This window comes from Pinus tabuliformis, chromosome 9, assembly GCF_031772625.1.
Source record: "Pinus tabuliformis cultivar Carrire ecotype Pingquan chromosome 9, CPIR1, whole genome shotgun sequence".
In the NCBI taxonomy this organism is placed as follows: domain Eukaryota; kingdom Viridiplantae; phylum Streptophyta; class Pinopsida; order Pinales; family Pinaceae; genus Pinus; species Pinus tabuliformis.
Genome location: NC_142307.1, coordinates 864,975,756 through 865,047,844, shown reverse-complemented (window position 1 = coordinate 865,047,844; position 72,089 = coordinate 864,975,756). Strand labels below are relative to the sequence as shown.

The 72,089-nt window shown below is 36.0% G+C and overlaps 1 protein-coding gene and 3 pseudogenes across 1 annotated transcript; 2 read left to right on the top strand and 2 right to left on the bottom strand.

Moving 5' to 3' along the window:
* Window positions 1-14,827: 14,827 nt before the first annotated feature.
* Window positions 14,828-15,468, top strand: LOC149151519 (uncharacterized; annotated as a pseudogene).
* A 4,876-nt stretch (window positions 15,469-20,344) lies between these two features.
* LOC149151518 (uncharacterized) lies at window positions 20,345-20,773 on the top strand. Its single transcript, XM_089443179.1, has 2 exons — window positions 20,345-20,504; window positions 20,625-20,773. The coding sequence occupies exons 1-2, from the start codon at window positions 20,345-20,347 to the stop codon at window positions 20,771-20,773; spliced, it is 309 nt and encodes a 102-aa protein (XP_089299305.1).
* A 16,536-nt stretch (window positions 20,774-37,309) lies between these two features.
* LOC149151517 (4-hydroxyphenylpyruvate dioxygenase-like) lies at window positions 37,310-39,683 on the bottom strand (annotated as a pseudogene).
* A 2,449-nt stretch (window positions 39,684-42,132) lies between these two features.
* Window positions 42,133-42,702, bottom strand: LOC149151516 (4-hydroxyphenylpyruvate dioxygenase-like; annotated as a pseudogene).
* Window positions 42,703-72,089: the final 29,387 nt, after the last annotated feature.

Here is a 72,089-nt window from a genome sequence, read left to right as displayed (position 1 = left end):
TCATCTCCTGGTTGCAAGGTAGGCTTTCCTCAAGCATTCTCGCTTTTGTCTTCTTGCATTAGAGCATGCATGACTCCTAGGCTTTGGGGACTTTCTTCATCATGGCTGATTTGTATATTCAACTTGGAATCCTCATTCACATTAGAAGAAAATGAGACAAAGCTTGAACTAATTTCTGCTTGATCAGACATAGGAGGCAGGGAATACTCAGCATAATCTGAAGATTCTTCATCCATGAGTTCACTTTCAAGATCATACTTTAGACAATTAAGATGAAATCGCATATTAAAATCCCTAACAGATTCATCTTGTTTCCGTAGATAATCAATTTCATCGTATACCTGGTCATAGTCATAACAATCAAATTCAAAAATGAAAGTCTTGACGAATTGGTCCCAGCTGTGAATTGATGCAACTAGGAGGGTTCTGCACCATTTTCTAGCTTCCGCCGTGAATGTAAGAGTAAAAATTCTGCATAAAACGCCTTCATCAATTCTCTGAATATCAGAACTTGAAACTTTTTGAATAAATTGAAGAGCATGATTAAAAGCAGAAGAATTATTCTTACCATTGAATTTTACCTGAGACAAGAGTCTTACCACTTCTGGTGGAGTGTTGGAAGAGGTAGGAACATGGATGCAACTCCAAATAGGAATTTTATGAGCAGCCATCCTGATTCAAATTTTACAATTGAAAATCATTCCAACAGACACTATGTTCAGGCCCTCCTTCTAGCGCCAAATATGTTGAAGCCCCGAAAATCGGGTCGACAACAAGGGGGATACCCACCCGGTCCGGACCTTGGTTGGCAGCTCCTTATCCGTTTGGTATAGCGGGTCCGACTGGGGATAATGGGACTAGTTTCCCAATCTAGGGGTGTGTGTGTGTAGAGTTGGATGATGGTGATCTAGGAGTACTTAAAGCTAATTTAATTCAAACTTCTAAACTAACTCTATGCTATTGTAATCTAATGAGAAACAGCACATCTAATCTACGCTAACCCGGGGTGTATTTATTCTATTATGCGATCTAAAGAGATTTCGAACAATAACTGGTAATAAAGATCATTCAGCTATCATAAGAATAGAAATCAATTAAGATAAACCACTTTGCATAAAACGTTAAGCAAAACAGTTGTGAACAGCATATCGCATAATAAGTTATTCATATATCAAACACAAATAAATGACTCCACCGTACAGAAGTGCCAAATGGTAACCCACACATTCATGCATTAACATATAAACAACTGAAAACTGTATATCACTTTAAGAATATAAGCAGAAATGGTCAAGAGATAAAAGTACCATTTATGACTAATCCTACTCACAAGCTTCAAGCAAAAATGATTTATCTCTACTTGTTCTAACATCTACTAAGAGTACAAAAGTGCAACATCAGTAGCAGACATCAAATGCAAACATTAATAAATCTCGATCCATCCATTCATCAAAACCTCCTCTGAGGGTGCAGAAGTGCATGTTCCGAGGACAAGTTTTCGACAAATTTCTAGACCCTTCTCTAAATGCATGAGAAGGGTTAAAATACTACTTCCTAATTCTAATAATAGTATTTTTACAAAATTTAGGATGCGGTTTTCAAATGACCGTACTTTTTCTAATCTAATTAAAAGAAAAAAACAACATTCTAAAATAAGGCTACTTCTGAATTTGGTCCTTGAAGTTGCAAGTGTTCAGCATGGGCTTGAGGAGAGTTGGCTGTCTGACTTCTGCGCTGAGCTGGGCTGCGAAAACAGCATCTACGAGAGTTGGCACTACTTTTTCGGCCGCGTTTGTAATACATTTCACCGTCATCCATTGACTGTGTGGTTTGACCAAGTATGTCCAGTAACATTCCCAATTCAACCTGTTTAATGCTTGGATCGCTTTTCCCTTTGCCTGCACTTTTTGATTCCATTCTGCTTCCAGTTGTAACTTATTTGGTAGGTACCCCGGGGTGGTCTCTGCGATTAAATTGGCCCTGTGTAAATTGTCATTTACACAGTCAATAAGAATGTTTGCCTGTGTAGCCGCTGTCTCCGCTGCTCGCTCCGCCTGCCTGATTTGATCGTCCCATTTATTAAAGAGCAATTCTTTATGATTTTCGTTTATCCTGGGTGCACCTGCTCTTTTACCTTCATCTTCATCCTGCCAAGTTAAGTATTCTGTCACCCGTCTGTCACTCTGATCATAGTCACTCCGCAAGTCTACCACTTGATTGGTGATTTTATCGCTCAGCTCGCAATAGTGACTCCACTGTGATATTTTACATCCCAACTCTTCCTGTTGCTGCAGTAGTTGCTAATTTAAGCCAATAGATTCTCTGCCAGCTTAGGCTCATATTTATGCATTTCCTGTAAAGTCTGCAATTGTTTTCCTTTCTCGTCTAGACTTCTTTGATAGTCTATCTGCATCTGGTGAAAGTCTTCCTGCAGCTTCTCGAGCTGTTTGGAAGCTTCAATATTAGAATTGGCTTGTTGCAACTGTCGTTGTAGCAATTGTATTTGATCTTCTTGTTCTTTCAATAGTTGCTGAACTTCCGATGCCTTGTCAGTAGTTGCAGAAGCATATGCTCCTGCGATCTGAGACAGCTTAGTGAGATTTTCAGTCGGGTTATTGTTGGGGTCTTCCCATAAGACGTCCAAATGTTCAGCATCTTGTGACAGTGTATTCTCTAGTTTTCTTTTCTTCCTCTGTCTCCTTACAACTGCTTTGTGTTGGGGACTATAGAATACATCCAGTAGGGGAATTTCTTCTACATTAAGTAGAAGCTCAGAAGGTGGAGCGATAGGAATTTGCTCCGTTTCTGTGACACTGCTGACTATGGTCGAAACCACTTCTTGCACTACCTGTGTATTGTTCACAGGTGTTTTTGGGGCTTGCCCTTCAAGATTGATCAGTTCATTGAAGGTTTCCCATTCTTTGTCCAGTTCTATTGTGACGAGTGGTGCTTCGATGACAGGAGGGGGGACATCTCTTGGCAGGGAGGCGATAACTTGCTGTTGCGACATTGCACTTGACTGAGCTGTATCTTTAGTTGTTTCTTCATTTTTTCCTTGGTCGCATCCAGACTCTTTAGGATGTTCAGGTACTCCTTGCGCAGCGTTGGATTTAGATCTGGAAGTGCTAGAGTTTCCACTGAGGCTAATGCTTGGAGTTGGTTCTCTGGCAGGCAGTCGCAACTTCTCTAGAGGAACACTGGCCAACCTTCTTTCCCTGTATAACATGAATCTTTGGAGGTCATCTGGAGACAACCTCGACCGAGCTTCCCGCAAAATTTCTTGGAATAAGCTTCTATTCTGAAACAAATCATGAAACAAATCTTTCTTGCCAACAAATACTTTTATTTTGACATTCGTTGTGAAATCTTGGGCAACATCATTTGGGTCAAATGGCCTTGCTGGGAATTTAAATAATTGTAGACACGTCACATTCTCCACTTCGGTGAAAGCGTGCCCTACATCGAACAATGAGAAGGCCCCACAAGCTACAGGAAATTGAGGCCATATGGCCTTCTTTTTGTCCTTTAGGTCTTTGGTCAGGCCACCTTCTGAACAGGTTTGATAAGCAATTTCCCGAGCCAAAAGTTTATCAGGGATATATAGAGGTAGGACATGTGGAGGTACAATGCTTCCAAACACTCTAATATAGGTAAACCATTCTTCCCCGAACCATCTTGCGATGGGGATGATGTCTATTTGTGCCTCGGGTGAGCACCTCGGGGGGTCTTCATCATACATTATTCTATACAAGGGTAAAATAAGCCCGTGGCAAATCTGGTAGAAGTGAGGGACGAACTGAGAATCCCATAACACCTTATGATAAACATGGATAGGTAATGGGTCATGGGTAGTCCATTTCAAACCCATAATGGCAAATTTAGACACATAACAAATAAAATCCATAACATATGCATACAGATAAAAAGGAGGATAGATCCTTTGAGACAAGGATCTTTTAGACCGGTAATTGATAACAACCATGTATAGATTATCAGAAAGGATCTTGGCCCAATCCATAATATCAGCGTTTGTGGCAGCATCAATTAATGGTAGCCATTCAGACGAAAACTTATTGATATCCGACATCCCAAATAACCTACAAAGCATGGCCGCAACAAAACAATACGGAGAGGTGAGGGAACCAGTGCTGTACATACCGTTTTTGTCCTTTTTGAGCGGCTCCTCTTTTTTGGACCAATCTTTGGTGGTCTCTGATAGGTCTGGGTTCTCTGCTGCAAATTTCTTAACGAATTGTGCATTGTAAGTCGCCTGCGGTTCAGGAAGATGATACATAAGCTTCAAATCTTGCGCAGCGAATGATCCGATGAGCCCGTGTCCTTGAACCTTGAATTGTCTGTTGTTCATGTTTGCATTGTCAAGTATCCACTTGATCATATCCATATATGGTAGAATTTTGGGTCTTGCTGCTATCCTGTGAAGAAATGAACATGCTAGCTCCTCTAAGGACGCCTCGGAAGAGCGTTGTGAGCCCGCGACAGCAACAACCTTCATTATTCTATGATTTTCCTCTTCAAGCAGCCTGTACATGCTTTCCCATGTCGATATCCCTGCGTCTCTGTTACAAGTTGTGTCTGTATACAAAGGCGCCATCTCCTTCGTCTTTTCCTTCGCTTCAGAGCCTTGAGCTTTATTTTTCTTTCCCATTTCTTCCTGCGTTTGGGTTTGAATCGTCTTAGCTCTTCGTTCCTGCAGATTACGAGTGAAATGGAAATGACTGATCTAGAAAGGTGATGGGAGAGTTTTAAATGCAATAGATGTATCAAATATGCCACCTTACGTGAAGTAATTCTCTACAAAGGCACGCGTCTTTACTTCATTTAATAACTGACAACTAATTCATTTACTATCATTAAAAGCGCATGATTTCGAGTCAGATTATGGTAAGTGGCTTTTCTTTGAATGGCGTGCCCGAAGGATTCGTAATGAAGTGATTTATGATTTGCTTATGTAACCTCGCATATCGCGCCATCGCAAATCGCACCATCGTAGATCGCGAGAACGCAATATCGCAGCGATCGCAACATCGCAGATCGCAGAAGTTTGATGTTTTCCAAATCTTGCTGGCTCATTTCTGCGATATGCGATCTTGCGATCGGTGTTATCGTAGATCGGTAAATCTTTAAGTTTTTCCTTATGAGTATTACTTTGTTGCGACGCGATGTTATACTTAACACGAGGGTCTTGCGCATACTGATATTAAAGAGAAATGGAGGCATTTCCTATCTTTTTTGCAACGCGACTTTAAAGATTTTCTCCTTATCATAGACTTAGGTTTAAAATATTCAAAAGACCTACCTAAGCTTATGATGGTAACCTTATTTTGAGGAAAGGAAACTCTTGTTCTTCCTAAAAATTAACTAAGGGTCCCCATTCATTTAGTATTTTGGTCAACACTTAAATGAACAAAGGGGGGGTTGTTGCCGGCCACAACACCCCCCTTAGTGACAACTTCCTGAACTCCAACCATAAATCGAAGTTTAGTGAACTTCGCCTCTGTGAGAGCCTTTGTAAAGATGTCTGCAACTTGATCATCTGTTGAAAAATATTGCACTTCAAGAACATGGTCGTGAATGAGCTTTCTGATGAAGTGCATATGCAGTTCAATGTGTTTGCTGTGCTGATGTTGGACTGGATCTTTGCATAGTTGAATGGCACTTTGATTATCACACCAAAGTGTAGTCGGATGTTGCTGCTGAAAGCCAAAGTCTGACAGGATCTGACGAAGCCACAAGGCTTCCTTACTAGCTTCTACGGCACCATGATACTCTGCTTCTGTTGAAGAAAGAGAAATGGCACCTTGTTTCTTGTAAGCCCATGTAATAGGTCCTGAACCAAGAGTGAACACATAACCTGCAGTAGACTTCCGATCATCAGGGTCACCAGCCCAATCGGAATCAGTGAAACCAACCAATAGAGGAGATGCTTCGGCACTGTAATGAATCCCAAACTGAACTGTACCTCGAACATAACGAAGTATTCTTTTAGCTTATTTCCAATGACTTTCACGTGGGTTTTGCATAAATCGAGCAACAAGGCCAACGACAAAGGAAAGTTCAGGACGAGTATGGGTTAGATACAAAAGTTTTCCTACAAGTTGACGGTATAAGGTAGCGTCAACTTCAGGAGAAGTACAAGTGACTGAAAGTTTGACTCCAGACTAAAAGGGAGAAGGGGCTGGCTTACAGTCTTCCACGTGAAAATGGTGTAGAATATCACAGGCATACTTGGACTAGGAAAGGGAAATACCTTCCTTGGATTGCAAGACTTGAAGACCAAGAAAATAATGTAAGTGTCCTAAGTCTTTCATTTCAAACTTCCTTTTAAGGCTACTTCACATGGTTTATAAGGTTGGGATCACTACCAGTTAGGATAAGATCATCAACATAAAGAACAATAATGATAAGAGACTTGCCCACTTTCTTGGTGTAGACAGTGTTGTTAGAATGACACCTAGAAAAGCCATTTTCTAAAAGAAAGTTATCCATTTTGGCATACCAAGCTCGAGGAGCTTGCTTGAGACCATAAAGGGATTTCTTAAGCCGACATACAAGGCTGGAGTCTCTTTGTATAAAGCCAATAGGTTGTTCCATATAGATTTCTTCATGCAAGTCCCCATGCAAGAAGGTGGATTTAACATCCATCTGATGGACTTCCCATTTGAAAGAGGCAGAAAGGGAAAGAACAAGGCGGATAGAGTTCATTTTGGCAACAGGGGAGAAGGTTTCAGTGTAGTCCATACTTGGTTCTGTAAACCCATTTGCATCTAACAAGTTTTCATCCCTTTGGTAGAGGAACAAGATCCCATGTATCATTTGCCAATAATGAATGATATTATTCATTCATAGCTGCTTCCCAATCTGGATGGCCTGAAGCTTCTGCAAAGGTGTCAGGATCATAATTCACTGAAGCTTGAGCCAGTAAAGAAGAGGCTATATCAAACTGAGAACATGTACGTCGTTGATCTGTAGGATCACCGGCAAGATCACCTGCTGCATCCCGAGTAGCATGGACCCATTTTGGAAGCTGAGGAGTTGAAGGAGGATCCTAAGAAGGTGGGGGAGGATTTTCATCCTCGCTTTCATCATCTGAAGAAGAAATATTTTCAAAAGTAGAAGAGATAGGGAGAGGTGGCACATCCACCGAACTAGGCTCGCAGGTCGATATATTTTCAGCAAACTTTACATCTCTTCTAATGATAACATTTTTGGACTTAAGTGGAATAAGTCTATATCCTTTGACATCTTCAGAATATCCAACAAAATACATTTTTCACTCTTAGGTTCTAAAGCTTTATGTTTCTCATCTAGAATATGGGCCCATGCTTCACTTCCAAAAACATGAAAGTGACTTACATCTGGTTTGATTGAGCTCCATGCTTCTTCTGGAGTGATATTCTTTAAAACCTTAGTAGGAGTGCGATTTATTATGTAATTTTCACAGTTAATTGCTTCTGCCCAATAATTAAGACTAAGTCCTTTAGATTGAAGCATACAATTAGCCATTTCATTTAAGGTGCGATTCTTCCTTTCAGCTACACCATTTTGTTGTGGAGTATATGGAACAGTATGTTGCATTTGAATTCCATCCTCAGTGCAAAAGTTGATGAATTTGTTGTTAACATATTCTCCGCCATTATTAGATCTTAGCTTAAGAATTTGATGTCTAGATTGTTTTTCAACAAAGGCCTTAAAGGCCAAGAACATGTTAAATACTTCACTCTTGAGTTTTAAGAAGTATACCCAAGTGCGTTTGGAGAAATCATCAATGAAAGTTAAGAAATACTTGTAGCCAGAGAAGGAAACAATTGGAAGTGGACCACATAAATCACTATGCACGAGCTGTAAAGGGGCTGAGGCGTGCCAAGAGGCACGTTTTTCAAAACTGTCCCGATGATGTTTTCCAAGTACACATCCGGAACAAACACCATCTCTGCAAGATACCATTGGAAGACCTGTCACCATATTTTCTTTACATAGATTCTGAAGAGAGCGATAGTTTAAGTGACCAAATCGCTCATGCCAAAGTTTGCTCACTTCATCATTATGAGCAACAAATACCAAGGGAAGATTTGATGATCCAAAGTTGTGAAACTTATACAACCTTGTAGAATCATCAGCAATGCCAGTAGCTAAAATCTGTCTAGGATCTCTTAGGTCCTTAATTACAACATCGTGAGGTGAAAATTCAACGATCTTACCTTCACCTGAATGAGTTATCTGATATACAGATGGAAGGTTGCAGGATAAGGTTGGAACACATAATACATCATTAAATTGACCATTGTCTATATGAACAGTTCCAGTCCCTACAACACTAAGAGATCTATCATCACCAACATATATATTTTTGGTGTTACAATAATTTAAAGAAGAAAACATGGCTTTGTTTTTGGCCATGTGATAAGAAGCTCCATAATCAATGAGCCACTCATGAGAATGAGAAGAAGAAGATACATTTAATGCATAGCCAGACCGAGATGCTTGACAACCACATGCAGAAAGTGCCATTCCTGAAGATGAAGTTGAAGTTGAAGAGTGCTCCAAATGGATGTTATGCTTCTTCATTGCTGCTTCCAAGGCTTCCATCTTCTTAAATCATTTGGATTCTAAGTGGCCATCTCGATTACAAAAGTTGCAATGTCTATCAGTCTTCTTCCCTTTGTTTTTATTTGTCTTATCATTTTGTTGAAATGATTTTTCATTTTGAGGCTGAAATTGCTTAGGACCCTTGTTTGGTTTAGGACCATTCTTTTTAGGATACAAATTCTTAGGATTCCTTGGATTTGGTTGCTGCTGGGCGGCTAACGCTTTCTTAGAAGAGTTTCCAAGATTAAGAAGACCAAGGTGTAAGAGTTTTTCTTGTTCTCTTATTAAAGAATCACAAAGAATCAAAGGAAGGGGAATTGTAGTCTTGTCCTTGAGAAATGAAGGCTTCTCTTGTAGAATGGAAGGTGGAAACAAACACAGAGTAGGCTGGTCCCAACTTAGTAAGAATGGAATAGATAAGGTTACTATCTTCTTTCTTAACCTTAACACCTTCCAAGAGAAGTCTAAGGGTCTTGAACTTGGACAAAAAATCTTCAATGCAAGAAAAATTATTGGGGTCCAATGTAAGCAACTCATTTTCAAGTTGATGGACTCTAAGTTCATTTTTAATTCCAAAGACTTTAGTAATCTATTTCATTGCTTCATCAGGAGCATCAAGTTCTGCAATATGGAATTTAAGATCTGGAGAAATAGACATCCCTATCAACCCACGTGCTTGATCTTGCCTATTTTCCCATTTAGCTGCCTTATCTTCATCTTTCGGTTTGGTTTCTTGGCCTGTGGCTATTCTGTAGAGACCTTTACTTCTAAGTAAATCCACAATGTAGGACCACCATTGAAAGTAGTTGGTGCTGTCAAGAATAACTTGGCATGGACTTTCCATTTTAACAGAAACTAAAGCTATAGATGCTGAAACTAAGTGTTCCAATGGAAAGATCTCGAAAAATTAGGCTGTTTAAAAAAAAACGGTTCTGAAAACGACTTCCGGATGAAGAAGTTATGGCTTTTTGAAGAAAATTTGATGAAGTCGCCGACGAAGTGCGGGAATGTGCGGAAATGAAAAATCCGCCCCCACAAAAGGAGATTTGAACTCAAGACCTCTACTCTCATAAATTAGCTTTGGACCTCTACTCTCATAAATTAGCTTTGGACCAAGTGAGCTATACAAAAAGTTTGAGAGAGAGAGAGAGAGAGAGAGAGAGAGAGAGAGAGCTTTGCGTGCTTGCTTTGAGAAAAAAGTTTGTGAGAGAGAGAGAGAGAGAGAGAGAGGGGGCTTTGGGTTGCGTGCTTGCTTTGAGAAAGCTCTTTTTCCCTACAAAACAAAAAACACAAAACCCAACACGGACATACAAAAAAAACGAACCTTACGGCTCAAAGTTAACTTTAGTCGGAAACTAAATATTTTCCTCAATGTTTCTGATTTTCCGAGATCACACTAAGGCACAACGGAAAAGAGCATACGCATGAGAAAAATCCTTCCTTTCTGTTTCTAATTTGCCCAGATCGCACATAGTCACAGGGCAAAGAGCATACTCAGAAATGAAAGGTATAGATCTGGTAATAAAAAAGGATAAATAAATCGAAATCGAAATAAATAGAGAGAAAATAATTGTAAACTGCAAATAAACACTGTATACCTCCAGATCTTAAAAATGACGCAGCTAGGGCTACCGGAAACCTTTTCGCGTGAAACGAAATGGGTTCCTCACTGGAACAGATGCTCCCAACACAACAGAGCAGTCCTCTCGGCTCGAAAGCAGTCAGAAATAGTAGATCTAGGAAATGGCAGTCGGATGTAGTTCTACCGACTTCAGATTTGGATCACCAACGGACGTGGCCCTCAAATAGCTCTGATACCATGTATGAATTTATAGGGTAAGTTCCTCAGATTGAACACCAAAGGACACCACTCACAAACATATCACAGATCAATACACCAGTACTTTTGACGTAGTTAAAACCCTCAAAGAGGGAAACAGTCCACGGCCTGAGCCAACGCGACCACTTCAGGCAATTTATTAATAAAAGAATGTAAATTTACATAAGCTTCTCTCATGGACGGTTAACCTACAAATGACCCTCCATGCTCTTTAAATAGAGATCATGGACCAATCGGGTGTTAAGCCACAGATCAAGTGTCGGTAATATCGAGGAGAGAATGAACCGTCGGATCACTACATATCGTGACTGTCGGATTGTAAGTTACAAAATGTACATAGTAAAGAAACACACTTTACCTAACTCTATACTAGACCAAGTTATACATAACTATTTCCTATGTGTCGGAATATCCTAACAGAGGGCGTTATAGGTGGACTTGATATGAACAATAGAGCATAATTTTTATAAATGCTCTACCTCTTGAAATTTTCCAGCTTTAAGAATCTACATTTAATACATGCGATGGGGGACTTGCCTCTTGTGATTAAGTGGATGAATAATGAATCCCAAGTTCAAAATATAAATCTTATGACTTTAGTGTAATAGGTCAAAAAAATCTTGTTGTTTTTCTAGTAGGTGAATTATCAACATATATATAGAGAACACAATGTTATAGTAGATTCTTTGTCCAAGGAGATTATGTTACTACTAGTTGGATCGTATCAAATGATTTCACATGAGGGTTCTAACGAATCCATGACTCTTGGCCTTTTATATGATTTCATTGTGAACTAACAATGTGTCCCTTTTGGAATTGTTCTAATTGTTTAGTTTGCCAAATTTGATGGAAGTTATTTATGATTTTTTTGTAAAGCAAAGGATTTTTGGGTGGAGGTTCTATAACAATACTATTTAGGAAGCTTCTTGTTGTTATTGTGCAGAATTAACCTTTGTATTGTCCTTTGTTTTTCAACTCAAGTATGTTTTTTCCTGGGAAAAATATTAGGATTAAAATAGAATAGAATAGGACAAAAAATCTAGGATTAATTTAATCCTAAATTGAAGAGTAGTCTACCCTCGATGGTGTAGCTCACTTGGAAAAGTGTGTTATGTAAAGTGGTATGTAAAATATTATGAGGTCCTTAGTTTAATCCCCCCAATTTACCCATGTCCACAGTATTGGTGGCATGGTACACCTAGTTGTTATAGTGGTTGCCATTGGAAGTGACCTCATGTCATGTGAGTACGAGACTGCCCCAATTTCCAATTTCACTACTTACAAAAATGTAAAAATAATAAGAAAATAAAAAAATTCAAGAGTAGTCTAAACATTATATGATATCACTATTTTTTGACATATTTTTTCTCCCCCACTTTGGTCATCTGTTATCCATCAACCTCCCCACTCAAATATCATCAACCACATGCCTATATTTGCATGTATAAGGTCCTTCCTCTACTATCATAACATGCTGGTTCCATAGAGATAGATCCCCTGATTTATTAGTAGAATTTTGAATTTTATATTTTAAAATTTAAATTCCCTTTATCCATTCAAATTTTTAACCGACTCTCTAGTGTTGTTTAAGGTACATATTAAGTTCACATTCTTGTCTCACGGTGCTTCATTTAGCTTCAATTCCAACCTATTTCAATGTTTCTTTCCAATAGTTGAGAGCCATTCCAACTATTTCAATGTTTCTTTCCAAATACACCAATTTACTCCTAAGTAAATCCTCCATGTATGATTTCTAGGGACACTAGCTTGTGTTAGTTACTTGACCCTCATGAGTATTCATTTTTCAAAATCAAAATATAAAAGGATGAATAAGCTAAAACAAATTGTACCATATTGTAGATCTAAAAAAAATCTAGTTTAGAAAGCAAGCGAGCAGAGTATGTATGAGGAATATTTGGCCTTAAAAAGCTTAAAAAACAAAGATGAGACTTGCCTTTTTGTTAATAATTCCAATTTCACTCGATAGATTACAAAAAATAATGAAATCACCCATGCTTTTAGGTAGAGAAAAATAGACACTTTGAAAAACCAACACCAAAATCCAAGTCCAAATGGCCCAATTATGGTATTTTAAAATTTGCCTCTCCTAAATTAAATGTGAATGACGACATGGGAGATTTGAAGTGCCATGTGGTACCATGTGATTTATTTCTCATTGACCATGTTGAATGAATTGAGGGTGACATGGTGATGTCATGTGTCACGAAGTGAGGTTGGAGTTGTTGATTTGGTGGAGGTGATGTGGTGCCATACTTTCTTAGAAAAATTAACAAATTCACACATAACACATGATATATATGGTAAAATTCTTGAAATGGAAGCATCCATAGAGTAATGGGTAATGCTTAATTATTTCACATTTTTACAATGAGAACCTAAGTACTTTAATTTTTATAGAGTAGATGCTTGCATGAAGTTTTCTCTTTTATTTGTAATGGACTAAGCCAATAACTAAAAGATTCTCTAAGTTAAGCTTAAACTTGGGATCTATCCATGCAACGTATAATCACAAATTACTTACTATCCATAATTAATTTATTTGTATTTACCCAAATAATTGAATAATATGCACATAATTACTATAGTCTACTAACATATTTAACATGGCCCAATTAAGAACCTAACCCCTTGACATCCCTGGAATAATTGGTGCTAGGGTGGGAAGCAATGGTAAAGATCAAAATCTATGTATAAATTAGTAAATCTCTCTCTAACCTTAATTCCTCAAATTGTAAGTTGTCATATATGGTATAGGATTTTCCCAGTCTTTTTATTGAGCAAAGGGAATTTCCAGTGCATTGTGAAACCATTCATAGGAGTGAGTTAGGGAAATATTGTGTTCCCCATCAAGCTTCTTTTTACACACTAATCTAAGTGTTAGTGATGTAGTAGCCTCCTTAGGCCATCGTTGTCTTCCTTGGTGAGGAGAGGAAACTTTAAATCAACCCATGGGTTATGATCTAGTTCCATAGGCATGAAGGTTATGGGGAAGACCAACCCTAAATAGGTTCAAGAATTGGTTTTATATATTCCATACCCTAACTAGGAGAGTTTATAAAGCCCCATCACATCCTATACTTTTCATGTAGACACTTTATCCCCACGAGAAGTAATGATAGATGAAATGTGGAAAGAATTAGGGAGTAATGGCTCAAAGAAATCATTTAATAATGATGTCCTTAAAAAATCCCTATATATGACTTAATATCATCCAAAGATTTTGTGGAAGAGTCTAGAATTGGGGAGGTCATGGGAGTAGTAGGGTTGGAATCAAGTAAATCAACTAGCCACCAAATGTTAAGAGGGAAATCATTGTTAATATTTGGTAAGAAAAGAAACATAGTGAGACAATTTGAGTGGAAAGAAAAAAACTATAGTGGGCCTCCTTAGAATAGGGCTCGTCCTAAGGAAGGTTAAGTTATGACAATTCTCTCCCTTAACATTAGAGGTTTGGGTTTGCCTCATAGAAGAAATCTCGATAATGACTTATTAAGAAACAAAAACTAGGTGTACTGTAAATTCAAAAGGTTATGACCATGGTGGAAAAATTCAAGGGATATTATTTGAGTTTCTAAAGAACTCAAATTTTGAAGCATAAGATAAAAATGGTCCTTATGAAGGTTGGTCAATTGATGAAGTCATTCATTGTAGTTACTAATATCTTCCTTGGTTCTTATAAGTATATAGACAAAGTTACATTCTCTACATACATGGAAAACCTACCCCATTGTTAATATTTATGGTCCATATATTATTAAGAAAATATAAGAGGGTGATGAATTCTTAAAGAAATAATATGTAATTATAGGGGGTTCTACAAGGAAAACACCTTCTAACAGAAGTTTTAGTGCTTCAAGATTGGGATAAATGATTAAGAAACATATGCTAAAACTTCTGTAATTGAGACTAGAGGTTTTAATAAATTTTCACTATTACTAAAAAAAATTTGGGTGGTTAAAACAAAAGTTTTTAGTGCTACAAGATTGGGAAAAATTAAGAAATGTATTCTAAAACTTTTGTAATTGAGACTGGAGGTTTTAATAAATGTTCACTATTATTTGAAAAAAAATTGGGTGGTTAAAGGTTTTATTTTGGTTGATGTGCTTATATTGATAGTGTGAATTAGTGCACTAATTATATATAATATTCTTGTGTTCTATATATTGATACACACTGAGACTTCTAACCATGACATAAACACATGGTCCAACCATGACAACATTCAAAATGACTAGTGGTTTTCCAATTTTTGGAGTATAGTGATTTGATTGCGAAGCCTGTCACTATTAGAGTTGTTTCCAAGGACCTCCTATTTTGAAATATTCTCATAGATAATATCAATGTATAAAATATGACTATTGTGAAAATGACACTTTGGTTCGTTTGGAAGCTGCATTAGTAAGTGAAGGAATTAGTGCCTTTCGCTTTGAATTTTATGGAAATAGGGAAAGTGAAGGCAAATTTCTATATGGAAACTATTGGAAGGAAGTTCAAGGTTTGCATACTGCAAATCTATATTTCTCTTGAAAGGAGCATAAAGTGAATACTATCATTGGGCACAGTAAAGGAGGCAATGTCATGTTACTCTATGGTTCTAAATATCATCATATTAACAGTGTTATTAATTTTAATGGACAATATGCCTTGGACAAAGGCATAAAGGAGTGCTTGGGTAAAGATTTTGAACACAGGATCAATGATGATGGTTTTATTGATGTTAAGAATAGGTATGGGAATGTGGAGTACTGTGTCACAAAGGAGAGTTTGATGGATCAATTTCAAATTAATATGGAATTGGCACTACTATCTATTCCTAAAAATTGCAAGGTGCTAAGTATTCACGACTCTAAGGATGAGATTATACTTATTATGGATGCCTTTGAATTTGATAAGCTTATAAAAAATCATATTCTTCAAGTTATAGATGAGCCGATCATGGTAACAATTTACATCAAAATGAATTGGCATATGTTGTCGTAAACTTCATAAAATATAATTGAGAGATGCCTAAGGGAAAAAAGTATCATGTGGGGCCTTGTTAAAGAAGAATGCACATATTTGTAAAACATCTTTGCTTCCAAAGGTTAATTTCTTTCCACAGGTAGGTTTAATTTAATTTCCATAAGCATCATTGTTTATATTATATAATCCAGGTTATTAGTGTTACCCGTATTTACTTATAGTAATAGTTATCCCTCCTTTTTTTTGTATATGGACATAAATTGTAGACTCGATTTTATAGATTGTAATTCATATGTACATCATTAGTGTATTAGTGTGTCTTTAGTGTTGAATTTTGTACCTATGGTTGGTCTTCATAGTTAATATTTTAGCCCTTGATATATAAAACGAAAATGTAAGACATGTTCTTCATGTTGATTTCAAAAGAGAAAAGTTTGAATTTTGAATTTTTGGCTCTAAAATTGTCAAATCGGCCCTAGCGAAGAGACACTCATTCAAGCAAGGCATAATGTTATATACAAGGCATTTGATCTCATCCACAAGGCTCAATTTTATCTCAAACAAGAGATCTTATGGGCATCCAAGAAAAGGAGAAGAAGAAAACGAACGAAGACATTCAAACATCTTATCTCTCTCTCTCTCTCTGACTTTGCATGTGTGACTTTTTGGGCATATTTTGGGTAGCAGGTCAAACTTCTGGGCAACATGATTGATATTCTAGGCAGAAGGGCCAAGTTTTTGGGCAGGTTTTGGGAGGCTAAATTTTGACCTAGGCAGATCAGGGAAGGCTGAGTTTGTTGGGCAGAAGATTGACTTGACAAGAGGGTTGTTTGACTAGGTTTGACCATAACATTATTGGTCATTTTGACCATCATAGTTGACTAGTAGAATTAGGTGTGTCTCTTGTTGAACCGAAGAATTTCTTCTAAAGAAAAGGTTGATGGATTTTACCCCCAAGTGGGTTTTCCCAAGGTAAATCTTGAGTTGTCTTTGTGCATTGTGATCTCTATTGTCCTTATTCATTTTTGGTTGAATTTACGAAGTGTATTTTATTAATAATAAATTGGAAGTGCTAAAAGAATATTTACATCATTAGAAGTAATTATCAGTTTTCAAAAATTAGTGTTGAATCTATTGCACTTGAAAAATCAACATCTAGGTGGCAGAGTTTCCCTTATTTATTAGGCAGTTGAGACAACACGTAACTATAGGTGCCAAACTCATTTATGTCTTTATAAATTTATTTCACGATTCTAGGGAGAGTCCTAGCTTTGTAAAGAATAAAAAGTTAGCTGAAGATGATAGAGTGGTGGACTTTTGGGGAAATACTTGTGATCTATATTTTTGAACACTTTGTCTTCAACAAATTTAATAAGAAGATTCATATTTTAGCGTATGGAAAATTGTTTTGCTTTGTGAGTGTCATTTTTTGTAATTGTCATCATATTTTTCATTTGAGCTTATTTGAATAGTATGGAATGCCTGAGAGAGTAAGTTGAGGATCAAATTCCCTTAAATCCCCTGGTAATGTTATGTTTAATATTAAGATTATAATATGAACATGTCGTTTGTATTATCCCTCAATAACTTTTTATTGTTGCCATAATTTCATGTGATTTAGATATTTTATTTGTTGACCTATTCAATGTTATTCCATGTGTTTTCTCACTATAGAGATAGTTGATATTTTCAGGCAAGTGTTATTGTTATTTGTAGTATTTCTATAGTCTTCATTCATCGTCTACAATTTTTTGGTATTTTTTATGGTTGACATCACACCTTTTAGTTAAAATTCTGGAGGGATTGTGCTTTACATTTTAAAGCAACAAGTTTAACCCTTAGCAACCTTTTCTCAAACAACCCCACATCCTAATGCCTTGACATAGTTTCCCAGCCAGGAATTGCCTACAAGGGACAACATAAAATTGATGCCATTGATAGGGATCAAAGCAATGGAATTATTTATCCATGGGACAACGACTAAACCCTTTTATTGATGGTGAACAAGAAACGTGCAGGCTAATATTATTCATCTAGTGATTCCATGAGTTGAAGATTGCACTAGTTTTGAGATGTCAAGTGCATTCGTTGTTGTTTTAACTTGAAGTTTAGTTTTGTTCAAGCATATGTGTTTATGAAATTGTTCTTGTATTCATTGGAAGGAGATGCCTCCAAATTAATCATGAATATTATCAAGAAGATAATGTTCTCCCCTCCTTTCTTGTTAATTGGAGTGAAGATTTCATTAAGCATGTTATTTTTCTTCCTCTTGAAAATGATGAAAAATTCAAATATCTATGGAAAATATAGAAATTGGAAACTATTCATGAATTTCAAGATCCAATTGCAGTTTGGATGGAGTCTTCTTTTTCAAAGTTCTTGAATGGTGGAAATTTCATCATGCTACTAATTTGCAACTGTAAGTATAGGTTTCCCATGGATTTTTTGTTCCATCTAGTATGTTCTTTTCATGTTTTTAGTTGCGTGCAAGAAGCTATGTTAGTTAATCCATTTATTACCTAGTTACACTGGAAGTTTGATTAAAATTGAGAAGGTAGAGTTCAACTGATTAGAGTGGGAGGTGTTAATGAATAAGCTCATATTTCGAGCATTTGGTGTGCAACGAATTAGAGGAATAATGATTCCATAGCCCAATGGAGCAAAGCATTGGTGAAAATTTATGTCTTTTTCTTTTAAAATTGATCATTTGGTTTTCAATTTGCTTCAACATACAAAGAAGTTTTGGTTTGTAGTGTGTGGATTACATCAATTTGATAATAAGTATGGTTTCAAAGAAGAACATGTTATAGTTGTCAGGGTATAAATGGATGAAGGCACAGGGTCTATTGTTCTTAGAATTCTCATAAGGAAATACTATCCCTAGATGGAGCTGATGTTGTAGCTCAAAATGACCCAATCAATTTTTTTTTTGACTTCTTCATATTTGCTTAAAAATCTTCCAACTTCTTTGTCTTCTTGAACTTTTAATTGGGTATTCTTGTCTCCTTGGTATGGTTTTGGAAGGGCTTCATTATTCTATATTTGTCCAAAAATCATCTCAATTTAAGTGAAAAAGCATTACCAACAGTTGGTTTTGTACCATGTAATGTTGATAGGCCAAACAACAATTTTTTCAAACTCTCGTAATGAAATTATAGATTGTACAACAACTGGAAATATTAAAAATTTCAATGAGGCTCAACCTCGTGAATCTAGTACATCAAGCATGAACATGGAATTGGGAATTCATATTAAGATGCCTTTGATTCCAAAACTTCCTACTTTCAACCCTGCAAGTGAGATATCATGTGCAATCTATTGGACAGAGTCCAATTTTTCTAGGGGATTTTTTTGAGAAATATGTCGACACAGTTCGGTGGAACAAATTGATATATGTGAAATTGATGAAATGGTTATAAATGTATCCAAACAATTTTTCCCAAACGTTGTTGTAGGCTATGATGATCCTCATGTAAGGCTTCATATCGGTGATGGAACTGCCTTTTTGAGGGAATGTCTGGCTAGAATTTATGATGCAATTATTGTAGACTCTACTGATCTAGTAGGTCCTACACAGGAACTATTTGGAAAACCATTTTATGAAACAATGTCCAGAGCATTGAGGCCTGGAGGTGTAGTTATAAGTCAGGTAGAAAGCTTGTGGTTACATATGCATGTTATTCAAGATATTGTCACAACGTACAAGTAGACTCTTAAGGGATTTGTTCATTATGAATGGAAATTAGTCCCAACATATGCGAGCTATTGGTTTTGTGATTTTCTCAAGTGAAGGACCACCAATAGAATTCACAAATGTTGTTAATCCCATTAAGGAGTAGAATTCCACATTGGAGTTGAGGGGTCCTCTAAAATTGTACAACTCAGAGGTGCATGTAGCTACATTTGTTATCAATTATTTGATACAAAAGCTAGTAAGGCTCCCACAAACAATGAATCTAATAGTATAAGAGAAAATATGCATGCCACTTTTAAGAGTAGAATCACAAACAAATATTATGCCAGATGTAGCTAGAATAATGGTGTCTCATTCATGAATGTAGGCCAACATCATGTTAAGAATGTGCAAGGTAATGCAGGTCCACTCACCAATTATTTGTTGGAACACCAAGATTTTAATAATCTATGGAGTATTAATCAGACCAATTTTTCCATTGAAAGTCAAAGTTGAAGTCCCAATGAAGATGAAGCACTTGTTATTGTAGCCAACTCCCTTTTATGTGTCGAGGGTCCATTTAATTTCCAATAAAAGGGATGTAGAGTGAATCCAAAGACAAAGTCACAAGAGAGAGAGAGAGGGAGAGTTGTGAAATGATGTGGTTATCTACATAAGCATTTGCTAGGTGATAAATCAACAATGAGAAATGAGTAGGTTTAGTCCATAGACATCGTTTATTGTGCCCCCCTCTCATGCTTGATGTTTAACATAGTTGGGGGGGGGGGGGGGTTTCTTTTGTTAGTTAGTGCTAAATTACTTTCGAAACATGTCAAAGAATGAACCATATTGTCCCCCCTCTCCCCTAGTGGTTTCCAATACCATTAGGGACCCCCCTGATTCAACTTATTGGCTTCAACAATATTTTTTCTATGTTTTCATCACACGACATAACCATGTTAGCATTCACAATGAGCAGTGGTTTTCCAATATTTTAAGTCTAGCGATTTTGACCGCAAAGCCTAACGTTATCTGAGTTGTTTCCAAAGGCCTCCTATTTTGAAAAATTCTCATAGATAATCTCAACTTACAGATACAATTATTGGTAAAGTGTCACTTTGATTCATCTAGAAACCTCATTAGTAAGTGAAGGATTAGTTCCTTTTGCTTTGAAATTTTAGGAAATGGGGAAAGTGAAGGCTAATTTCTAGATGGAGGTTGAATATTTGCATTTTGTAAATATGTATTTCTTTGGAAAGGACCGTAAAGTGAACACTATCATTGGACACAATAAAGGAGGCAATGTCATGTTACACTATGCTTCTAAATATCATCATATTAGTAGTGTTGTTAATATTAGTGGACGATATGCCTTGGACAAAGGCATAGAGGAGCGCTTGGGTAAATATTTTGAACGTAGTATCAATGATGATAGATTTTTTGATTTTAAGAATAGATCTAGGAATATGCAATAACATGTCACAAAGGAGAGTTTTATCGATCAAATTCAAACATATATGAAATTGACAACATTGTATATTCCTAAAAATTTCATGGTGTTGACTATTCACAACTCTAAGGATGAGATTATACATGTTATGGATGCCTTTGAATTTGATAAGATTATAACAAATCGGACAATAACAACCCCAACGATGAAACAAGTCTAGTTAGCATTCCCACCTATGAATATGTCATGAAATTGCAAATAAATATCGATTTAGAGACCATAAATATTGTGGATTCATATTTTAATACTTGTGGTTGTGGTTTTTCCATTGTTTTGTCTTTTGTCATGAAAATTTTTGATAGATTGAAAAACAAAGAGATATATGCAGACAAGGAGAATATGCACATAACATATGGTTCATGAAGTCTCCAATAACAATATATGTAGTCTTTGAAGTCGAGAATCTCTTGGGAGGCTTTGTTGTCGATGAGGAAGGGCTTGTCATATGGTTGTAAGGTTGTCCAACTAAAGTTGGATGGATTCAACAAGGACCTACTCCGAACAAAGAATATATAATGAAAAATTCTCATGATTCATTTCTATCAGATTGGCAAGGGTTCTTAAATATCCTTTTCAGATGGTAGGCTTTCAGATTTTCGTCAAAACCCTTAGTGGAAACTCGATCCAAAATCAGGTCCCTGGATCGGTTTTGGGGGCATAATTAAAGCAACTTTTTGAGAATTAGTTGGGGGTTCTTATAGCCATGCAACATATTCTTTACAAAGGGAGACAATTGCAATATTCTTCACAACTAAAGGATTATGGCATTGCTATAAAATCTACCATTGTTTTGTTGTTGAGGCTGTGTGGGGGTACCTCGGGATCCAAGAACCTTGGAGGCTCAGTCTCCTACAAGGATGTGACATAGGTTAAAGGTCCTAATCCAAAAAATCTGTCACAATGCAATCATATACTTTACATTGTTGAACAACAACAACAAGTTCCTGCCATGGAGGTAAATCTAACATAGGTAAATTATATTTTTTTGTTCTTGAATCTAGTGCAACGATTTTTAGATGCAATGGTTTTTGGTCTAGCTCTGATGCTGCATCAATGGGTTTTTACAACTTGGACCATCAAAGATGACATATACCTATTCTCAAAAGGTTTCTTCATTATTCAATTTGATACCTAGGAATATTTGGAGAGAGTGTTGAAAGAAGGGCCCTAGTTCTAGAGAAATGCAGGGCTCTTCATTACCCCTTGGTTTCCATATTTTGATGCCACAACAATGGCGGTGTTAAAAATACCAGTATATGATCCATGTGGATATTGGCGGCCACCTACCTATTCCACTTAGATCCCCACCATTGTACCATTATTTCTTTTAGTCTTTTAATTGTAGTACAATTTATTATTTTTGGTAGTTTTTCGAGTCCTGAACTTCCAGAGCCGTTTTGAGGCCCTAAACGACGCTTTTTTGGAAAACGAACAAACATGCGGCATTGATTGATGTTTGCAGTCGAAAGTTATAGTCCTGAGATCAATATTTATAATGAGGTATTGTGCATGTAAAACAAAGATCATATGCCATAGTCATGACCCCAGGAAGTCGATGTACTAATTTACCCCAACGGGGCCTATAGTTTTGGTGCTTCATCTCCTAGGGTTAGGTTTTTAGATGTTTGGGGTTTTCCATTGTTTCTTAATGATAAATAGGCCTTCAAGCCTCATTGTAACACAACTCAGATGCATGTAGTCGCCACATTTCTTCTCAAAGAAAAGTTACTATCGCTCGAGCTAGTTTATTTCCATTCTGTATGTAAGCATATTTAAGTTATTTGATATCAATGAAATGAAGTTTTATTTTTTTTGCATCTATGTGTTTATGTTTATATATGTATTCTATTGGATTCCTGCATAAGTCCGGATTAGTGGTATCATAGTGACCTGCTCTTTCTTTGTTTTTCTTTGCATGTCCCCAACGAGGCTAGGGTATAAGGAATTAGGGCTCAAACTAGTTGAACCCTTACAATACCAGCCTCGCAAACCCCGATGACCTCCCATGGTGGAAGAAAATAAAGATGAGGGAGCAGGAGATCCCTTCAAAATATTGCTCGAAGAAGCCCTCGAGCGACAAAGGAATGCGATGATGGACAACTTTGCCCATATCCTTTGGCGGATGCCCACAGGTGATACATATTCTTCTGGAAGCCACTCTGGACGCACCACTCCCTTCACAGTATAAGTCAACCTTGACATTCCCATATTTGAAGGCCAGATAGATGCAAACATCATAGATAGATGGTTAAATCTGTTGGAAGGGTATTTTTCGGTTCACAATTTATTGAATGTGTAAAAGATTAGTTTTTCACTCCTCAAAGACACCCCCCACATCAAGGATTGGTGGGAAAGCTATTGTGAGCAAAAGGACGAGAGGGGACCCTCACTGTTTTTTAGCCGCATGCGCTTGGAACTCTTTTCAAGACTCCATCAAGGAGAAGTATTACCTTGTCGGGAGCTATGAAGATGAGTACATAAAATGGACCACACTGCAGCAGGGAAGGGACCAAGACATGTTGGAGTTCACAAATAATTTTCACACCCTTTGCACGAAGTTGGGTATCAAGGATTCTGGATGACATCTAGTACTCAAGTACCATGGTTGTCTACACAAATACATCTAGGACAAGATGGATTTCCTGGACATCTCCTCGCTTGGCGTCACATACTGATACATTGTCAAGATCAAGCAGAAGTTTAAATAGAAGAAGCGAGACTATGGATCTGTGAATCTGAATAAAGGGAAAAGTGCCCCCAAACTACAGAACAAAGGACAAAGCCAAGGCGGGGTGACCCAAGACAACCTGTCGAAGCCACAAGAAAAGAAAAACAACACGAAGACAAAGAAGGACACAAGAAAGTGGTGTGAGTTCCATAAGAGACCCACTCACAACACAAGTGAGTGTCGAGCCAAGAAGCCATTAGTGGCCGAGCTGAAGGCTTCAAAGTCAAATGCATGTTCCGATTCTGAGTCAAAACCCGATGAGGGGAATGAAAAAGGGAAGTAAATTATTGATGTGGAGCCCAGTTCCACTATTTCCACCACCAAGATCTAGAATATTGAGGCTAAAGATCCAGAGGAGTGGGAGCGTCTCTTCCACTCACAAATATGGGTGAAGGGTTCACTATTGCAATTCATTGTTGAGAGTAGGAGCCAAAAGAAACTCATTTTAGTAGAGGTCATGAAGTAGTTAGGACTACCGACCACATCAAACCTAGATCCATACACCATCAGGTGGCTTCACCAAGGACGAGATCTTCGCTTCAGCCAATAGTGCTACCTTACATACAACATCAAGCCCTTCATGGATGAGGTATTATGTGATTTTGCTCCTCTTGAAGTTTGTGATATATTATTAGGCCAACCATACTTGTGGAAGTTTCATGTTGTGTATGAGTCGAGGTGTTATGAAACCAGCTCAAGAAAAGATAGAAAAGATAGATCAACGCCTTAGAATTCAGCCTCTTCGAGGGGGCAAGCTCCTTTACATTACATAAATGAAAAATTATTGGATGATTCAAATGACAAAACCTCCTTTCTATATATAGGAGTCTAAGGAGTCACAATATAATCCAGCTAACCTAACAATAATAATATAAAGCCACAAAAATAACAATAGAGGGATTCTATGGGGCACAGAAATAACAATATGGGGGTAATAGGGGCACAACAATATAAATAAGGGGTATAACTACAATAGTAATGGGGTAATCACTAGTATTATAGGGACCCAACATGCCCCTCTCCTTCAAAAAAGTGTTGTCCTCAATGCTTGAGTAGTTATGGATACTTCTGCATAAAATTCTCATCCTCCCATGTGGAATCTTCAGCAGATAAGTTCTTCCACTTGATAAGATACTCTGAAATTGATCGATTTCGTAGCTATCGAGTTTTTGTTTCTGTGACTGCTTCCAGTTCCAATATAATTTTTCCTTCCTCGTTAAGTTCTGGCAATACTGTTTGAATTGGGATCTTTTGCAACTTTTGAATAAGTGGCCATACTTCTTCGTCCTTCTTCCATTCATCCCTTGCTTCATTTATCCAATCTGTTTGGATAATATAAATAGCACAAAACAATGCTTCCACATCCTCATCCTTGAAGAGTCTTCCCATTCGGTAAGGTCGCCATTTTTTAAGTGCATGTAGTATTGCCAACATTTCCTTCTCATAAATGGCTTGCTTGAGATGTAGTAGTAAAAATACCCAATCACCTACATCAAAACATTTTTCACTACGATGTTGATCTACTTGTTGTTTCGTTTGATTTTGCGCCGAAGTGGCGTTATCCTTTAAAAGTTGGAGAACTTGTTGTTGATGCTCGATGTGATCTTTCACTGCTTGAACCTTTTTCTTCTTGATATGTCCTTCTATCTCTAGAGTTTGAGGAGTGGTAATTTCTTCCAATCCTTTACAAGATATGGTCAGATTCATTTCTTGATGCTTGATGTGATCTTTCACTTGAACATTTTTCTTCTTGATATGTCCTTCTATCTTGATAGTTTGAGGAGTGGTAATTTCGAACAATGAATGACAAGATATGGTTGGATTCATTTCTTCTTTCTTGATGTGATCTTTCACTTCTTGCACCTTTTTCTTCTTGATATGTCCTTCTATATTGAGAGTTTGAGGAGTGGTAATTCTTGCCAATGCTTTACAAGATATGGTCTGATTCATTTCTTCTTTCTCTGGGGTGGGGTCCTGGAGTATATCTTCTTCTTTTGATGTTTCTTGATCCTTTTCTTCCTCCTCTTCATATTCTATGTAAAATAATTTCTTCTCAGCACACTTATGACCTTTAGTGGATTTTCTATCACAATTGTAACAAAGCCCTTTTTCTCTTTTTTCTTCCAATTGTTGTGGTGTAAACCTTGTAGGTTGTGGAAGGCTAGGAGAAACAACAATTCCATCTTCATAGTTGTGAGGGGTACGCTTCCTGGTTTCCATAATTTTGCTTTCCACTATGTCACAAAGCCCTTTTACTCTTTCCAATTGTTGTGGTGTTGCTCTAAAGAAGGTGTTGCTCTTTGTATCCTCATAATGTGCTATCATTTCCTCCGTGAAAATTGACCATGTAACAAGTTGTTTACGAGAACAAAGCCCTTTGTACCATAAAAATTGATCTGGTTCTAAATATGAAGATGCAATACATACCTTTTGTATCAATTGTACACCATGTAGATCAAAATATTGCTCCATCTGAAGTATCCAATTTACCGGATCCTTGCCATCAAACTTCCTCATCTTGCTTTTTCTTGATTTTAGGAGCTCGAACTTGAAACGATTGTAACTCTGTACTTTCAGATCTTTAAGTTCTGAAATTGAGACCTATAGTAGCCCTCTATGTCCTCTTTCCAATGCCACCAGTCTGATCCAAATTGGATTCTCTAAGGTAGAGTTATGCACAATCTCCCAAGATGACCTGATTATAGACCTTTCCCGAAGAGCGAACTTGTATGAAGTGCCACGTGTCACTGTTTCGACCTCTGGATCTGAAAAATGCATACAAGAACTACAGTCTGTCTTCTTTCTATACCTTCTTACGAAATTTCAATCCGATCCCCAGAGAGAAAGTTATGACGATTTTCCCCAGGTCACCTGTTTTGAATGTAATTCAGGAGTCTGCAAAAAGACCAACTTCCTCAGATCATATCTCCGCAAATATCGTGTGAAAAGCTCTGAAATTCGGACCCAAGGTTTAGCGCGATTTCTTCTCAAATGGGTTTTTTTACGACTTCTGAAACGTCACAGAAAAAAGTTATAGCTAAAATGCCACGATGACCTGTTTGGAGCAGCGAAACCCTAGAATCCAAAGCTTTGATACCAAATGTTATGAAACCAGCTCAAGAAAAGATAGAAAAGGTAGATCAACGCCTTAGAATTCAGCCTCTTCGAGGGGGCAACCTCCTTTACATTACATAAATGAACAATTATTGGATGATTCAAATGAAAAACCTCCTTTCTATATATAGGAGTCTAAGGAGTCACAATATAATCCAGCCGACCTAACAATAATAATATAAAGCCACAAAAATAACAATAGAGGGATTCTATGGGGCACAGAAATAACAATATGGGGGTAATAGGGGCACAAAAATATAAATAAGGGGTATAACTACAATAGTAATGGGGTAATCACTAGTATTATAGGGACCCAACACGAGGCCTCACACTCTTATTATTTCTTTGGGTAATAAGTTATACAGGATACAACAGGTAGCCCCACCTACCACCATCTCTTTGATCTCTACTAAGCAACGCAGTAAGATCATCTCCCATACTGGGAATTTTTTTTTCTTCCTAATTCACTCTCGAAGTAAGGGGAATATAGTGGCCACATCCATGGCACCCGGGAAGGGTCCCTACACACAACAAAAGCAGGTGGATAAGTTCGTGGAAGAATACAGGGACATATTCTCCTCACCCACAACGGTACCCTTGCATTGTTAGGTCAAGCATTCGATCGATATGAATCTCATAGCACCTGTACCCAAGAAGTAGATATATCATCACTCCATTCTAGAAAATGAAGAGGTGAAGTGGTAATTCCAAGAGTTTTTGTAAAAAGTTAACATCATACCAAGTTCCCCGCCTTGTAGGAGCCCGATTGTACTTTTACACAAGAAGGATGGTACTTGGAGGCTCTTCATTGATTATCGGGCACTAAACAAAATCACTATCAAGAACAGGTATCCAATCCCATAGATTGATGAATTTTTGGACCAACTAAAGGGGCTAAGTATTTCAGCAAGATCGATATCAATTCTGGCTATCACCAGGTTCCAATAGAGCCCTCAGATGTATGGAAGACTGCCTTCAAATCCAAGGAAGGCCTTTTTGAAGGGTTGGTTATGACCTTCAGGTTAATAAATGCCCATGCTACTTTTATGAGGCTAATGGATGACATCTTGTGACCCTTCACCAACTCATTCGTGGTTGTTTATCTGGAGGACATCCTCATATTTAGCAAGAGTTGGGAAGAACACTTGCAACACATTTGGCAGGGCCTTCAAACCCTACGGAAACACAAACTGTGTTCCAACTTGGAGAAATGCACCTTTGATATGAGCTAGGTCGAATATCTAGGTTACATCATAGATGAGCGATGCGTGCATGCAGATTCGACTATGATCCAAGTAATTTGGGATTGGCCAACCCCGAACACTTTAATAGAGATTCGCAGCTTTTTGGGCCTTGCAAATTTTTATTAGAAGTTCGTGTTGGGATTCTCCCATATCACTTGGCCTTTGAGTCAAATTACCAAGGGCAGAGCGGAAGCAAAGTTTTCCTCGTCGGAGTACCAACAGAAGGAGTTCATTGAGTTGAAGCGTCGCCTCTTCTCTGCATCGATACTCACATTGCAAGACCTGTAGTAGCCATTTGAAATTTAGACAAATGCCTCCAACTATGCTATTGGTACAATCCTTACCCAACACGAGCATCTAATGGCCTATCATAGTGAGACACTTTCTGATACAATTCAGAAGTACCCCACCTATGATAAAGAGATATATTCCATCGTGCAGGCTTGTCAGCAATGGAAGCCTTACATTCTGGGGAAGGAGATGATCATCCACATCGATCACCCACCTTTTTAGTTTATGCAGACACAAGGGAAGTTGCATAACGATCGCCATCAGAAGTGGTCTACATATTTTTAACAATTCCACTTGAACATTAAATTAAAAAAGAGTAGCACCAATCATGTTGCAGACTACCTCAACCAACCCCTAGTTGCAACACTAACTACTGTTCTTAACTCTTGTGGCCACGAGACCTTGGATGGCCGCAACTATACAAAATGATCCAGAGTTCGCCTCCATATACCAGATGCTAGTGGATGGCAATCAAGTTCCTGATTTCCACCTCTAGGACACATTATTATGCTACTTGGGCCACCTTTGTGTTCCTTCAAGCAAGAATTCCAAGTTGATTTGGGAGGCGCACCACAATCGGGTCACAGGACACTTTTGTGTGGAGAAAACTGTGGTCGTACTACAAAAGTGCTTTTATTGGCCAAAACTCCGACATGATGTTGGGAAATATATCAGATCCTGCACTGCTTGTGTCATCGCTAAACCAACCATCAAGAAGCAAGGCTTGTACACTCCTCTGCCTACTCCCAGCCAGCCTTGGGAATCCATCCCCATGGACTATATGTCTGGCCTCCCTTCTACCAAGCATGGTAATTACTGTATATTTGTGGTTGTGGATATATTTTCTAAGATGGCTATATTGGCAGCCTATAAGAAGAGTATCACAATAGAGGACACTGCGAAACTCTTCTTTGAATGAGTGTGGGTACATTTTGGGATCCCGCATACCATTATATCAGACCGAGCTAACAATTTCCTTAGCACATTCTAGTCAAGCCTCTGGACACTTTTGGACACCAAGCTCACCAATTCTACTGCGTTCCATCCCCACATTGATGGCTCGATAAGGGTCGTCAACAAGATGCTAGTGCACATACTCCACATGTACATCTCTAAACATCCACGAACCTGGGATGAGAGCCTTCTCTATGTGCAACATAATTATAACAGAGCTCTCCATAGCTCGATTAGTCGCATTCCCTTTCAAGTGGGTCTAGGATTTCAACCATTGTGTCTGATTGATGTTGCCCTGCCTCATGTGAGTACACAAACATAATCCACTCATGTACTGTCTGAGGTTGATAAATAAACCAAATTTATTGAACACATCCAGCACATCCACCAGTAGGTTCATGAAATCTTGGAGAAATCCAATGCCAAGTACAAGCAACGACATGATCAACATTGGGTGCCACACAAGTTTCAGGTGGGCGACAAAGTTTGGATGCATTTGCAGAAATAACGCCTTACCAGAGCCCATAGAAAGCTCAAATCACTCTTATATAACCCTTACACCATTACCAAGGCTGTGGGAGACAATTCTTTTGAGCTCAAAATTCCCCCATTCCTTGGCCTTCACCCAATGTTCAATGTAGACCACCTTTGGCCATACTTTCCAACATTATTGGACATTAGACATTGCATAACAACTCACACCAATAGAGCTAAACCCAGACTGCATGGAACATGCCACAACTGATCAGATCATGGACACACAAATCAAGAACACTCGCCAGTAGAATATCCAACTATATCGGGTTGTTAAAGTTGGCTAGCTCCTGCACCAAGGCAAGTGGCTCACCAGGGACCAAGTCCAGCAGAAGTTTCCCATCTCATGGATGCACTCAACGCAATGGGGTCCATTGCTTCCTAAGGGGGGAGGACTAATCTAGGCATATATTGGTGGCCACCCACCTATTCCACTTGGATCCCCACCATTGTACCATTATTTATTTCCATTTCCGTAATTATAGCACAATTTACTATTTTTGGCAGTTTTTCAGGTCCTGAACTTTTAGAGCTATTTTGAGGCCCTAAACTACATTTTTTTGGAAAAGCAAGAAAACATGAGTCTTAATTTGACGTTTTCAGTCAAAATCTATAGTACTTGGATAGATCTTTCTAACAAGGTATCGTGCATGCCAAATGGATATCGTATGCCAAAGTCACGACCCTGGGAAGTTGATGTACGAATTTACCCCAATGGGGCCCATAGTTTTGGTGCTTCGTCTCCTAGGGTTACGTTTTTGGGTGTTTGGGGTTTTATATTCTTTCTCAATAATAAATAGACCTTCGAGCCTCATTTTAACACAGTTCAGTGGCATGTAGCCACCACATCTCTTCTCATGGATAAGCTATCATCGCCCAAGCTAGTTTATTTCTATTCTGCATGTAAGCATATTTTAGTTCTTTGATATTAATGAAATGAAGTTTTATTTCTAATGCATCTCTATGGTTATGTTTATATTTGTATTCTATTGTGTTCTTGCATAAGTCTAGATGATCATGGATAAGGTTACTTAATCTTCCCCTTCCATTATGGCATCACAAGGTCCTTAAGGAAATTGGAAATACCTTGGGGTCATTCAAAAATATGGACTATGAGAGAACATAAAAGGGTTATTTACCTTTACCACAATATGCGTAGAAATAGATCTAAGTAAAGACCTACCTTATCACATTCAGCTGAAACATAAAAACTTCCAATGGACTCAACTACTAGATTATGAAAATATGACATTCATATGCCGATTTTGCTACAAAATAGGACACTTGCAGGACACATTCCCTTAGGTTAAAAAATACCCAAAAATGGTAGGTGTGCAAAAGAAAAGGATGGAAACCTTCTGATCCCTACTTCACAAAGGAAGAAGAAGGGGAAATCATAAAGAACCCTCCAAACCCAGAAGAAGGGGGTACTCAGGTCCAAAATGGTAATGCAACCCACAAAAAGAATGGTCCAAAATTACAATATCCATGAACAAGAACAACATTAAAATGTGACACATAAAGAGGATGAGATGATGGGCACAAAGAGAGTTCATGTCTTAGAAATTTTAGATTCAGACAAAGAACACCCACTAGAAAAAACCACGAGCGATTTGGAAATGGTTCCTATTGACCATCCTTTAGGAGGATGGTAGACAGTCCAGAGCAAGAACAGAAAGAAAGAGAAGATTAGTTATTTTTATATCACTTAATCTTCCCCATTGTATTTTCTATTTTTAGAACTTTTCCCCTACTCCTAAGTCATAAGGTTGCAGATATCGAATGCTTTTAACATAAGCAAAATGTATTTTTGCTCATTTTTTTTCAAAAGTTGAAATGAAATTATGTGTTTTTAGCTTTGGAAAAGATAAGATTATAACAAATCATATTCTTCAAGTTATAAATAGAGCTGATCATGGTTACACTTTCCATGAAAATGAATTGGCATAAGTTGTCCTAAACTTCATAAAATCTAGTTGAGAGATGCCTAAAAGCTAAACATATCACGTGGGGCCTTGTTCAAGAAAAATACACATATTTGTAAAATGTCTTTTCTTCCAAAGTTTAATTTATTCTCCAATACGACAAGAATGTTTAATTTAATTTCCAAAAGCACCACTATTTATATTATATAATCCAATTTGTTAGTGTCATCAACCCTTACCTACAATATGTAAAAACACATCAATACATAGTCCGCCTTTTCTTTTTCATACATGGACATAAATTGTAGAATGAAAATTTCCAAATTGTAATTTGTGTGTACATCATTAGTGTGCCTCTAGGTGGCAGAGTTTTCCTTATTTATTGGGAGTTGAGACATCACATCTCTATATGTGTTAAGATCATTTATGTCTTTAGAAATTTGTTACATAATTCTTGGCAGAGCCCTAGGTTTCTAAATAATAAAAATTCAGTTGAAGATGATAGAGTGGTGGGATTTTGCAGAAATACTTGTAATCTATATTTTTGTGCACTTTTCTTTCAACAAATTTAATCTAAAGATTCTTATTTCAACTTATGGCAAATTGTTTTATTTTGTGGGTGTTATTTCTTGTAATTGCCATCATTTTTTTCTTTTGAACTTATTTGAGTCATATGCAACACTTGAGAAGTTAAGTTGAGGATCAACTTCCGCTATATTATCTGACAATTTTATTTTTAATACTAAGATTAAAATATGAACATGTTTATGTTATCCCTCTATAACTATTGATTGTTGCCATGATTTCATGTGATATAGATATGTTCTTTTCTCATCCATTGAGTGTTATTCCATGTGTTTTCTCATTATACATATAGCTGGTATGTTTAGGCGAGTGTTAACATTATCTATATTAGTCATGTAGTCTTCATTGTTCATCTATAGTTATTGGTATCTGTCAAGGTTGAAAGCAGGTATTTGGGTTAAATTCTAGAGGGAATGTGCTATACATTTTAAAGCAACAAGTTTAACCCTCAACAACTTTTTTTTAAAACCCCATATCTTGGTGCCTTGACACAATTTTGTGATCAGAAACTGTCTACAAGGGACAATTCCCACCATGTGTTGGCTAGAAGGGAGCAACCATTATCGAATTGGAAAGGTGGAACTCCTCCAGTTGAGTACTAAGACTCATTATGAATTGAGAAGGGATTTATTTGCATCGTGATCAACACTTTGATTGTTATCCTAGAGCACAAAGAAGCATGAGAGTTGACCAAAAGAGCTTAGGAGGTACTTTATGCATTTGATTATGGAAGAACAATGAAAATCGAATGGGATGAACCCAATTGAATATATCTAGTGGTGTTCTTTGAGTCCCCAGTTATAATGAGATTTGAAATGTCCTCGAAGGAAGTGAGTCTTACTCCATTAAAAGAAGTGTAAGCTTATGCCAGGCTATTCTAGGCTAAATCCAAACTCCAAGAAAGGAAAGGACTAGTTTTCTTCTTGGGTCATCTATCACTCCTCCCAAACCTGTTGCCCTGGTACAACTATTGGTAGCATGTCATCATCCAATTAAGACAATAAGTTATATTAAAAAACATGTTCAATTTCAATACAGATAAACATGCCAAAATATACTTGTAACATTCAATTTTGATGATCATCATTCATTGCTCAAACTATGGTTGTTGCTTGAATTCCATGCTTCAGTTTTTCATCACTTGTACAAGACATTGTACTTAGGTTATTTGGAATTTTTTTTTGATTGCCTTGATTTTGACATTACACCCCTTCATGTTCCTTTTATAAATATAAAATATAATGTGATGTCTATTCCTACATTTATAACATAATATACATGATTATGTAAATAATAAAACATACTATAGCAATGAGTGCTTCGTAAATAGTATAGATTCCTTTAAAACCATGGTTCGTGCCATCTCTCAAGCTATGTTATTTTGGCTCCATTCCATAATTTGTTTTCAACAAGTTTTGTATTCCATGACAAAGCATAGAGATAATTAAAGTACTTGGGTTATTTAGAACGTTTTTTCGATTGTATTGATTTTGACATTACAACCCTTCATGTTCCTTCTATAAATAAAACATTTATAGCACAATCTACATGATTATGTAAATAAAAAATACATACTATAGAAATGAGTGCTTCATAAACAATACAAATTCCTTTAAAAGCATGCTTCATGTCATCTCTCAAGATATCTTATTTTGGCTCCATTCCATAATTTGTTTCAACAAGTTTTCTATGCCATGATAAAGCATAGAGATAATTAAAGAACTTGGGTTATTTGGAATGTTTTGTTGATTGGCTTATTTTGACATTAGTCCCTTCATGTTCCTTCTATGAATAGAAAAATATGATGTGATGTCTATTCCTAGATTTATAGCATTTTTTTTCCTTAGAAAAAAATTGTAACTTTTCATCAGAAAATGAAAAAATTACATTATGTTGATGCATCATCATGCATTATGATAAAATTGTCTGTCAACAACAAAAACGAAATATCTTGGCCAATAAACAACCCATGTTCATACATACTATGTCTTTGTACAAAGTGCATATAACCTTCCATAAAATCATTACAAGCATAACATAATCTTCAACCATCCATGATCAAGATATATGAGCAAAAGTAAATAGCATAGAAGAGATACCATATCCTCCTGTTATAGAGCTTGCTGAAATTCATCAATGAAGGGTCTGTGGAAATATTCATGAGATTCATCACCTAGTTGTTCATAAATTTTCCAAATGCCCAAATCTTGTTTAGCACCATCTTTAGATAAGGCATCTGTTGTAGTATTGTGCTCCCTATAAATATGATGCCAATAAATTTGATCAAAAGCATGTTTTATTGTAGCGTTTGTTCTGGAATAGGCATCACTGTGTGACTATGGCATCTTTGTGTCTCATTTAACCAATTAATAATGACCATGGAGTCTCTAAATATATATAAAGTATGACAATCCTTTTCAATAGCAAAGCATATGAGGAGCTTGAGAGCTAACAATTCTACAAAGTTGTTTGAGCCACACCCGAATCCAATCTGAAGTTTAAAGGAGTGATGTTCCTGCATGTAAAGAACTTTCACCCCCAAAAAATCCACTGGAAAGTGAAGCCCCATTAAAATAGGCCCAAGGAGAGGAGACATTAATTGATTTAGTTGTTATATACATTTATAACATTATATACATGATTGTGTAAATAAAAAAGCACATTATAACAATGAATGCTGCATAAATAATACAGATTCCTTTGAAATCATGGTTCATGTCATCTCTCAAGATATATTATTTTGGCTACACTCCATAATTCATTTTCAACAAGTATTATATGCCATGACAAAGCATAGAGATAATTAAAGTTTTCTTGTTGTTCCATTGATTATAAATAAGGGAAATAGAACAACATAGCTACACACAAATTGTTCAATAACCCTTTGATTATTTACCACAAACTCACAACCTATTGTTAATCCAATGTCAACCAATTCTTCAACTCCCTGTACAACCATGAAGTCCTATACTACCTTTATGTATTTCACATTATAAGATATAGGTTTTACCCTAAGTGTGTATCAGATTTTATTTTTCCTCCTCTAGCTTTGTCTCTTGATGATGTGTTTACATAAGAGGAAATCTAATTTATGAGGTGGTTTCATCCATGAAATATAAATTTGTATAATTGGAATAAATATTATAAAATAAGAATAGTAATGAAAATGACTTATCACATTTTTTACCAAATTAATGTATCTTTCTTGTGTTATTTTTCTTAACATGGTATCAAAGCTCTTATGGTCTTAAGGCATGATAACTCCAAGAGAAATGTAGTGAATATGAAGATGCATTAAGTTATTGTTCAATGGGAGGCTATTGAATAACCAATGTAGACAACGAGGTTGTAATGTTCATTTACTATCTTCTTATTTTGTACTTGGGTAATTTATTAATATACCATTTAGTCTTATGTCATTGAACAAGTTCGTGTTGTTGTGACCCATTTGAGTTCTCTCTTAGTAAAGTGAGAATGCACTCCATTGTTTAAAAGCCACTAGGTCATTGAAGATCTTACATTGTTAGTTTCTCAATTTTTTGACATGGAAATTCCTATTGCCTTCCCTAATTATTTACTTGTTGGGTTCAAGAGTAAGGATTTTGCAAATATTGAATCTGACATGACGTAATATGTGGCCCGAGTTTGACCCACTCCCTTGGATTTTGAACTACACAATTCAGAGATCGTTTAAACTAGCAATTGCCCCCAAAGGTTCAAAGATACATCAAAGGAATAGAAGATTTGGGAAGATCATCTTGAAAAACAAAATCACTAAATATAAAAACTCTTATTTCTAATAGAATAAATATGATATAATTTTTTTTTAGAAAACTCTATTTTCAAAATTTCAAAGATAATTTTTTGTTTCCAAATTTCACTAACTTTAGTGATAATTGCTAATTGAATATCCTGTCCATACCTACTTCGACATGATCAACTAGAGTAAAAATAATATGTATATGTTATTGTGTATATTCCTTTCCATTATCCCCTTTAGAAACACCATCATGTGTGTGTATTGACTAATACCAATGGATTCCCTAGAATTCTCGTCCGTTATGATGATGGACCACCGATGGAGAAGCATTTTATGATCTACCACTGACAAACAAGCATTTGATGATCTATTCATAGTTCCACCCATGACAAGAATTACATATATACCAATTCATGGTTCCACCACTTACAAGCATCTCATACAACACATTTCACAATGGTTCATAGAGGTGAGAATCAAGAACCACAATGCCAGTCCTCATGTGTGTTTGCTTATCTCACTATTGTTTATCTATGTGCTTCATCTTTGGGCTAACAATTTCTTCAAGTCCTTTGATCATTTTCGATGATAAGCAATTAAATACAAGTTAGAAACTTGCACCACCCAAACCATATTACTATTACCATCACTTGCTCACCTCCACATAATAAAACACCTCCCTTGACACTCCATCCTCCTCTTCTTGCTGATGTTGGTTCCAAAATATTCCCCCACCTCCCCTTATTTCCATCTCAATATTCACATTGGCATAAGCAGAGCACACCCATAACATATTATCAAAATGAAGTCCATAATCACTTCACATGTACTCCTCCTCATTGAGACCTCCATTGTCTAATCCTTCCCCCACTAAAAGACCCTAAATGGATGAATTGGATCTACACATACATTTGCGAGGAGGAATTATCCTAATGTTACCATGAATCCATCAATGAATTTAAATCAAATATCTGAAGACACAACCCAAATTAACGAGGATTTTTTTTCACATTATGCTAAATCCAATGCAGTAAAAACCAAGGCTTTTTCATGATCAAAATAAAAGAAAAAATCAATTTTACATGTCTCTATCTCACCTGAATACCTATTCATAGTGGGAAAACAAACCAAAAATGGAAAGTTGACATGATTCTTCATGTAGGTTTCAAGTGGACCTACCAACTACAAAATCATACCACCTATGCAATAGAATTGATTAATAGATTTGGCTTTTTCTACATGAGGTACGGTTGGAATCCTCAAAGCAAAATCAATTTGAAATAAATTGAAATATATAGTTAGTCAATAATTTTGCCTTTTAATACTAGGAATTCAGAATTTTGGAAAACAAATTAAATTTAAAATAGATTTAAATGTAGTCATGTGAATAATACATGAAAATCCACAAAGTTAATACCATCTCAATGCCATCAAAATTTTTATTACAAGGAATTGAATATTTAAAACTTATTATTAAAAAAATCACTTAATTATTATTAATTTAATTTTTAATTAAAAATAAATAACTAAAAGAACCTTGGGTTGGGCAAACATTATTTAATTACACATGAATAATTAAAATCTGCAAGAGCACTCCTTGATTATCCGTATCCACCAAAACCCCAAACTCCTCGCACTCCTCCATCTGCACTCCTTGATTATCGGTATCCACCAAAAACCGAAACTCCTCTCACTCCTCCATCTGCTTCTTGCTCAACACATTTGCAACTCTACAGATTCTTGTAATACGTGGTTGGAGGATTAGACATGAACTCAAACCCTAAAATTTCATTGCCCATGTGCATCTCCTTCCGTGTAGAAACTATATCAGAGCAAATGAGAACCAAATGCTCCAGTTCGGGACCTCCAAATATATTAGAGCAAATGAGAACCAAATGCTCCAGTTCGGGACCCTCATTGTGCTCCAAATAAGTCTATTTGTGACTTTCTTTTGGTCCCAAACACAAGCTCGTACATTAGAAATAAAACGATCTCATTATTTCTCTCCAACACCATTGAATTCAGGCCACACCCTGCAATCCCGATGTCTTATGTCATCAATTCAACAAAATGGTGAAACCCGGTAATCTTGGCCATATAGACGATGGCTTCCAACAGTTTCTCCACATTTCCAACAACGTAGTCGACCCGAATGAGCCTGTAGGACAATGGAATTAACTAGCATTTGCACCAGATGTTGCAAAGGAAACGCTGTAAGGCATAAATTGAAGAACACAAATACAACAAAAGAATACTTTGATAAAGAATAAGAATATATTGAACGCTCAAATCAATGCCCCATTAACTGGAACCACTTAGTAGACATATCTATCAACATTAGGATTATACACAATGATCAAGAAATTTCCCATATACAAACAACACCTTCCACAACAACCTTTTGTCACATCCACATTTTAAAAAATGCCTTGGAAAGTGATTGGAATCTCCCATATTGCCGCCTTCATTATGCAGATGAATCTTCCATATTGCTATTTTCATCATGAATATTGTTAGTTCATTGTTGTAAAGTGTTAGTGTGTTGAATTCAATACTATAAGTTCGACAAGCGAGAAACAATCCTCAATTAGCATAATATGCATTTTTCTCTCAACCATGCATAAAATGAATTGTTAAAGAACAAGATATCATTTTATTTTTGTATTCTAAGAATATACTAAAGCTTTAGGAAGCTTGATAAAAGAGTTGTATACAATAAAGGATTATTGAAGAATTTGGAAAGGATGACTAAAGAATTTGAGAAGGAACAATTGTGTACATTAAGAGATCAACTAAAGAATTAAAATTTGAACATTAGATGAAATGAGTATTTAAATTAGAACTTCTCATAAAAAATTCTTAACTTGTGAGGTAGGATATCAAATTTCAACCCTACATAGAATGACCTTGTTTAATAATAAAATACCATTTTAGTTTTCCAACCCAGGAACATATTAAGGTTCTTAGGAAGCTTATAAAACAATTATGTACTTTAAGAGATCCTTGAAGAATTTGGGAAGGACAAAAAGAGCAAGTTGTTCCACATAAATGTCAGTTACTTTATGTATAGAGTTTCCAACATGATAGGAAACATGTATGTACAAAGTTTCTCTTTTGTGGTTTCTTCAATTATTTCAAGGATTAGCTCTCAAAATAACTAAACTATTGTAACAAATTTACTTCAAAAGAATTGAATAAGAAACACAATAATTCACAAAAATACAATCATAACACACATAAACACATTGAATTGTTTATTCCATCTAGTTCAATGTGAATTTAGACATGGAGGTTTTCAACTAAAGATAAATATACTATTCCATTGAGACTTCAAGCCAACAACAACTTAACTCCACATTCTATTCTAGGAGAAAATCTTGTTGGAGAGAATCTCTCATATCCAACTAAGATTCAACAACCTCCACATCCAAGCACATACTGAAGGACCTCTTAATGGAGATCCATCCTAAATTGGTCATTCAAAGCCTCAGAAAGGGGAATAGAAGAATTAAATGGCTCTGAAAATCCTGTCCAGACATGAAAGCTGATATTGTAAGTCCAAAACAGATAATTAGATGGTCAATGATCAAAAAGTGTAGCACCAATCTGCGTATATTGCCATAAAATGTTCTTAATACCAATGTTCTTGCAATGTATCACTTTTAAATTTAAAATAACATAAAACTTCAACGGATCAAAACCATTTTCCTTTATGATTTGAAGACAGTAACGTTATTCTTCATAGATTTAAGGAGGCCAAGTAGTAAGTGCCTCTGCGTGTAATACAAAATGGGAGGTCGAAAACAGAAGGCAGGTCCGGCCACTCGCTCAAGATAACGTCCCTTCATGAGACCGAACCAGTCTAAATGGACACTGGCACATAGCACTCGAAGGAGGTATCTCCTCTGCCTCTGAATTTCATGCCCTGTACGCATACTTTTAACGGGTTAGTCTGATTGTGTCTGATGTTTTTATCATTCTGTGAAAATCTATTTGCATTTCAGACAGTAAACCCTTGGGCCCCTTTGAATTGCTGTAATTTAGTTATCCGTGGTAGGAGTAATGGAGACATGTTTAATAGGAATTTCCAATGGAAGAGAAGTGGAATTAGTCTGTAGTTGTACATACAGAGCAGGAGTAGGAGAAGGGTCTGCTACAGTGGGGCACTTTCGGTCCAAAAGAGGAAGAAAAACAAGTGGGGCATTATCTTTCAATTTGTGTTCAATGAAGGTCTCTTGCGTACAAACTGTACTGGCAATTAACGCGCATCCAAATCCCAAAATTAACACGACTTTCCCGCCAATACATCAGGCAGGTACTGCCAGTGGGTTAACTTCCGACCATGTAATACAAGTCCTTAAATCATATTCTGATCCAAAGCAGGCATTGGGTTTTTTCTTCTCGGCTGCCAGACAAGAACAATTTATGCACACCTCCAAATGTTGTTTCCTTCAATGTTTGTATAGATAGCCTCGGGAGGGTAGGAAGGATTAAAGAAGTGAATGAACTTTTTGAAGAAATGAAACGGACAGGTCTGTCCCCTGATGTAATCACGTATAATATCATGATATGCTGCTATGCCAAGGCAGGAAAAGTGGATGAAGCTATTGGGATGACCTTGAAGATGATAGAAAGTGGGTGTGAGCCAGACACTGTCACTAACAATACTTTGATTGATATTCTTTACAAGGAAGACAGAACAGACGAGGCATGGGAGATGTTTCACAAAATGCAGCAGATGAATCTTCTCCCCACTGTTATAACATATAATATTCTGGTAGATGGGCTTGGCAAAGATGGCAAGGTTAAGGAAGCAATAGAGTTATTTCAACGAATGAGGGAAAAGGGATGCCCACCAAATGTTATTACACACAATTCAATGTTGAATGGTCTCTGTAAGAATAAAGAGGTAGATATGGCTTTCAAGATAATGCAAGAGATGACAGAAAATGGGTGTTACCCTGATGAGATAACTTACAACATACTAATTGAATGTTTCATAAAAACAAATAGAATTGATGAAGCTTGCCAGCTCTTTGAAGATATGAAAAACAAATTTTCTCCGAACCTTGTAACTATGGGTACTGTTTTGCCAGGGCTTGCAAAAGCTGGGCAAATGGATTATGCTTTGAGAGTGTTCAAGGAGTTCTATGATGTGATGGGACTGCTTCCCGATGATGTTGCTTGTGCAGCACTAATTGATGGCCCGGGCAGAGTGGGCAGGTTGGATGAGGCAATCTTGACCTATGAAGAAATGTTGGCTAAGGGTGGTAGTCAATACATATATGTGGTACGCTCTCTCATCAAATCCCTATGCAAAGCAGGAAGAGTGTTTGACGCTCACAGAGTATTTGAAGAATCAAAAGATCGAGGCGTTGCTCTTGACACTATTGCTTACAATACTCTTATTGATTGGTTATGTAAAGCTGACCATATGCATAGACGATGGCTTCCAACAGTTTCTCCACATTTCCAACAACGTAGTCGACCCGAATGAGCCTGTAGGACAATGGAATTAACTAACCATATTCCATTGAGCAAAGAGGGGTCCTCGAAATTGTCATTGCTAATAAAACAAAGAGCATTGTCTTCGTAAAGCTTAACCTCCGACCGGTTACTTCGATGGGGCTTCACAGGATCACAAATTCGATGGGGCTTTACAGGATCACAAATGTGGATGCGGATTTATCATCCATATATATTTTGAGTTATCATACCATGGATGCGGATTTATCATCCATATATATTTTGAGTTATCATACCATGTTTATTGGGGAACTGGTATTGGAACCCACACAAAGAAACTGGTATTGGAACCAACACAACGACGGACGTGATGGCTCTGTGGGGTCTGCTGTGGTTCACTATTCCAAGATTGTCATTGACTACTTGGTTCACATGCGAATATCCATAAATCCTCTCTACAGGGTTAGCTAAAGCAGATCAAGAAAATTTGGAGTTCCCTCACTAATCCCTCAATACATACAGCACATAAGTAAGCAGAAACTTAAATTCTGAAGCAGACAGATTATCAAAACTTGGTTTGAATACAGAACTTGATGGTTTTCATGTGATCATTAAAATGCAGGAGACATGGCATGAAGCTGGGATTTTCCCAATTCCTGGATAATACTTGGGTAACCCTATGCTGCTCCTAAAAACTGCCCCTTCTGAAGACAGGAAGATGAACAGTTTACATACTATCTCCTCTTTTTGGGTGAATTATGCGGGAACACCTGAACAGGTCAGTTGGCTGTTTCAGCATTATTTTTGTATGATGATAGAAAACTCTATTTTGTATGATGTCAGAAAAATCTATCTGCCGAATCTGAATGTGAAGACTTGTAATGAATTACTCCATGATTGAATATATAACTGCTTTTTTCATCTAAAAAACTTAACCTCCGACACACAAATTTTCCTGCCCGTGGCCTCGTCCAACAGATCACGTGGCTCCAGCACAATCACGACACTGTTCTCTATGCTCTTCTGGAAAACGTCTCCAACATCTTTGATAAGCACCCCCACGACTCGAACCCCTAGCCCATGCTCGTCAAAGAATCTCTGTACCTCGTCAGAATCGAAGGTCGAGTGGGGCATTCTGTTGGTGGATTGGTTGATTTTCAAAGAACAAGGTGGCGTGAAGATGAATGTGACATCGTTGTATTGTATGGCGGAGCTGCAATATGTCTGATTTCTAGTGCTTTGATCGGACTTGGCCACCAATTGCATATTCAAGTCCGATGACAATTGCATATTCAAGCCCCATGAAAAGTGCTTGTGGGTATTGGTGGCATCACCACACTAGAACTCAACATGGTGGAATTTCTTCGCTTGAAAGTGATTGCTCATGGGATTGTGGAAAACAAAGTTGTTGTATCCCACAAGCTTGAAACTCCGGTTCTCATCAATGGCATATTCAAGTCCAATGACAATTGCATATTCAAGCCCCATGAAAAGTGCTTGTGGGTATGGGTGGCATCACCACACCAGAACTCAACATGGTGGAATTTCTTCGCTTGAAAGTGATTGCTCATGGGATTGTGGAAAACAAAGTTGTTAGTATCTCACAAGCTTGAAACTCCGTTCTCATCTTTTCCCATTTTTCCTCCGTTCTCATCTTTTCCCATTTTTCCTGGTTCTAAATCCTCAAAATTTCTCTACAAATTTTCAGTTCACAAGTTGAATATGGGTTTCTATTTTAGGGAGATTGTTTGTTTAGGTAGAAGAACACAAGCAAGAGGCATTAAATGAGATTAATTACATGATTTTCTGGTGTGGTGATTATGTTTCTGTTATTGATGGATAATTGTTTCGATTAAACCTAAAAAATTATTTTCAAATTAAACACATAACTTGATAAATGAAACTCTTGGTCCATGTTCTTCCTCGTATTGTGAGTTGGATGAGACCACTAAATCCTCATGAATCTAGGTATCTTTTCAAAGTGCCACATGGTAAAAAATGTTTTGATGGAGGAAGATGAAAATTGATGGATCTTGTTGGATGGGATGAACAATGTCTTCTCAACCCAACCCAACCCTGTAGAGAGACACCTTCCATGTAATAATCACAAGATCCTTTGCATTCAAATATTATTGCATACAACATGAAATCTCAAAATTCCCAATAACCTTGCAACACAATTGGGGCGTTTTGTTTTGAGCATATTGTTTCCCATGAATTTTAATTTAAAAATAAATTGCATACCTAATTGCGTGTAAGGCATGAGGATTGTTAACCCTAAGGGTTAGCTCAAATTTCAATTGTTTGAGTTACCGCTGCTAATGACCTCACCATTGGGAGGTCACGAGGTTAATTCTCCTCAACGCCCTCGGGGTTAGGCTTTGCTAGTTTGGCCAACGGGATGTGATCCCTTTATGGTTTTTCCATGAGAAAAAGAAGAAGCATGAGAACCATTGAAAAGTAACATATAGAGCCCCATCATCTAAGATCTATGACTTCATACATTCTTCACAAGGATCTCAACTTTTAAACTATAAAATTGGGTCATAAATACATCATTTACTAACCTTGTTATTGCAAGCAAATTATCATAAAATTTGTAAGGGGCCTAATAATGGGTTATAAAGCAATAAAGTATGGACAAGATCAATCCATCTAAATTCACTAATTTGTTTTCTTTCCATAGACTAGTTAGTATGCTAGGTTTCTTCTTCATAGGTAGACTTTTTTGAATAAATGACAATAGACTCAAACATGCATCAACATGTGAATGTAAATAAATGTCACTCATCCATCCAATAATCTGCCTAAGTGGTCAGTGCAACGATATGTCAATCAAAGGTGTGATGAAACAACCTACAAATGGGTGATGAATAACTAACTTATAAAATCAACCCATATTATTTGTGTTCAAAATTAAGGAAAACCACAACTCAAAATGCATGTAACGGTAATTTACACAAATCTGGTGAACAAATTTCAATGGATGTGAAACAAACATAATTTTTGAAGTCAGATTTTATTATGTTTTAGCTACCTTTTTTCAATGCACAAATTTCAATACATGTGAAACAAGAGCCACGTGGTAGCAATATCATTATTTTTGCTTTTTGTACACTATCACATTGTCACCATGTAACCATTGTTTATAAAATTTTGAATTTATAAAAAGAATTATTGACCATAATTTTGAATTAATAATTGTTACTATAAAATTTTGAACTTCTAAAAATTCACACTATTTATTCAAAACTAAAAGTAGGAAGAGGAGAGTTTTGATTCTATTGATTATGAATAGTACAACAACAAAAAAGCAGCTGTAGTGTTTCATGTAATATAATGTAATAGAAAGTAACACCCAACCCCATAATAACGTTAAATTTTCCTAAATATAATATTAGTTGAGACAACTTTATTCAAATTAGACAAATATATCTTCTCGGAGGAGAAGACAAGTATTGTCCATGTTGCTGACAGGTCATTTTGTCTCTGCACCTCTCAAACAAACCAGTTTTGTTTTATGGTTTTATCCTATATTCAAATCAAACAAATTTATCTTCTCGGAGAAGAAAAGTGCCATCCATCCTTAAGCCTCCTGTGACATAACCATCCTTATACCTTCTTCTTTGCTAATCCCAACTATTTTGATAATTGCACTTTCATTGTGTCCAAAAGGTACTTATGTTCTACAGATTAGATATTTTTCGAAATGAATAACAAGTCAAAGTTCAGAAAGAAAGATCAAACATACACAATATTAAACCTTGAGAGAACCCAACTTTGCATTTGAGAATGATGACTTTAACTTGGAGCTGGAAGCTTCTTTCGGTTTGGGGTCTCCCCTAACTCTCTTGACAAAGGATTCATTGTATCTTCCACATACACGTTTCCTTTGTCATCTACCGTGAACCCCTTAGGATGATTGAGACAAGCCTCTCGAGGCCTCCCGTCAACATATCCTGCATAACCGTGTGTGAAGCCTACAAGTAATTTTGTTCAGCTATCTTTAGAAAACAAAATCGCGCGCAGTCAAAAGTGAGAATAAAATGTGTCATCCTTCTATGTATTTCAAAAATAAAAATGACCGAACTCAGAGATCACACTTTGAACATTCATATACTGTTTTTGAAGTAAAATTAGAAAACCCAAGTTTAAGTGGAGATGCATACAATGAGATAACAGAGGAATCACTATAAGAATCTATAAGAATATTGTTGTCTGTAGAGTCTAGTATAAGGAATTCTCCATCTGGAGAGACCTGTATGGCGTAATGTTCAATTCCATGCTTGCTCCCATCAAAATCGTTTCCACTGTGTATCCACTCTCAAACTGCAGCTCAACCTTTCTACCTGAAAATGGTGTCTTATTTCGTTAACATCCCTCTTTAGAGAAGAAAATCAAAATCAATGCATCGACAACTGGACCAAACATAAAATCTTCAAAACCATGTTTGCGATCATACAAATTTTATGCTAACCAGTTAGAAACATGCTTTCATAGTAAAATGAACTCCATAAAACATAAATATAATATGAAAGTATACTAGAGAAACAAGTGGAACCCTCGTTCACATCAGACCAATTATTTTATAGTAGTTGTATAGAAGTGAGAGATTACCAGTTTTGGTGGTGGCTAAGGGAGCCCATACCCATTTCAGTAGAGAGGCAAAAGAGTCTGAAATAAAACCTACAAAACCCATCATATCTATGACATTTCCCTAGACCCAAATCAGGGAAACTATCAAACACCATACATGGTATGATAACACGAAATCAAGCCTTTCCAGCCTTTAGTTTACAAGTATATATTATTTTATTTTAAGGGAATTTAAATTTGCCATATATAACACATTTTCAACTTTATAGTCATGTGTGCTAAGACTTTAACTCTAGAAGGCCCCGTGTTCCAAACTAGAGTTTCAAAATTTTCATAGAATGATGCTCAGAATATTAAAGAAATAAAACTACAGGACTTGAGCTAAAAAATTTAAAGACCATTACTGACATAAAAGCTCTATAGACCTTTGACCTGCTGTGGGGTTTTTAATCTCCTTTTCTTGTTCTTTAGAGATATTTTGTCTTCCTCAGAATCGATATTTCTCTAATATGAAAAACATTAAGAGCTACTTTAAGCAAACTAAATTTGATACACCATATATTATATGATGTCATATTCTCTTTCTTTAAGAGATGCTTGTTCCACAAAACTGAAAAGATGCATCAACCATATGACATAGAATTTATATGGGCTTCAATAGGATATTCATAACACTAAACAAAACTTTTCAGCCTGTTATCACTTAGAAAAAACCTTGGATGTATAGGTAACAAACTAAGATAACCTTTAACCATTTTTGATTGAAAGTTGACCCTTCAATCTGGAGAGGGGTCTCTCTTTAAAACTCTACTACTCATTGTCACTAAGCAATAGGCAATTTAGATCATTTTCAATATTTAGTTGGTAACATAGGAACTTTGTTTGGAAGGAAGATAGACAGGGACCATTGTGCAATGGAGACTCTTAATATAAAACTGTTAGCTACATGCTATATGAACAAGTTTAATAGATGCAAGATAGCTTTAAATTTCTTAGACAAACCATCATCAAGTTATGATAGGAGACAATAGAGAATAAACATAAAAAATAGAGCATTCATATGATTTATGTAAATGACATTTAAGCTGAAAACATATAAGCAATTTGGAAAATGTAAATCTGAGCTTACAGACAAAGTTCGAATTTAATCACTTATTTCCAAACACAGAAGAGTATGAATCAGATTTATGGCTTAGAAGAAAAAGAATACACTAGAAACACTGACTGGAAACTTATAACACATGAATCTCTGTAAAATTTGCACAAGTAACATTGTTCACAACAATTCTATTTATATCAAAGGTATACACAATATGCAAGGTTTCTGCAAAAAATTCCAACCCTTTCTTCTTGTAAAATCACAGTCTTATAGATCACTTACAAACTATAACCAAGTTTTTTGCAAAAACTTAATTACATAGTCTAAAAATAAAAGAGCAAATATCTAATCCAAACCAAATACATTACATCATTCTCTCATAAAACAAAAAGAAATAAAATTATGTATCTAAAGATTAAATTGTTGTTGTAGTTATGGCTAAAACTTAGGATCACAATTGATGACTGATATCTTGCCCAGATTTTTTGAATCTCTGCCTCATCACCATGCTTAGTTTGGTATCCTCCTCCTTGAAATATGGCCTTGATCCTTCAAAAAGGTAATATGTTATTCAAATCCTTCATAAAGGGATACCTTTGCTCCAAATTGTTCTTCGTTGCCTCCAAAAATAACTTTCCTTCAACGTTGACAAATTTACTTGCTTCTCTTTAAAAATGAGAGATAGACTAGGATCACTAACGGGCTAGTTGTCAGCGCTCCATAAAAAATTGAAACAAAATCATGCTAACACTCTCGTTGTCAGCGCTTATCCAAACTAAAGCATGAAAACACACTGATAGGTTAACTGCCAACACCTAATCAAAATGCCCTTGAAAACTATTAGAAAACAAAATTATGCTCTTAGGATGACTAGTTGATCCTGTTAGCTACTTCTAACAAGATATCAACATTACTTTGTTTCCCTTTTTTAGCTTCCTTGATTTCTGTAGTAGGTTTCTTACTTTGCTTCTTAGGCCTCTTAGAACTGGTAGGTTTTTCCTTATTTATGATCAAATCCCTTTGAGGGGTATCATCTATGTCAATGACCTGCTTTTCCAGCTCAGGGTTTTGTTTAAGTTTGATATTCAACCTGAGTTTGTTTAGTGGCCTCATATGTGGTCTCCTCCACTTCTATAAATCTTAGCTAAGGTAGGCTCTCTATAAGTTTTTGTCTCCTCTGCTTCAGGTTCAGTAGTTTCAACCTCAGTTTCCTTTGCTGACTTAGTGACCTCAGTCTATGTAGGAGAAGATACATGGGGAGAGGGAAAAAATTTCCTTTCTCTAAGTCTTGCACTTCTTCTTGTATAAACCCTTGCCAATTCAGGAACTAAATGGGGAATAGGTTCTCCTCTTTTCTGGCTTCTGGTTTGAATGAATGAATTCCCCTATTCTTGGTTTTTGGTTTAACAATTTTGTTAGTTCATTTCTTTCTGTCTCTCTTTGGTTTAACAGTCTCTACAAAACCCCTCCAAAAGAGAAAGTGATCCCATGTTCTATTGATTTTCCTTAAATGATTTTCAATCAACAATTTAATCAAGCCCTTATGATAAATGAAATGAGAGGAAACATCTGGTTTTTCTTTGACCCTTGCAAACATTTGTTTAAGACTCATCAACAAAAAATAAGGGGCATTCATCCTGACTTGACTTGCAATGTGAGCGAGGAAGCGAAAATGGTATAAATTAACCATGTTGAAGCGTCCCTCACATGTGAAATATGACTATTCAATCCTCAGGAGAAGGGTCACTCATCTTTAACCAAGCTCTTTGTATCTTTGAACACCAGGGCCTCTCTTTGTATTCGTCCTTCAAGAAAAATGGTACATCAATCCTAGCCAAAATATGGCTTTTAAACCTCTGTTCTCTATCCATAGGGAGGCATGTAGCTTCGGTAACCACTTCCTCTGTGATGGGGAAAGAAATCCCTCCAAAAGTAACCCCTTGGCCATCAAATCCTTCAGCGAAAGCCATGAAAACCCTATCATGGTAACTTGTACATCGAAAGAAAAATTCCTCCCATCCAGCCTCTCAAAAACGTTGTCGAACCTCTGGATATGCCTCGAGAAGATCGAGTCCTTTGGGTTCCCCTCTGTGTAATTTTCCGCTCTTCCCCATAACTTCCACAGTAAAAAACACATGCAATGGAGATGGGGGTGGGATTTGATCTTAAGTTTTGGGATAACAACTGATTTACTTCAGGGAATAAAATAGTAGAAAGGATTAACAACATAACCTTTAACTCATGGTAACATAATTACACCATCCAAAAATACTTGAGATAAAAATTGACAATCAATCTGTCATATAGAAAAATGATGAATTACCCAACTTATTTACCACAATGATTACCTTCCAGTGGTGAAAATATCATAGTGTGAAATTATGATAAGACATGTTATCATATGATTAGGAAACGCTTGTGATCGGTTACCTGATCCTCTTCTGACGTGTTCCCTGTCTACTTTTTTGATATTGACATTTTAAAATTTTAAAATTCGAAATAGCATTGATATTATAGCTATTATAGTTTATTTTACAAATCTAATAACTGGTGTTGATACTTTAGTTGTCAGTACATTTTATTTTACAAATCTACAAAGGGTGTTGCTACTCCATCTCTGAGAGCAATTTATATTACATTTTACGATTGGCACTGACAATCCCACTATCAGCGCCTTTAAATTCAAAAAATTTCTTTTTGAATAATAAAAAATTACATTGTTGAATCTAAACCTATGAAGCAAAACTAAGATAACAGTTGGATCCAGTGGGGATGTTGTCCTCCCTATGAGGCAACAAAGAACTCGTAATTCCAGTGCCTACTCCATTGGGCCAACTCTTTATTCTGCATCACTTCTTCAAGTATCTGTTTTATTGACATGAAATAAAATTGTACATTATACTAAAACTTCAAATCAAAGTGTGACACGAACTAGTATGGATCTTAGGGCCTTCACTTCGGGCTTCAAATCCTTTCGAGTGTTATACACACCTGCAACTGCTTTGAAAATAAAATGGATATATACAGATGAAAATGAACATTACTCTTTCAATACGAATAAGGTTTTAGAAAACACCCATGTACTAGGCCTCCACTGATGAGTTCACTGTTTATATTCTCTAGAATGAATGTGTTCTTATCATGAAATGAAACTATTTTGTAGGGTCATTTCCAAAGATGATCGAACTACACTTGCTTCCCTTTATCTTCAATCCTAGCATCCCATTTCAAAACCATATCCTGAACTTTAAAATTGTTTGCTTTCACCTTTTTATCAAGCACCTTTTTCAATTTTTCTTGGAACAACTCTGATTGATTGTATACTTCTTGTGTCAATTCTTCAACTTCTATAAGTTGATTTACTCTTCTATGAAAGTCATTAGGCTTTTCATCATGCTCCTGCAACAACCTCATTACAAGTATACTTAAAGAAACTGGAAAAAATGCTTCAGTACCATATACTCTTTGAAATGGAGGATATTTTGTTACTAATTATGTTCGCTAATAAAGCGAATTTTAGTTTAGTATGCCAGGATATTTTGTTGTCCTCCAACAACCTTTTAATAATTTTGAGTAGGCTTTTGTTAGATGACTCTGCCAAGCTATTTCCTTGTCGATAATAAGTTGCAGAATGGCCTAACTTGACATTATACTCCTCACAGAACTTGATCATTTTATGGGATTTGAAAGCTTGAGCATTGTCTGTTATAATCCTTCTCAGACAACCAAATCTAGAAAAAAAATTCTTCTAGAAACTAAATTACCACATTGTTTGTAGCATTTCTTATTGGAATTACCTCAATCCATTTTGTGAAGTAATTCGTGGCAGTCAAAATCCACTTATGTTGACCTGAAGAAGTTGGGTGAATTTCTCCAATGAAGTCCAATCCCCATTGTTGAAAGGGAGTTTCCACTGAGATAGGCTTGAGAGGTAATGACAATAGCTTAATTTTTCCTTCAAATATTTGGCATTTGAAACAGGCTGCCACTTCCTTATGAACATCTGAAAATAAAGTTGGCCAATAAAACTTGCCCTAAGGATCTTATTTGTTGTAGCCTTCCAATAATGGTGCCCTCCACAAACACCTTGATGAAATTCCTTTACAACTTTTTTTGCTTCACTTTCAATTAGACAATTTAGGATAATTCTCAATGGATCCTTCTAGTACAAATATCCATCGAGAGAATAATATTTAATTGCTTTCATTTTCAGCGATCTTGCTCGGGTTTTGGCTGTCCCTGGTGGAGCCTCTAAATTCTGCAGAACATAGATTATATCATTGTACCATGGGCACTGTTTTAGTTCATCAGACACTTTTAAACTCACCCTATCATTTGTGTCATTTAAAGATATTGATAAAAATTCTATGCCAAAGGAATTATCATTTATCTTTGTCATTAGTTTTTCTAAACAATGACCTTTAATCAACTTTTTTGGCTTGATCTCCCAGTCATATTCCAACAACTTAGCAATCCACTTAGCTCTTCTTCCATCACTATCAAGCTGACTTAAGATATCTTTAACTACATTGTTAGGGACAAAAACTTTAACATGAGAATGCAAAATATATACTCTAAAGTCCTTCAATGTCTTAACAAGCGCAAATGTTTGTTTCTCCATGATATTGTACTTCAATTCTACATCCCTTAATGATCTGTCGAGGAAAGAAATAAGTTGCTCCTTGTTATCATTGTTTTTCTGCAATAATACTCCAAAGATGGTATGTTCATATGCAAATGAAAAAATCAGAAATTCCTTTGAGAAATCCAGACTTATTAAAACATGAGTTTGTGTTAATGCATGTTTAATTCCATCAAATGCTTCTCGAGCTGAAGCTTTCCACTTAATTTCATCGCCCTTTTCAACATGTTGGTAATTTCCTTTACAATTTCTGCAAAATTCAGAACAAACCTCCTCAGAAAATTAACTTTACCTAGGAAAGACTGTATTTCCTTTTTACTTCTGGGCAGTTCTAACTTTTTTATTGTTGCGACTTTGTCTGGATCAATTTTGATTCCCTCTTTGGAAACTATGTGACCCAATAATCTACCCTCCTGCATAACAAAGTGTGACTTCTTTGGATTGAGAGATATGCCAAATTTTCTGCACTTTAGAAAAAATTGTCTGAGATGCTTTAGGTGATCTGAATATGATGGCAAAAAAATGTTATGTCATCTAGACAAACAACTACAAATTTATCTTTCTCATCTACGAATTTTATGTACATCACCCTTTGAAATGTTGCTCTGATGTTCATTAGCCCAAAAGGCATTTTGGAGTACATGAAGGTGCCCCAAGGCATAATAAATGTTGTCTTGTCTTGATCTCTCAGATTCACCAATATCTGGTTATATTCAGAAAAACCGCCAAGCATGGAAATCCTCTCAGCTCTAGCTACTTTCTGCTATATATATATTCCATCTTGAGTAATGAGTAGTTGTCTTTCAGAGAAATCTTATCCATATTTCTGAAATCCACAAAAAATTTGATATCTCCACTCTTTTTCCTAACCGGTACTAATTGGCAATCCAATTAGAAAAATTTAATGGCATAATGATCTTAGCAACAAGTAATTTGTTTACCTCCTTTTCTATTAGTGGCAACAACTTCAGATTGATCCTTCTAAGTTTCTCTTTGAAAGGTTTCTTGTTCTCCCTAAGTGGATTAGTGTGTTGAATAATGTTCTTCTCATAAACTTTTAAATATTCCTACCTTAGTAAAACACATATGGAAATTCCTTCAACAATTTGTGCACATTGCTGCTTCTGTTCTACCTTTGAAGAATTAAACACCTTAACAAACTTAGGATCAACCTCTGTTCCTGAATTATAATCTTACAACTCCTTATCACTTGGTCGAATCATAGGTTTTAAAGCTACATCATTGTTATCAAACAATATTTCTAGAGGAACCAAACCCCTTGGAATAAAATTGTTGCTTAGCTAAATAATTTCTTGTCCAGCTATAACATTCATCAAAACATCTGATTCTGCATCTAAGTCTGGTTCTTCATCTCCATTCTGATCAACTGGGGTATTTGTAAATTCATCAACCATCTCTAAGAATCTACAAATCTGTTGATCATCTTCAAAAATCTTCTAATGCTTGATGTTGTTTGGGATAGAGGGTTTGTGCTTTACATTGATTTCATATTTTCTATTTAGATGAATGGGAATTTTAAAAGCACCAACAGCAGTAGCCAAGGAGTCTTCTATTTCATTTCTTCTCTAGAAACGATAGAGATTTTATGTTCTAAAAATAAATTGTCAAACATATCCCATACCTCATTTTGATAAGCCCTCATCCTCAAATGTTTGGTTTGATATACACCCAAGACTTTCTTCACAACCAACTCTAAATCTTTGAAGACACAAATCCTCCTTGATTTCTACTCTCTTAGCAGATTTAACCTAATGATCAGAGCCTCATACTCTGCAATGTTATTGGTGCATTCAAAGTACAACTTGAAAGAGTGTAGCTGACTAGTAAGGTTTGGAGGAATAATCTAGATGCCTGCCCCTAAACCGTCTTTGGAAGTGGAACCATCAAAGTGCATGTTCCATATCCCGTGATCTTCAACTAGTTGTACTTTCTCCTCCTGAACTTCATTTTCATTTTGTTGTTGTTTCTCTTCTTCAACGTAGAAATCATTATAGAAAATATGAGAACCATGCTCAATGTAAACTGCATAAAGGGGATGATTTTTTGGCTCAGTCTTACTGCTCACCACATGCTTCATTTGGAATTTCTTGTAAAGCCCCCTTAGTTATCCAAATATTGAAATTGACGCATAAGAGATATCCATCTGTAAGGTGCCTCCCATCCTAACTTCCCAATACCTTGAAAGCAACATGCCAAACCTGGGTGGGATATCCGCTACTACCATGTCTATAATGATACTTTTTGTAGGAACTTGAGTCAAATTCACCACAAGATCTTTAATTAAACCCAAGCACTTGACCTTTCTTGAATAAAAAGAAATCAAATCCTTGTAAGGCCTAGAAATCTCAAGTCCCAAACTGTCCATGACTGACTTAGGCATCAAGTTATGTGATGATCCAGAGTCCAGCATGGAATTATGAAGGATCATGTCATGGATATTTAGACTAACATAAAAAGGAGGGACATCATCATTCACACTGGTTACATGGGGACCAAATACAAACTCAGGAGCATCATCATTTATATTGAGAGAATCTTGTGAATTAATATTTATTTGATTAGTGTTTGAACCCTTTACCATTGTAAAGATTCATTTCTTATACTGCTCATTCTTCAACAATTCAGAAAAAGGAATAGGAATTTTTAATTTACCTATTTCACTCTCCAAGTTGAATGATGCCTGAGATTTCTCTACTTCTTTCACATCCTTCTTAGCTTCGTCAACCCTTTTTGGAGCATCCTTTTTTAGTTCATCAACTCTTTTAAGTATGTCTCTTTTTGGCTCAGCTTGTTGTTATCCTGTTGCAGGTTTCAATGGTGGAGTTTTAATTGGAACATTTCGGCCCCTGAGATTGTACTGTCTCTGCTGCATTATTGTAACCTTGTTGATAGATTTCTGAATCAAACATCATTTGAGTACTATCTTTTTCTTCTGAAGACTCAACAGATTTATCATGTTCTTCTTTAGTCACAAACACCTGAGTTTCTTCATCATCAAAATAGTTGATTTGTTGATCTTCTTCTTCAGTTGAATCTTCATCAACAAATTTTTTAGGAAAAGGAGGTCTTACAACCTGTTGGTGTTCAGGGATTTTCTGCTCTCTTTGACTCCCCTATGAGTCAGAACTTCCTCAGTGGGATCACCTTAAACTTCAACAATCGAGTCACTAGAGCAAAATATTGCTGCCAAAAAATGATATTCAAATCCATGTTTTCTCTCAAAGATCTGTTTTAAACAATCAAATCGTTTGGGGATAATGTATCTTTCGTTCCCCCAATAATGGAGCCAAAATGTTATCACTTAGAAAAATCCCTGATTGTATACGGAAAAAACTAAGGTAACCTCTAACCACTTTTGATTGAAAGTTGGCCCTTCAATTTGGAGAGGGATATCTCTTTAAAAATCTACTACTAACTGTCACTAAGCAGTAGGAAATTTAGCTCATTGGCTAAATTTAGTTGGTAACACATGAACTTTGTTTGGAAGGAAGATAGACAAGGACTGTTATGTAACCAGCTCACAAAATAGAAGAAAAGATAGATCAACACCTTCAAAATCAGCCTCTTCGAGGGGGCAACCTCCTTTACATTACACAAATCAACAATTCTTGGATGATACAAATGAAAAAACCTCCTTTCTATATATAGGAGTCTAATGGGTCAAAATATAATCAAAGTCGACATAAAAATAAAAATATAAGGGCACAACAATAACAGTAATGGGCTTCTATGGGCCACACTAATAAAAATATGGGGACAATAGGGGCACAACAATAACAATAAGGGCTACAATGACAATAGTAGTAGAGTCCAAGGACTGTCTTACCTTGACACCCTTTTTGCCTATACTTCTTCCTTTTTTCCTATACCTATCACCTAAATAATGCAATAGACACAAGGTTTTGTTAAAGGTAAGCACTTACATGTCTTCTTCTTCATATTTGTCTATATACCTTATTGTTTTGTTAAAGTATGCATTCGGCTACAGAATTGGCCTGTTTCTATAGCTAATCCAGATTTCCGCAGCTACCTCCATTGTTGACAGGGTTCAGATGCTCCAGCTTAGCAAAGGAAGATATGGATGGATGAGGAATGATCCCCTCGTGGATTCTTTCCTATTCTCTCGAGCCAATCCTTCAAAAAGATTGCACGATAACACGGTCAACCTCAAAGTCAACTGCACAATTATCGTCGGGACATAGTCCGAGTTTTCATGAAATCTTATCAATTTGATTTTCTAAATAGCAAATCGATTATTTAGTGATATAGTTTGATTTAATAGGATCAAAATAAAGATATGTAGGCTTGAAACTCTCGTACTGTTATACAAATAAGTATTATAAAAGAAATGGCCGCTCTGTGTTTTGGGTGCGCGCCGATATATGTAAATTCTGAGAACATCTCGTTAAATTTATTTGCAAGTAATAGACTTGGATTATGTTTTCCATGCTACATTGATTGGATATTGTCGACTGTTTCGTGGAGGGCCCCTATGTCTAGTACAAGTCTTTAACCAATTGCACATAGATTTCTTTAATTGCTTAATTGTAGATGCTTTATTTTGTGTTTTAAAATGTAGTATGATGGAATTCGTAATTGAATCGTTGTCTGCATAAGAAATTTCCTTTGATTTCTACCTAGCTTAATTCTGTTGTTTCATTTGCTTTTTATCTAGTACAGTTTGATCATTTTCCTTGCTTTCTACCTAGTGTAGTTCAACTATTTCATTTCATAGCGTAGTTGCTTTTCAATTTATCATATTTATGACTTGTTTGGATGAAGTTGAATGAGTAAAAGAGTGACAGTCTTTTTCTTGACAATTAAATTCAGACATCATTCATTTACAATCTGATAGAATAGATCTCTTTAGCACATAGTAATTTAGACTTGGCTGCAACATAAAATTTAAAGATAAAATCCAAAATAGTCTAACAAGAGTAAAGTTTAGAATCACTCTTAAACCATCCATAAACTGATTCAATAGAGATTAATTTCTAAGATAAGTAGCTAACAACTTTAAGGAAAAATTCTCTAATATAATCAGTAATACCATATTCATATTAATTCTAAGTTTAGACTTTAACAAGAACATAGATATCTTAACGACATAAAATAACTTCTAGCACATATAGTGCACTTGTGCTTCATCAGTATACCTGCCCTGGTCGATAATTTATGCTGACAATTTAAGGACATTAAATTGGCTAAACAATAGTAATGGGGGAATCACTAGTATTATAGGGACCTAACATGCCCCTCTCCTTCAAAAATGTGTTGTCCTCGTATGTGGTCTCGTTCCACTTCTATAAATCTCAGCTAAGGTAGGTTCTATATCAATGTCTATCTCCTCTACTTCAAGTTCATTAGTTTCAATCTCAGTTTCCTTTGTTGACATAGTGACCTCATTCTCTGCAGGAGAAGATACATGGGGAGAGGGAAAATTTTTCCTTTCTCTAAGTCTTGCACTTCTTCCTGTATAAACCCTTTCCAATTCAAGAATTAAAGGGGGAATATGTTATGCTCTTCTCTGGATTTTGGTTTGAATGGGAAAAGTCCCTTGTTATTGGTTTTGGTGATGTTTAACAATTTTCTTAGTTGCTTTCTTTTTGTCTCTCTTTGGTTTAATGGTCTCTATAAAACCCCCTTAAAAGAGATAGTGCTCCCATGTTCTATTGATTTTCCTTAAATGATTTTAAATCAACATATTAATCAAGCCCTTATGATAAATGAGATGAGAGGAAACATTTGGTTTTGCTCTAACTCTTGTAGACATTTGTTTAAGACTCATCAACAAAAAAAAAGGGGCATTCATCCTGACCTGGCTTGCAATGTGAGCGAGAAAGAGGAAATGGTATAAATTAACCCTGTTAAAGCGTCCCTCATGTGTGAAATATGACTATGCAATCCTTAAGAGAATCCGCCACTCGTGTTTTAACCAAGATATTTGTATATTTGAACACCAGGGCCTCTCTTTGTATTCATCCTTCAAGAAAAATACTACATCAATCCCAACCAAGACATGGCTTTTAAACCACCATTCTCCATCCACAAGGAGGCTTGTAGCCTCGATAACCACTTCCTATATAACGGGGAAATAAATCCCTCCAACAGTAACCCCTTGGCCATCAAATCCTTCAGGGAAAGCCCTATAAACCATGTCATGGTAACCTGTACATTAGAAGAAAAATTCCTCCTATCTATCCTCTCAAAATTGCTATCGAACCTCTGGATATGCCTCGAGAAGACCAGTTCCTTTGGGTTCCTCTCTTTGTAATTTTCCGCTCTTCCCCATAGCTTCCACCGTAGAAAACACATGCAACGGAGATGGGGTTGGGATTTGATCTCAACTTTCGGGATAACAACTTATTTGCTTCGAAGTAATAAAACAACTCAAAGGATTAACTGCATAATCTTTAACTCATGGTTATATAATTACACCATCTCGAAATACTTGAGATAAAAACTAACAATCAATCTGTCATACAAAAAAAAGATGAATTACCCGACTTATTTACCACAATGATTACCTTCTAGTGATGAAAATATCTCAATGTGAAATTTTGAAAAGACATGTTATCATTTGATTAGTCAGCGCTCGTGATCGGTTACCCGCTTCTCTATTGATTTGTGCTCTGTCAACGTTTTTGATATTGACATTTTAAAATTTTAAAATTCAAAAGAGTACTGCTATTCTAGCTATCAAAGTTTATTTTACAAATTTAACAACTTGAACTGATACTTCAGTTGTCAACGCATTTTATTTTACAAATATACAAAAGGGCATTGCTACTCCATCTGTCAACACAATTTATCTTATATTTTACTATTGGCCTTGACAATACCATTGTTAGCGCCTTACAAAAAAAAAACGAAACAAAACAAAACAAAACAAGACAAACAAACAAACAAGCTTTTTGAATAATAAAAAATTACATTGTTGAATATAAATCTATGAAGCAAAATTGAGATAACACAACCTATCCTATGAAATTTATCTTGTAAGTTATATGGAACGAAAAAAAACACAAAACAAATAGTGCAGAAATGGGATGAAGCAAGGGGCAAAGTGAAACCTTAAAGAAATGCTTTACATGTAAAAATAGCATTCATACTCTACAATCTTGAATACTATTTGAAAACGAAACTAGAGAAAACAATTCTATAGGATTTCAGAACACAACTCATCATCAAGAAAAGGAAGATACCAGACAGACAAACAATTGCACTGAAACAACACAATCAACATGCATGCAAGAAGGAAATGTTTGTTACCCAATATTAGGCACATACAGAGCAAGGGTTTGCAAACGCAGAAGCACAAAATATTTCCCAACACATACTCCAAAGAGAAATGTCCAAAAGACCTAAAGACTCATGATCCAAAGCCGTTAAAGCAAAAAAAGAAAACCCTGGAATCTGAAAAGCTTGTAACAAAAACCACATCTCAAATATCCTTTAAGAGCACTCTACCCTTGAAGACATAACATGAATCGTATAGAGAAGGCACACATGTACAAGCTATAGAACCGTCAAAGCCTGAATTAGGCTGTGCTATCATTAGAATTGAAGTAAGAGAGAGCAACTTGTGTCTGAACCAAGGAATAATAAAACAGAAAAGAAACAATAGTCTCAAAATAAAAACAAACAAGTTACATAATTTGTACCTGAAATCGAAAACGCAAAAACTTCTTGCACCCAAGCGAGAAGTTTGATTTACAAAAACTTCTAGCACTCAAGCCAAAAGTTTGATTTGCTTCACGAAAAACAAATGGCAGAGCATGAAGTGTTTGATGCAAACAATGGGTTGTTGCGTTTGCAGTTTTAGAAAATAAAACAGAAACCCTACAGATATAAAAACCTATACACGGACAAGCCAAAGCGTGCAGGTTCGAGTCCCACACCTCGATATCACATCGATATTTAAATAAAACACATATTCAGAACCCTAGCAGGCACCAAATATGGAAGATGTGAGGGATCCAAGTTCGATCTTAAATAGGTCTTGCATAAAAGGGTAAAAGCCTGCCCAACATTTGAACCAAAAAATTACAAAATTCAAAGCACATAGAAAATATTACATGGAATCCTCATGGGACTGCGGATGCACAGACTGTGGATTACATTGCATTAACATTGCTTACGGTAAAGGAAATCCCCATAAATTACACGATAATAATCTAGACATAACATTTAAACCGCCAATGCAGAGCTCGTTTCGACATCGGGCTCCGTAGCCCTGATGTGGCAGCGGTTCTCAGATCACTGTGTAGAGAAAATGAAAGCCTAAGGTGAACTATGTAAACTCCATGTTTTTTTTACAAATTTTGTGTATGAACAAGAATAATACAAAATCATGGATCATGGATGTCACTGTTGTGTAGTGACATAACAAAACAATTTTTAACTCAAGTTTTATTACTTTTTAGTTATGAAATATTTTATTATTTTTCACATGAAGTAACAAGGCCGCATAGGTGGCGTTCCCTGTTGCTTAGTTTAATTATTGAACTTTGAACGCTTAGTTTAAATATAGTTAAATTAGATTGAAAAACACTAAAGACATAATCACTTCCCTTAGGACCCCATTCTCATGATGCAGTTCCCCATATTTTGACGGGGTTGGATTCATCTATAACTACTGATTATGATCAATCTATTATGAGGAAACTAATTGCTTGCTAACCGATGTCTAACATGCAATTCAGAATAAGCCATGATATTTTTATGAAAATTATTTTATTTTAGTTTATATCTATCTATCTATATATATATATATATAAAATTATAATATTTTGAGACAATTATATTATTATAAATAAAATGCTTGAGTAGAAAATGGTTATTAACGTAAATTGAAAATTAAAGTGCACATAAGAATTGTATTTAATTATTAAATACAAATTATAAATATATAAATAAGTAACCTATAATTTTTATTTTAGAAAAATATGAAAGACACATTTATGAAACTATTTTTTAATATGAAAAAAATAAATAAATAGTTTTTATTTTATTTAAATTAATTTATATTAATGAAATGATACTATATGATTTTTAATTAAATAGTGCTTATTGTATATATGAAAGTTGTTCGAATAATATTTAATAGTGAAAAATAATATATATATATATATATATATATATATTATAATAATATAATAATTATTTTATTAATAATATTAGAAATAAAAAAAAAAAAAAAAATTATGCTATAAATTGAACTTAAATAAATAATCTTCGATGCATATATTTTTTCTAAATAAAAAATTATTATAATAAAATTCATTTAAAATTGATATTAAAAAAATAATTAATTTCTTTTTAGAATTTCAATGTAATTTAAAATGTAAAATTATCTTACTTCTTTTAAGAATTATAATTATTGATTTTATTATTTTTTTTATAAAAATATATTAGAAATTAAATCTAAATAAGATATTTAAATATATTTATTATGTGGATAGGTATGTCTATTTTGAAATGATGTAGTTTAATTTATAGATGAATTGACTTTTTTCACGACTATTTTTCAGGTTAATTTTAGTACACAAATTTCTAAAAACGAGAGTTTAAATTGTTTAATCTGCATAATTCTTAGGGGTTTTTCAGGGTGCTGAATACATTATGCATTCAAAACTGCATTTTAAAAAACAAAAAAACTTGAAATTATATTGTCAGATTTTGGTATATCCCAGTGAAAAAGGCTTTTTCCTTTATAAGTGAGACTACACCTTTTGAAATAAGGTTTTTAGAATTTTAATTTAAATATCCATTAAATATATTGATTTGTGAAAATGTATTATGTTCCATTTTCATTCAACTCTTATTTGTAGTATAGAACATGTTACTTTATGTTTTTGTTATATATATATATATATATATATATAAGGTAAGAAGGGAAAATTAATTAAACATATCACAATCTATATTTTATTAAACTGCCATTCTAAAAAAATTGAGAGTTAAATCAAAACTTTTGATTATGATAAAGAATGAAGAATTAATTAAACATATCACAATCGATATTTAATTAAGTTTCCATTCTAAAAAAAATTCAAGAATCATATCAAAACTTTTGATTATGATTATGGTGCGTTGCATATCTCTAGTGAAACTAGAGACCCTGCTAGCAATTTGAACTCAACGAGGTCCCTACAAGTTTTTGATCACAATAAATAAATATATATTTGATATATTTTCCATGGCTCAGTGAAAAAATTCAATATAATTAATTAATTAACTATATTGTTAATTATTATATCATTGACTAAATTCTTTTTAAAATAATGGTTTTCAAAATAAATGAAAAGTTGAATAATAGAAACTATCTTGGCAATGGGACAAAAAATATAACCAAAACCAATTCCTTGGATATGGGAATAACCTTTTCTACTAACCAAGCTTTGTATTTCTCCACTTTGCCTTCTACATTCAACTTCTCCTTAAACACCCATTTGTTGCCAATGGGTTTTCTTCTAGCTGGAAACTCCACTAGATCTCAAGCCTCATTCTTTTCTAACGCTGTCATTTCTTCAACAATGGCCTTTTTCTAGAGTTTTCCATCTTCTAAATCCACTACCTCCCTAACAGTTCAAGGTTCATTATTAGTAATAAATAAAGAAAAAATTGAAGGGAAATCAAGTGGAATATACCTTTCCGGCTGCTTTATTTCTTGAAATACTATCATCAAAACTGGAGTTGTGATTCTTCTTCTTATTATTATCATTATTTTTTAGAGTCTGATTCACTATCCTTCAATTCAAACTCTATCTTCTCTGGTTCTTTCTCCCTTGGTAGGAGTTTTTGTTTTATAACAACTTTCACTTATCAAGATATCACATATTTACTATACAAAACCTTCTTAGTTTTTAGGTTCCAAAGTTTATAACCTTTCAAACCAAATTTATAACTAATAGAGATGCACCTTTCAAATTTACTATCCAACTTAGTTATGTTTTCCTTTAGAACATGCATCACAACCAAATACCTTGAGATGTGCGAGAGAGGGTTTCTTACCAATCCATACCTCATGTGGAATCTTATCATTCAATGTTGATGAGGGTGATCTATTTACCAGGTAACATGCAATATCCACTGCCTCTAACCATAGTTCTTATCCTAAACTAGCACATCTAAGCATGCTCCTTGATTTTTCCATTAATGTCCTATTCATCCTTTCTGCAACTCCATTGTACTGAGACATGTATGGAGTAGTATTGTTCGTTTCTATAACACACTTCTTACAAGACTCTTCAACTTATTTTCTACAAAGTTCTCCACCATTATATGTCCTCAACAACTTTATTTTTTACTCTGTCAGATTTTCCTCCAAAGCCTTAAATTCTTTAAATATGTCGAAGACTTCAGATTTTTACTTGAAAAATATATATCCTTGTATCCCTCAAGAAGTCATCTATGATGATATATAATACATAAATTTATCTAGTGATAGAACCAACACAGGGCCAAAAATATCAGTATGCACTGGTGATCTGAATTTGGATATTAGATTTATGTGTTAAGATCCTCATCATAATATGAAAATGTGCTTGAGGTTTGTACTCCAAAATAGCAAGTAAAAACATGAGTTTTTGTGTGTGCTTTCTTAAGTTAATTTCATGAAAAACTTTAAACATGAAATCAAAAAATTGAATGGAAGCATGCATCAATTAGTAATACACCAGCCACTGTTAAAGGAGTTCACCCCTTCTAGGCTACATCTCCTTGGATAAGCTCTAAAGGCATGACCCCTTCTCATTATGCTCAATGTTTACAAAAAGAAGAGTACATAAACCACTGAAATGGAATGGTTAGTTTATTCATCAAAGAAACAACTTCTCCAAGAGTTCTCACTCCATACACATGTTAACCTACATTCAAACATGTAAACCTTCAGTAAACATAGGCATCTTACACCAAGACCCCATACTCCAACTTCAAAGAGCATAAACAGTAACGCAATCCACTTGAAGTACATAAAAAAGTCTCTTCTCCAAAACACATATAGAGAAAAGAGAAATAAAAGCTACAACACTGATGTAATGACCGTTGCAGAAATCACATGGAGGCTGGAAAACCCCTACAAGGTCATCTCCATCTTCAAATTTCTTCATAAACTGAATCAACACTCTGGTTGGCCATGGCACCCATAGACTTCAATTTGTAAAAAACCTATCTAGAAATGCTCCTTTGATTATGAAACCTACTCCAATGAGTCCAAAATGTCCAAAAACGACTATCTAGCCTCTTTTTTCACCCAATTTGGTCGAAAACTGGAGAAGTTATGATCTCCCCTAGTTTCTCCAATATTCACTCTACAAATTACACCAAATCTGGCACCAATCCTACAATTTCGCCCAAAAAAGTGCTAACTGGGCGAAAATTTCACCGCATAGCGGGTGAAATTGTAGGACCATTAAAAATTCCTATAACCCCCATATGGTCATTAACAATGCTAAGTGAGCCTAGTCACATGCAATAATTAGGCGGTGGTAGTCCTCCGAGCGGTCACATATAATGTTGGCGGCTAAAGGTAGGTGTTCACATGGGCGGTTTCCTCTGGCGGTCAAGAGGTGGCAGTCTTCCCTCCGACGGTTGCATATAATGTTGGCGGTTAAATGTGGCCGCATTCACATGGGTAGTCTATAACCGCATGGGTTTGCCACCAAATCCCAAAGTGCACGCATTGTCTATTTACATATAAACGAAAATGTTTATGGTTAAGTCATGCTTGTATGGTGTAATGGTGAAGCCTTTAAATTAGTGTTTGAGAGGTCATGGGTTCGACCCCCACTGCCTTTGGCCAGACCCTTGCTCCATTTTGGTGGCCCTTGGGTTTCCACGTGGCAGCTTGAGATTGGCCACCACAAAAACACATGGACCATACAAAAATTGCCATTTGGACCACTACAAGGTGCCACTTGGCACCACCCAATTCGCTGGAGAATAATTTGTCCAAGTCAACCTGCCATCTCACTTGTCTAGTCAGCACCATGTCAATGGTACAGACTGCTCACTGGGTTGTCCGTTTTTTTTTTTAAATTTGCTTGTTTGGCAAAACGATCAAAATACAATACCTTGAGCATACAGTATCGATTTTCCACGAAACGAGTTGCGCTGTAATTAGGATGACGAGATCTATGTGTTCATTCAAGTTCCACATCATTCTAACAACTTTGAATTTTTGGCAAATTTTGAGCTCTTGATTGCTCTTCCCCATTGAAAAACTTTTGGTCTCCAAAAGTTCACCTTCAATTGTTCAACATTTGAAGGTACAGTTCCTTCATTTTTCCAAACTCAATTCAATCGATGATGGCAGTGCCTTGAATTGTACTTGTCTTGGCTCTTTCTCAAGTTGAACTTGAAATATAACTTGACCAAAGAATTCAAGTTCAATGTTCTTCTCGGCTTGTCCATGTCGCTATGGCCATCCACAACAACATCCTTCCCAAGAAGAATTCCAAGGCACTCTTCTGCAAAATCCTTATCAAGGATAAGATCCCAAAAGACTTTGACAAATGAACCAAAACAAGTTTCACATAGTGAATACTTGTATAACTTGAGTGCTTAACACATTTGTAACATACTGAATATGCTGCAACTACTCATACAACAATTTTAAAATGCTTTCTTAAACTACAAATAGAAATGCATTTTACAAGATGGAATAAACTTGACTCCCAAATTTTCCATTCAAATTGACTATCAACAAGCCAAACTAGCATAATAATGCCCAAAGAAAACACTATTGCATATAAGTGATTTATTTATGAACATCACTTTTACAAATTACCCAACTATGGGGATATGCAACTAGTGCAAAACAAAGATTTACAATCTTCATCTCGACAAATAATTTGCCCATTTCTTACCCAACTAGGTAAATAAACCCTCCATTTGAACATTTTCTTATTCTTTTGAAGTTGCTCCAGGGATGGTCACATCTTGCGCCACTTTTTATTTTGTCGCTTCCTCTTCTAGTGTTTGCATAATTTTATTGCCCTTGCCAAGATGAAGTTGTGGAAATAATTTCCAACACTTCTCGACCCAATGCCCACTGATATTGCAGTGAGTGAAAAAATTCTTTTGAGCTTCTCTTGGCTCACATGTCTTTAACCTTGGATGAAATTTTCTCTTTTCAGTCTCAATTCCATTAGACATAAACATATTCTTGATGATTTCTTTCCTTTTATAGCACTTATCCACACAATGGTTAGATGAAAGACAAAAGGTGCATGGAAACACATTCCTCAACATGTTATTCAAATCAGCATGTTGTTTTCCATTATGAAAAGCATTTGAATTAACATGATGATTATACCTCTTATAGTTATCCTTTGGTTTATGCTTCTTGCGTGAGGAACTTGCATGGCAAGAAGAACTTAACTTTCTTTCTTCTTCAACTTGTTCATCTCTCTTTGGAGATGTTTTTCACTTCAATTCCTCCTTATTCTTGAGGAACCAAGCGGGTACCAATTCTGGATGCAAATCCCAACATCTTGCCTCCTCATGTCTTCTCTTATGGAAAAAGGAACACGATACTCAAGAGTTGTCACTAGAAGACCATTCTTTTGGCAACATAGCCTAAGCCGTTATATTTAGGCCTATCCTTTGCCTGAATTGGATTTTTAATGCTTTGATGGTTCACTCCAAGGCCTCCTCCCTTGTAACCCATCTTGTTCAAGAACTTGGATCCAATGCCTTTACTATGTTTTTCAAAGGCTGCAAATGAATTCACTTTAATAATTTCATGTAAATGAGAAGCACGTAAATACTTACCATTTTCCTCATCTTTTGATTGACATACAAATATGTTTTCAAACTCTCTTTGGATTCTTTGGCTCTCTTATTTCAACTCCTTGAATTTGGGTGTTAATAGAACCTCATCCTCCTCATCATGTGGACAAAATAGTTGTTGCAGAAAGCACATGGAGGTTGGAAAACCCCTGCAAAGTCATCTTCATCTTCAAACTCCTCCATAAACTGAATCAACACTTTGGTTGACCGTGGCACCCATAAGCTTAAATTTGAAAAAATTATATTTAGAAGTGCTCCTTTGATTCTAAAACCTGCTCTAATGAGTCAAGAATGTCCAAAAATGGCTATCTAGCCCACTTTTGCACCCAATTTGGTTGAAAACTGGAGAAGTTATGACTTCCCCTACTTTCTCCAATATTCGCTCTACAAATTGCACCAAATTCGGCACCGATCCTACAATTTCACCCCAAAAGGCACTAACTAGGTGAAAATTTCACCACACGGTGGGCAAAATTGTAGGACCGTTAAAATTTCCTATAACCCTGCGCAGTCATAAAAAATGCTAAGTGACCCTAGTCGCATGCGGCGGTTAGTCGGTGGTGGTCCTCCGAGTGGTGACATATAATGTTAGTGGCTAAAGGTAGGCGTTCACATAGGCGGTTTCCTCCGGAGGTCAAGCGTTGGTTGTCTTCCCTCCGGTGGTCACATATAATGTTGGTGGTTAAATGTGGTTGCATTTACATGGGCAGTCTATAAACCGCGTGGGCTGGCCACTAAATCCCAAAGTGTGTGCATTGTTTATTTAAATATAAAAAAAATGTTTATGGTTAAGTCATGCTTGTATGGTGTAATGGTGAAGCCTTTGCGTAAGTGTTTGGGAGGTCACAAGTTCGACCCCCACTACCTCCGACTGGACCCTTGCTCCATTTTGGTGGCCCTCGGGCTGCCACGTGGTGGCCTAAGATTGGCCACCACAAAAACACATGGACCACAAAAAAATTTCCACTTGGACCACTAATAAGGTGCCACTTGGAACCACCCAATTCACCGGAGAATAATTTGACCAAGTCAACCTACCATCTTACCTGCCCAGTCAGCACCACGTCAACAGTACAGACTGCTGACTGGGCTATCCTTTCTTCTTCTTTTTTTATTTTTATTTTTATTTTTTTAAATTCACCTGTTTGGCAAAACAATAAGAACGCAATAACTTGAGCATACGATATCGGTTTTCCGTGAAACGAGTTGCGACGAAATCAAGACAACGAGATCCACACGTTCATTTAGGTTCCACATCATTCTAAAAAAATTGAATTTTTGGCAAATTTTGAGCTCCTGATCAACCAGTTGTAGTATTACTTTTGCTCTTTTAACACCATAGGAGAATCTCACCCAATTTTTATTCCCATATAAACAATGTTCATAGAATTCCAAATGAGAAGAGTAATTTGACATACCTTCTGCCAAATCATTACCATGTAATACTCAAAGGCCTTCCTCTCCTATATGTCCCAGTCTTTGATGCCATAATATAGTGTTTTCCCTAGAGACTATTAGAGTTTTTCCTTCTTCTTCTCCACTCTTCAGGAACAATGGAACTGCTACACCCATCACTAACAATACTTACAAGCAGTTTATGTAGAGTTCCAATCCAAACTTCAACGATGCCATTTTCCCTTGAACCATACTATAGGTATCCTTTTGAAAACTATTTTTATTCTTGCATCACTCATCGTCCTTAAAGAGATCAAATTTGTGGCCAATAATGGGATGTGTAGAACACCAAGGAGTGTTCTAATCCTTCCATCTATGAGATTGAACTTAAATTTTCCTTAACCTATGATTTTGGTCTTCGAGTCATCTGCTAAAAAAACATTACCACCACCATATCTTTCATGCTCACAAAACCACTCCTTGTGGGGATTCATATGAAAGGATGGATCTGAGTCGACTAGTCATGCCTCATGATCTACATGTGTACTTGAAGAAGCCAAGTACACAACCCCTCCTTCATCTAAGGAGGCTATTTTTTTTTTTTTTTTTTTTCTGCAAAAGGAGCATCATCAAATACCTTGCTTTTCTTTGTAGTTTTGGATCTAAAGTGTTTCTTGTAATTCCATTCTTTTCCACATTTCCAACATACCTTTACAAATTTTCCTGCAGATTTAGATCTCCCACTTGAGGACTTATTTTTATTTCTCTTCTGGGAGCATCCTATCACAGACAAGGAATCTCTATTTTGACTTTCCATCTTTTTCTATCTCATCTCCTTTGATAATAAGGACGATACTATATCATCAAAGCTTAAGGTAGTTGCATTAATACGTATGGAATCAACTAGACTATCCCACAAATCTAGTAGTGATCTGGATCTTGGGGGGAGGCCCTCAAGATCTAAAAATTTGAATTGTCAGAAGAAAAGAGGAGAACACACAATAACAAAACCACAAAGAAACTTTTTATTAAAATGGAGAATAATTGTAAAAGCTACATTGTGGTGGACAATCTGTCCTTTTACAAAATGCGACTTGTTACTTATAGTCTTTTTCAGATACAATACCAGGGGTAAATTACATGGGTGAATGAATACCATGGGTGGATGTCACAATACCATGGGTGAATGAATACCATGGGTGGATGCCACTTACAATACAATGGATTGATAAATACCATGGGTGGATGCCACTTACAATACCATGGGTAAATTCTATGGGTGGATGAATACCATGGGTTGATGCCAATTTCCATTTGGCTCATTCCTCCCTCCTTAAGAAGCAGTGGTCCCCATTGCATGAAGTTCCCTCCTGCGAAGCCTTTGCTGAATATGAAAAGCCATTGAAGAAAAGGGTTTTATATGGTTAACCCATAACCATGATGAACGAAGATCCGAGGATAGAGATACCCTATAATGCTTGTGACCAATTATGATACTGACAATGTGCGAACTAGCAAATGGACTTCGATGAAGTGTGGGTTTGTGGATGACCCATAACCATGATGAATGAAGATCCGAGCATAGAGATACCCTGTAATGCTTGTGACCAACTGCGATATTGACAGTGTGCAACCTAGAAACTGGACTTCGATGAAGCGCCAAACTATGGGCCCCATTTGGGTAAATTGGTACATCAACTTCCCGGGGTCGTAACTTTGGCATATGATCTCCGTTTGACGTGCACAATACCTTGCTAGAAATATATATCCGAGTACTACAGATTTTGAATGACCAACATTGGTCTACCAATTTACCCAAACGAGGCCCATAGTTTGGTGCTTCATCTCCTAGGGTTAGGTTTTTGGATGTTTAGGTTTTTCCATTGTTTTTCAATAAAAAAATAGGCCTTTAAGCCTCATTGTAACACAATTTAGAGGCATGTAGCCACCACATCTTTTCTCAGAGATAAGCTACCATCACCTGAGCTAGTCTTATTTCCATTATGTTTGTAAGCATATTTTGGTATTTGATATTAATGAAATGAAGTTTTATTTCTACTGCATCTTTGTATTTATGGTTATATTTGTAATTTGTTACATTCTTGTTTAAATCTGGATCAAGTAGAGAACATAATAAATTAATACACTTATCTTCATCTGAAATCTTAATATTAACAGATAATAGTTGAATCAACATATTATTGAAAGCTCCCAAAGTGGGGTGCCATGTCGACCAATGCATAGGCAAGAATTTTGATAAGGTTCTCATGATGTATAACCCAAATACTAGGTAACAAGGCCCTGGTTACTCTATTTGGTAAGTAACTATGCACATTTCTTCTTACAAGGTTAATCTTGAACCCTTGAAAGTGGTTATGTGATCTAGGTGACTCCAGACATAGGCACAAGTCCAAGAGGACTTAGAAAGGGTCAAAATTCAAAGTGGCTAGATTGTTCCCAAACCATCACGAGATTGAAGTGCTCATCGCTTTGATTCCAACGGTGCGAACGACACTCAAATCTGAGCTTGTATGGAGGAGATAGAGCTCTTCAAAGTTTGATAAGATAAGGAAAAAATAGGGCACACAATATGCCACATGTAATCTCAGTCAACAGGTGGGACCTACTAAATTTATGTGGTGAATGAATGGCCACTAAATCCTCGACACATGGGGTGCTAGCGTTTACTCCTAGCCCTGCACAAAAAGACAAAAATATATATTAAAAATTCCATATAAAAACAAAAATCTTTTAAAACAAAAAAAACACTACATATTTAGATATAGTGATAAATATGGTTTTCAAAAATCATTTTAAAAGAAACAATATATATTAAGATATAGTGATAAATATGGTTTTCAAAAATCATATAAAAATCATAAATGAAACCATATATAATTATGGTTATAAACTTCAACGATTATGTGAAAAAATGAAATATGGTTGAATGGTTATAAACTTTAATGATTATGTGAAAAATGGAATATGGTTCAGTGATTTTCAACGCATATCTTAATCGTTGTGTATTATTAAACCAAAACAACGTACTAAAGCCAGATTATGTGACGCTTCCACAAACCGTTAAACACCAACTCCATTTAATGTAAACAGTTTCCAAAATTATAACACGCCATTTTTGAGAGGGGTCAGGATTTCATCTCCTGACCTACCCTCCTCTATAGTTCCGCTTAACCAACCAGCCAATGGTGGCATCCTTGAAAATTCTGCGACCCACATATTTAAAACCCTTCAGTGCATTTTGCACGGGTGAGTGTAGAGGTAGAACGATAGAACAGAGAGAGAACACAACCAATGGAACAGAGGTGACAAACAGAGTTGTGTGCAACGAAACCATGAGTTGCAGTGCTGAGGCGGAACCATGCTTGGCACGTATTTTGAGGCAGAATATTCTTTAACGCTCGAAGATTCTCCAAGGAGGTAAAAATTCTTTTTTATCAGAATGTAATTAAGTTTACAATCAATTTTATCAAATTTTCACAGGGACGTACTGGCAAGGTTGGATTCACTTTTTGAGTAGAAGATTCACAGATTCCCAGTGGAGGAGAATCTTTGAGAATCTTGAGGGAATCTTCTAGATTCCTTGGAGGTTGAAATTCGCTAAAGTCAAAATGTAGCCAACTTCATACTCATTTTTCTCAGAATTTCCCAAGGAACTTAATGGCGTAGACAAAATTTTGATTTGAGCAGCAGATCTTTAGATGACCCAGAGGAGGGAATCTTTGAGGAATCTATGGGAATCTAAAAGGTTCTTATAGCCCGAGATTTTCACTTTATCAGAATTCAGAAATTTGACAGTCGATTTTACACTATTCAACGCCACGAATTTGATGGTGTAATAGGATCTTCCATTTGATCATTCCATTTTTTGGCCACTTTTCAAAGTGGAGTGTAGGTGTCAACATTCAATGTGTGAGCAATCATTTCCATGATATTCGACACCACATGATTGATGGTACAACACCAGATCCAACAGTTTATCACCCTCTTCTTTAGATAAATCCTTGATGTGAGGTATATGCAGTGTGATCGTGTACTTCTTTGTCTCTTTGCTAGAGATGCATTGTTCTTTATAGATCCATGTTTGATGTTTGATGTGGGGTCTTGTTTGTTCTTGATGTGAGATGTACTTATTGTCATGTTTTTATTGAGATCCCTTTGTTGTCATCTTGATAGGATACTCATGTGTGGCCATGTATGTTTGAATTGAGATCCCTTTGATGCCATGTTAGCGGGATGCTCATTATTAACATGCGTGAAATTATGTCATGCTGATAGGAGTCCCTTTTTGAATGAGAGTTCCTGCAG

Bases quoted from the DNA above. Each gene is read 5' to 3' on its own strand.
- LOC149151518 (XM_089443179.1), top strand. From the start codon at position 20,345: ATGTATTTCTTTGGAAAGGACCGTAAAGTGAACACTATCATTGGACAC. The intron at 20,505-20,624 runs GTAAATATTTTG...AAACATATATGA, and splicing joins AGGCATAGAGGAGCGCTTGG to AATTGACAACATTGTATATT.